Source organism: Musa acuminata, chromosome BXJ3-9 (assembly GCF_036884655.1).
Source record: "Musa acuminata AAA Group cultivar baxijiao chromosome BXJ3-9, Cavendish_Baxijiao_AAA, whole genome shotgun sequence".
In the NCBI taxonomy this organism is placed as follows: domain Eukaryota; kingdom Viridiplantae; phylum Streptophyta; class Magnoliopsida; order Zingiberales; family Musaceae; genus Musa; species Musa acuminata.
The window spans coordinates 24,525,841-24,597,929 of NC_088357.1; the positions used below are offsets into that span (position 1 = coordinate 24,525,841).

General features: G+C 40.1%; 1 protein-coding gene across 1 annotated transcript; it reads left to right on the forward strand.

Moving 5' to 3' along the window:
• Window positions 1-6,888: 6,888 nt before the first annotated feature.
• LOC135650227 (probable protein arginine N-methyltransferase 6.2) lies at window positions 6,889-32,028 on the forward strand. The gene is made up of 13 exons (XM_065169476.1): window positions 6,889-7,286; window positions 12,087-12,152; window positions 12,252-12,320; window positions 14,272-14,307; window positions 17,024-17,089; window positions 19,462-19,530; window positions 19,702-19,779; window positions 22,436-22,514; window positions 22,709-22,803; window positions 23,765-23,849; window positions 31,100-31,305; window positions 31,440-31,558; window positions 31,665-32,028. Exons 1-13 carry the CDS (start codon window positions 7,068-7,070, stop codon window positions 31,705-31,707), a joined length of 1,230 nt encoding a protein of 409 aa, XP_065025548.1. The 5' UTR covers window positions 6,889-7,067; the 3' UTR covers window positions 31,708-32,028.
• Window positions 32,029-72,089: the final 40,061 nt, after the last annotated feature.

Consider the following 72,089-nt stretch of genomic DNA (forward strand, 5'->3'; position numbering starts at 1 on the left):
GATTGGTGTGCTGTATACCCGTCCATATGATGGATGCAGCTGGTCTCATAGCTGCTCATGTGGGGACACTAGGGATACAAAACAGGTGCTCATTGGAGAATGAGTTCACTGATTGATCCGCTTTTGGAATGCTGGATGGTTGATGATGCCTTATTATCATACAACGATTCCATAGTCCTAGTGGTGTATTTGGTCCTTAGACTTGAGACACCAAGGATGTCCTGTATGAGTGCTCTACCCTTTGATACCAAACTTATAGGTTTGGATGTCCCAAATCTAGTACAGCTGGTTATTAGGAGTGGTAGTCGACCTTACGAGGGCTATTGAGTTTCGATAGAGGATCATCCACTCTCGACGTCATGAGATAAATATCTCATGTGTTCTTGCTCAAATAAATCCCTGGCCAGGGTCATTCGGGTTGAGAGAGAAAGAGTTCTTCGAGAGAATCTGATTAGAGCGAGACTCAAGTAAAAACCATATGGGTCTGACAGCACCATGCTCAATATATGGTCTTTGGGATATTAGATGGATGAGGGACTATAGGTATACGGTAACTAAGGACAGATATGTCCAATAGATTGGTTTCCCCTGTATCGTCTGGGGACTACGGCATAGTGGCCTAGTACATCCGTAGTCCATGAGTCGAGTGAATTATTATAAAAATAATAATTCACTAAGTTAGAAGGAGTTCTGACAGGTATGACTCACGGCCAGCTCGATATTGGGCCTAGAGGGTCACACACATATGGTAGGCATTGCGATGAGTAGAGGTTCGAATATGAGATATCCGTCGGAGCCCCTATTTTATTGGATATCCAATAAGCCCCTGAATTATTGGATCCCATGGACGAGATCCAATAAGAGCCCATGAGAGATTATTGGATAGAGATCCACTAATCTAAAAGGCTTGGGTAATTGAATGTAGATCCAATACCCACTAGGGTGTTGAATCTCGGATTTTGATGATGAAATCAATTGATGGGTTAATTGATCTAATCCATATTATTGAAGTTAAGTGTGCAGGATTAACTACGATAGCCTGAAAACATAAAGCAAGGATACTAAAGTCAAGTCCGATGGACGTTTGAGAATCCGAAGATTCGTCGGGAATGTTGCCGGAACTAGCCGAAAATGAGTAGGGAGCTTGCCGAAGGGTTTTCGGAAGCTCGCCGGAAGGTGCGTCGGAAGTTCGCGGAGCTCACCGAGAAAGATCGTAGCTTGCCAAAGAAGCTCGTCGAAACTCGCTAAGATCAAATCGTGAAGTCTAGGAGCCTGCCGGGAGTCCGTAGAATGGTTTCCGAGAGTTTATCAGAAGACCGCCGGAAGCTCGCCGGAAGAAGTCTTGACTTACGGACTTTGTAATAGCTTAGGAAATGTTTTTAAATTCGTAGTTAGCACATTAATTAGGGTTAGGATTAGGTGTTAATCCTAAAACCCAAGTAGGGGCCAATTGAGCCTGAGTTCGGACTAGTTTGGGCCAAGTTTGGAGCCCAACCAGTGAGCTGAAATGGTGTAGGCGGTGGCACCGCCCAGAACCCGAGAACTGAGCGGTGGCACCACTGGACTGAGCGGTGGCACCGTTGGACTGAGCGATGGCACCGCCCAGCACTCGAGAGGTCCGACGGTGGCACCGTCGGACTGGGCGGTAGCACCGCCAGTACACTGTCGGTGTCAGATACTGACAGGCGATGGCACCGTCAGCCTCGGAAACCCAAGAGAATTCAAAATTTGGAACCTAAATTTGAATCATCTTGGGGCCTATAAATACCCCTCAATTCTCAGCTGAGATAACAACTTTTGCAAAGCAATAGTTTAAGATAAGAGCCTTAGCAAAGTCTTAGCAAGTCTTGTTTTCAAATTGCTTGAGTGTTCGCCTCCTTCCTTCTTGTTGAAAAAATTGTAAGAGTGTGAATCACTTATAAAGGTTATAAGAGGGATATTAGTCCTTTTGGGGAACTCTTGAGGTCACTCATGAAGGCACTAGCCGAGTGAAGGAGTCCAAAATCAACATCCTTGTGCACTCTTATGAACTTTTCCGAATGAAACCAAGTGAGTCCATCGGAGACATGTACACCCGTTTCACGAATGTCATCAATGGACTCAAAGCTCTTGGTAAAGATTTTTCTAACTTTGAACTAGTAAATAAAATCTTAAGATCTCTTCCTAAAAGTTAGGATCCAAAAGTTATGACCATTCAAGAGGCCAAAGACCTTAAAACATTCCCTCTTGAAGAACTTATTGGGTCTCTAATGACCTACGAAATGACGTGTCAAGATCATGACGAACTCAAGAATCCCTTTCCAAAGAACAGGAAGGATATGACACTCACATAACAAGAAGATCACTTGAAAGGAACATCAAGTGATGAGGATAGTGAAAATGAGATTGTACTTTTGACTCAAAAATTTAAAATTTTTTTAAGAAAGAACAAATTTAAAAATAACACCAAAAATAGACTTGAATATAAAAAGGACCAAGTGATATGTTATGAATGCAAGAAGCCAGGGCATTTCAAAAATGAATGCCCCCAAGACAAGAAGAAGCAATCGAAGAAGAAGAAAGCTCTAAAAGCAATTTGGGATGATTCAAGTGATTTCGAAAGTGAAGAAGCTAGCAACAAAGAGGAGGAAAACTACGCGCTAAGGCTTTAGGAGAAGAGGTATGTGATTTAATTAATGAAGATTTATCTTTTGAAGAACTCTCTATCACTTTTCATGAATTATTTGATGAATGTAGAATTATTAGTAAGAAGTTAAATATCTTAAAGAAAGAGCATGTCTTACTACAAAATAAGTTTGATAGTCTTCAAACTCCTCCATGCTCTAAGTGTGAGCATTTAGAAGCAATAAAAAATAAAAATTTGCTACTTAAAGAAACTTTAAACAAGTTTAAGGTCATAGCAAAGGATTAGACATGATCCTTGAAAACAAGAGTCACGTCACAAATAGAAGTGGAATTAGATTTGTAAAAGGATCGTATCAAAATCCTACCACTTTCATAAAAGGACATACATTACATGTTTCATCTTATATGAAATGCAACTTTTGTTGCAAATCCAGACATATTGCCTACAAATGTCCGTTTAGGAAAATTAGTCCATATAAATTAATATGGGTTCCTAAAGGAACTATAAAAAATTCAATAATAAATAACAAAATTAGTAGATCATTCTTTAAGGCACCGAAAATCAAATGGGTACCTAAAAATCATCCTCTTTTATAGACAAACCCACAAGCTAGGAGCAAGAGATGGTATCTCGATAGTGGATGCTCAAGACATATGACTGGAGATCCATCTCATTTCTCTATGCTCACTAGCAAAGAAGAAGGGTACGTCACCTTCGGAGACAACAACAAAGGCAAAATCATTGGCAAGGGAACCATAGGTAACAAATTAAGTTTTTCTATTGATGATGTATTACTAGTTGATGGATTGAAATATAATCTCTTGAGTATTAGTCAATTATACGATAAAGGTTATATCGTTAGATTTGAATCAAATATGTGTATTATTGAAAAACCAAACAATAACATGACTATGATTGCATTAAAACAAAATAATGTCTACACCATCAACCTTGATGAACTAAGTAATGAAATGTGCTTCTCTGCTCTAAATGATGATGCTTGGCTTTGGCATAGGAGATTAGGCCATGCAAGCATGAAACTAATATCTAAGATCTCATCTAGAGAATTAGTATGAGGGATTCCAAATATGAAGTTTATTAAGGACAAAGTATGCGATGCATGTCAACTAGGTAAACAAATAAAAACTAGTTTCAAACCAAATTAGTACCACAAGACCATTACAATTGATCCATTTGGACTTATTTGGACCAATTGACACAACAAGTCTAGGAGGAAGTAAATATACTTTTGTAATTGTGGATGACTATACTAGGTACACTTGGACCTATTTCTTAGTTCACAAAAGTGATTGTTTCAAGTGTTTCTCAAAATTTTGTAAACTCACTCAAAACGAAAAAGGCTTCATGATTTCATCAATTCGGAGTGATCACGGTGGCGAATTTCAAAACCGTGATTTCCAAAATCTTTGTGAAGTTAATGGATACAATCACAACTTCTCCACTCCAAGAAATCCTCAACAAAATGAAGTAGTTGAAAGAAAAAATAGAAACCTACAAGAAATAGCAAGAACTATGTTAAATGAACATAGTCTACCCAAGTATTTTTGGGCCAAAGCCGTGAATATGGCTTGCTACATCATGAATAGGGTTCTAATAAGACCGTCTTCATCAAAAACTCCCTATGAATTATGGAATAACAAAAAACCAAATATTTTTTATTTTAAAGTTTTCGGTTGCAAATGCTTTATTTTGAATGAAAATGATACCTTAAGAAAATTTGATGCTAAATCCGATGAAGGTATCTTTCTTGGTTACTCTTCCGTTTCTAAGGCTTTTCGTGTTTTTAACAAGAGAACCTTAGTTATAGAAGAGTTTATTCATGTAGTTTTTAATGAAATTTCTGATTTAAAGAAAAATGATTTTGATGGTGATCTTGGTTTTGATAATTTGAATTTAAATGAACCCCATCCTCAAAATAGCAACTTGGATGCATCTTCTTCTGAAATTTCCTTACCCAAGGAATGGAAGTATATGGATGCTCATCCAAATGAGCTAATTATATGAGATACATCAAAAGAGGTTCAAACTCGTTCTTCTTTTAAGAATTTTTATGCTAACGTCGCTTTCCTTTCTCAAATCGAACCAAAATGCATTGACGAGGCCTTAAAAAATGATTTTTGGGTCATTACAATGCAAGAGGAATTGAACCAATTTGAGAGGAATGAGGTATGGAAGCTTGTTCCTAGACCTAGTGACCATTTAGTCATTGGTACTAAATGGGTCTTTAGAAACAAGCAAGACGAATACGGTATCGTGGTTAGAAACAAGGCTAGATTAGTGGCCAAAGGTTTCAACCAAGAAGAAAGTATCGACTATGAAGAAACCTTCGCTCTTGTGGCAAGATTAGAAGCCATTAGGATGCTCCTTGCCTATGCTAGTAGTAATAACTTTAAACTATTTCAAATGGACGTCAAAAGTGCCTTCTTGAATGGTTTTATTTCCGAAGAAGTATATGTCGAACAACCTCCCGGATTTGAAAACTCTCTTCTTCCTAATCATGTATTCAAATTGACTAAGGCTCTCTATGGCTTGAAATAAGCCCCTAGAGCTTGGTATGAAAGGCTTAGTTCCTTTCTTATTTTAAATAATTTTACCAAAGGCAAGATTGATACTATATTGTTTATCAAACACTTTAAAAATAATTTTCTTATTATGCAAATTTATGTTGACGATATTATTTTTGGTTCTTCGGATGAATTACTATGTGAATCATTTTCCAAATATATGAGTCACGAATTTGAAATGAGTTTAATGGGTGAATTAACTTTCTTTTTATGATTACAAATCAAACAACTTAGTGATGGTATATTTCTTAACCAATCTAAATATACATTAGAATTGTTAAAATGATTTAACATGAATAATTCAAAAGCGATAAACACCCCTATGAGTACTTCGACTAAGTTAGATATGGATGAAAATAGTGAAAATTTCGATCAAAAAACATATAGGGGAATGATAGGTAGTCTACTATACTGCACCGTAACTAGACCGGACATCATGTTTAGTATAGGACTTTGCGCTAGATTTCAATCTAATCCTAAATTATCTCATCTTAAGAGTGTTAAATTATATTGAAATCTATGCAAAATTCATGATTTGATTTTTTTTTTTTTTTTTTTGTTAATCTAGTTTGATTCACCTCCTTCTCCTTTACCCCTCCACCTTCACCTCCTCTTCTTTCTCTTCTCCTCCTTCCCTTGGAGGATACCTCCTTCTCCACGGTTGCTTCACTTTTACTCTCATCCTCATCTCCTTTGCCTTCTCAAAATTTATCGAAAAAAATCATTACATTCGAGTTACACTTATTTACATAACATATTCAAAGATATTTTTAATTTTTATATAAAATTATTCTAAATTGACTAAAAGATTAAGAATATATCAATTTTATGTAAAATTATTTTAAATTTATCATAAAACTAATCATAAAATCCTATAGTTCCTATCTCCTATTTAGTCACAGTCATACTTGAAGTTGAACTAAGTTAAATTTGATCAGTTAGCCTATTTTTAAATTAATATTTTTTAGATAATTTTAAGATAATTAATTATCAAAACTTGAGAATTCTATTAGAATATGATTTCAACAAAATTAATATAGATTTTTATTTTTAGATAACTTTAGGATAATTTTATATAAAAATTAATAATTTTTAAAAATATATTTTGTGAATGAGTGTAATTAAAACATAATTTGATTGTAACTCAAGTATAATAATTTTTTTAAAAAAAATTAAGAGGAGAAAAAAGTGGAGGAGGAACGGAGTAGTGATAAATAAGTAAAAGACAAAAGAGAAAGAGAGAAGAGGAGAAAGAGGATGATACAAGAGGATAATAGAATGCAAAATAAGAGATGAAAAAACGAAGGGGGAGGTGGAGGGCAAAGGGGGAGATTGAGTGAAAGGAAGGGTACAGTGAGGATGATTGAGCAAATTAATTTATTGGTCTCAACAAGTTTATTGATTAAATTAATTTAAAAAATTTTAAAAATAAAAAAGAAATTTGATATTAAAAAAAAAAAAAAAGCGTCATTGGTAAAAAAAATGAATAGTGGGAGCGTCGTCCAAAGGTACTATTTGGTAAATTGCCAATGATTCTGCAGTCGACTTAAGAGACGACTAAGATTACGATGACGCTATGGAAGCCGTTTCGGAATCTGAACCTGCAATGTTTTCCGTCGCCCAGTCACCGAGCGCCGGGTTAGGTCGTCGTAAATTAAATCGTTGCGTGATGCGGCGACTTAAAAAACCTTCTCGGCCTAGGTTTTGAAGTGGGTCGTCTCTAGTGTGGCGTGAGTTCGTTGCAGGCGCAATCCTCCTGCTGCGACGGCCTTTATTTTCGCCCTCCGTGGATCCTTCTCAATTGGGGTTCCGGTCCCATTTCTTGTTGTTGCGATCGCCTTGTGTTCGTCGTTGGGATGATGCTCGGTAATGGGTACGCGTCGTCGCCTGCGTCGCGGCGGAGGAGGGGGAGGCCGAGGGGTGGCGGAGCCAGCGGCTATGGATTCTGGCAGCCGCAGTCGCTCCATCATCATCAGCAGCAGGAGATAAGTCCGGTTGTTCCCCCGTGCACTGAGTTCGACATGGCCTACTTCCGGGCCTACTCGCACATCGGAGTCCACGAAGAGATGCTTAAGGTCACCCTCATCTCTATCCTCCTCCGTTTATTCAATGTGCTTGTTGTGGTCTTGCTTTAGATATGATCTCGTGCTTATGGAACCATTATTTCGTAGGAATTAAAAGAACATTTTCTTTCAATATTGCCTTTCTTTTCCTCCACATCGTCCGGTGTTCCATCAGCCAATAGTAATTTGCGTCTCGTTTCTGATATTCACCCATATTTATGATTTTTTTCCTTTAACTTCTATGATTTCTGTTTTTTATGTGGATGAGAAAGTATGCTGGTTGATCTGTTCACCACACACGAGTGAATTACGAGCTGGAAGTAGACTATTAAGGATCTTCTTTGCGAATTTTATGGTGGAATGCTTATTGTGTTAGTACTTGATGTTCATATGGTGTATCTTTGTGACCTCTGTATATGTTTCATTAGAAGTGATTACTGTGAGCCATTTCTCAATATTATCCATCTTCCTGGAGTTGAAAATTGATTATATATTCAGGCCATACTTTTATGTCAAAATATGCATTTTCAGTACTCATTCCTGTTCCTTCTGCCATTGGCCTTCTTGAGCTAGTTCCATTTTTTTTTCCTTTCTTTTTTTTAAATAGACAACATCTAAGATCCTATTCCATGAAATGTGGGTTAAAGAGTAGAAAAGAAAGTAGTTTTTTCTTCTAATTTTCTGAAATGCTTTTAGGTAGCCTTCTGTTGAGTCAAACGACCTTTGGTAATTTTGCAAATGTAGGACAAGTAATTCCTATACGAACAAGTGCATCAGAGGCAAATAAAATATAATTTTCCTATGATTCAGTAATTGTAGAATAGAAAACAAAAGATTTTAGATAGTATAAATAAAAAAAATAATTATCAGATTAACTTTGGCCCATAGATTTAACTGTCAGGGATGTCTTGTACCACTAACACATAATATGAGAAAAAAAAATTCATTGTTACCATTCATTCATTGATCTATTTATGTCCCAATTATGATCCCCTTTTCTTTTATCTAAACTCTATGTACAAGAAAAAAAGAAAAGAAAGCAAAAGTAAGAAAATGCTGCAATTATGTCAGGACAAATAATCATTTATTCCTTTATTCTCTGAGGAAGGTAAATTTTTAGATATGTTTTGGCAATTTTAATATTATATTTGATCGATATATTATAATTTTATACATTCTTTAAGTAAGAAGAAACTTTCTTGCGAGGTATGAAATCTTCAACCAAATCCAATACTTACCTCCTTTTTCATTAGAATGTTCAACTAGAATGTTAGATGTCTACCGTCTTTTATTTGCCTTGCCTTTTTCTTTGCCTCTGGCGATTTTGTAATTTAGTGTAGGATCATGGAAGTTGTTGCTATTTGGCAACATATGACATTGGTAAAACACCCCTTAAACTAATAAACTTTATTCCAATGATAAATAAGTTAAAATGGTCCGATGTAATCTACTGTGCCTATATTTATGTGATAGCAAAACATGAAATATTGCAGTAGTCATCATTCTTTGAAGTCATCATTAATGACACGATAAAGTATAAGTTTCCCTTTTGCTTCAGTCAAGAATCCCATTTGTACAAATTGCAGTCTTTAAAGACAAAATTTAATGGTAGACAAGTTGCAATCTTGTGATAGATCTTAAAAGTAATTCTGCAGAATTTGTAGCTATACCATTATTGACTTTACTATTTTGTATTAGAGTTTTAAGTATTTTATACTGCATGGTGTTCTCAGAGTCTGTTGTACCTGTACTTGTCTTCTTCTATCCTGTTTGTAGCATGCTGATAGCAATGCTGGCAAGGGTTGCAAACGTTTCTTCTGATTTTGGCAGTCTGAACTGCTAGATATGAGCAGTTAAAGATCACGTTGTAATGTTTCAACTGAAATTATTAAGAAAATTAAAAATGTAGAATATAATTGACAATTGAAATCTTTGTGATGTAGTGCAATCTTTATTTTCTTTAAAAATTTGAAAAACAAAAGAAGGAAAAGGGAAATGTGAAAAAAAAAGGGAAAAGGAGAGAACTTCCGGACTTGTTATGGTTCAAAGAGAGAACACCCAGAGTGAGGGCCTTGCACCTTTGCGTGTCTTGTATGTGCACAGGAAATTATACTATTCAGAAAAGATAAGTGGCCTAGTACCACTCACCTATATTATGTGAGAACTAAACTTTTATTCAGTTTATAATTTGTTATAGATCCCAACTACAAGAATAAAAAGGAACACTTACAAAAATGAGGAAGAATAACATAACATCCTATATATCAAAGCATATCATTCATTATAATTTTTTTTGAAGAAAATAAAATTTCAGATTTGAGTTGAAGAATAATTTTTCTTTTGATGATATATCTCTTTAATATGTTATAATTAATTCATCAAAGAAGGAACTCTCTTTTGAAGATGAAATCTTCCTTCTTGATGCTGGACCATATTAATTACTTCCTATTTGAATAAAATTTTTATTAGCTAAGAATGTCTGTTGCAATTTTTGTAAGTTGCCACATTGCAGCATATGCTATCATCCTATATTTGTTTCAAATATTGTCCAAGATAAAAAAGAAACCAAACAAAACTAATAAGATAATGATTGGTTTGATTGAAGATCTCAAAGAAAAAGGAAGATTTTATCTCCAGATATCATAAGAAAAATTATTTTCTTGAAAGAAGGAAAGTTGTAACACATTGTTTGTCTTGATTTATGAGATGTTATTATATTCATTCCCATTTTTGTAGTTTTTCTGTTTATTCTTGCACTTGGGATCTATAAATAGGACAAATTATGGATTAAATTTTTGTTTTTCACATATCATGTGTGAGTGGGCAAAGTCACATATCTTTTTGATGGTACGGTTCCATCGTCCACATGCAAGACGCATGTGACCTTCATCACATGGAATTTTTCTTCACAAGCCATAGTTAGTATGATAGTTATCCCATTCTTTTCTCAATTATTTTCTCATTATTTGTTTTCTTTCATCTCTCGTTCCCTTACTATATTTTCAAATAAAGAAGATAAGAGCTTGTCCTACATTAGATTAATCCGATGTAGTATAAGTTATAACTTTTTATTTGGGAATACAAGAAGAGAACGAGAGAGAAGATAAGAACATAAGATATTATAGGAAAAAGAGATAGCTACCAGACTCGTCTTGATTTGAGGAGAAAACACCAAGGATGAAGACCTCACACCTCCACATCTTGTACTTGGATGATGGAATCATGTAAGTGAAAATGAATTTTGTTTCACTCACGCATGATGTAAGAAACATTAAATTTTTATTAATTTCATCATTTGTGATCTCATCACAAACAACCCTTTTGCCTTTTTATAGATCCTAGGTACAAGAATAGAAAAGAATAATATAATAAAATCCCATAATATAGGCATATAATTCATTTTAACTTCTCTGTAGAAAATAAAATTTCGGATTTGTTATGAAGAATAATTTCTCTTTTGATGCTATCTCTCTTGGATATATTTCCATTTCTGCATAAATGGTACATATCCGTACTAAGATTTAGGAGGAAGTGGAAGAAGAAGAGAAAGGAAGAATAGGAGGCATTGTAGGAAAAGGAGGAAGAGGAAGAAGCAGAAGAGGAAGGAGGAAGAGGAAGAGCAAGAGGAGGGAAGAGGAAGAGGAGGAAGCATATCTGTTGGCATCGTACAACGAGCAGCAGGTGGCAACATGTGGTGAACACACAAAAGGAGTTCGCATTTGGACAAAGAGGGTTTGCTAAAGAGTTTTAATTATTTATATATATATATATATATATATATATATATATATATATATATATATATATATATATATATATATATATATATATATATATATATATATATATATATATATATATATTCTTAAGGGTTTGGAGTTGACTGCCTGAAATGGGGGCGATTAGCATATCAATTCATGCCTGGATTGGCAGTCCATGATTTGGTTGTTAAGGACGAGATTCAAATACCAGCGGAATCAGTATGCACTGGCCAGTATTTTCTGATGAAGGACCAATTTTGGGCCATATAACACAGTACCGGTGGGTATTCATTTTTGATTTTTTTTCAATGATACTACCAAATGGTATTACTGGTATTTTACTGGCTTGAAAGGTCTGTAAGTTAAGTGCCCAAGTGATAACCTGCCTCAATTAGGTTTTCTTTAAAGGATAGGAAATGCTTACTATCTGAAGTTTCGGTACTACAATAAGAACTCATGCTTGTTTCTGATGTCTCATCCATCAGTTTTAGTTTTTAAATCTGTTAGCCTTTGTGTTGCTTTTGGTTGAATGTACCTATGGCTATGAGTATTAAGTTTTCTGTTGTTGTGCATAATTGTTGGTGGCATCCCCATCCACCTGACCCATTGAACTTAGAGACTTTTGAGGATTTTTTTTTGTGGTTCTGTCTCACAGATTAAAAAAAAAAAAGATCGGGGCAAATGCATATGTACTTTTTAAAATTTTTGGGGTTCACTATGTGCCTTCCTGAACAGGGAACAAAATCTTGGGTAATCTGCATTTTAGTTTTCTCAATGATGCAAATACTTTCCCTTTGGTCTAACATTAGTAGTATTCCTGTCAACCTGTAAGTTATCTAATTTCTATTATGTGATGAAATGGTTCTCCGTGCAATTTGTATGCTAGTTTTTTTCTGAAGATAACTAATAGATGAGCATGCCACATGAAATGTGGGAGTATGGCATAAATACGTCTTTCTCATGTCACTTATATGTGTGGAGGTAGCCTAACCTCTGACATTCATCATGCTTTGTTTATGACTCAAGTGCTAATTTTTAAATCATAATTCAGGATCGTGTGCGTACTGAAACATACAGAGCTGCTATCATGAGGTATCAACATTTAATTTCTGACAAGGTAATATTTTTTGCAGTTAGTATAAAAAAAGTTGCAGTTATCAAGAAAATTGAATGTGGATTTTCAGTTTGATTCTTCCGTAACAATCATCATCTATAGGTTGTTCTGGATGTTGGCTGTGGTACCGGAATTCTGGCTATCTTTTGTGCTTTTGCTGGTGCCAGACGGGTAAATGCATCTCACTTTATTCCCAACTTTTTTCTATATAATGTATATGATATTTATCTTTTTCTTGTATTAAGTTGTAAAGTGTAACTAGTAGTCATTCTGCTTCGTCAAGTAAAAATAAGTCATTCATCATGTATCTTGACTATGCCAAGGTTAATGTATTGTGAGCTGATGTTGATAAGTTAAAGGTATTTTGCTGACTTTTTGTCTGGACCATTTGTTGGCAAACAACACAATTTACAGTGCAGGCTGGAACCATTTAGTTGGATGCCTCAAGAGATTTAGTTCCAGAAGAAAGAATCTTATGTTTGGTGTGTCACTGAGATTTATCTTGCTTATATTCAGTAAATGTGCCTGCGACATGTTAGAATATAAACAGTTTTGGCCTAAATACAGCAGTTTTTATGAAGAAATTATCTTCTGGATTTATTATAATTACATGCAAGAGAAACTTCAAAGTTTCTGCACTTTTGGAAGGTCGAGGGAATTAAGGGCCCATTCGTATCACCAAAAGTGTACCACCAATGTGGTTGTTGGTTAAATGACCTGTGATCCTCTGTTTTTGGTTCATCAATAGTGGACTGGAATTTCAGAAGCCGAATTCCATCCAAGGACTGTCATGTGATGTCGACCGGTGGTATAGGTCCCTCAGCGGACCGGTATGTAGTGGTCAGTACTAGTTTTCGGAAAAAGACCAAAGAATGGCCAAAAAAAAAATCAGTTTAGGATTTTCCCCTAATTTATTGGTATATAAATTATATTTAGATAAGAATAAATTGTGTCTAAGCCACAAATGAATTGAAATTCTATATTGTAAGGAGGAAAAATTGAATTTATCTTTACAGATCCGTCGAGGAATAACTTTGTCTCGCAAGCCTCCATTGAAGGAAGTTGCTTCCCTTGATCTTGAATTAACTGATGAGAAATTTTAATCACAAGAGTGTGAGAAAGAGAGGATGAATGAGAGTCAGTGAAAGAGGGGGAGGTAGGGGATTTAAAGTCCAAAAGAGGCCCCAATGTTCAATTTGACCATTGGGATCAAACTAAAACTGATTTGGCTCAGTATCGGTTAAATTCTGATCGGTGTAACAAGCAGTTTTCAATCAAGCTATCAGGTTTCAGTGTTTCAGTTCTTTCATGAAGTCAGCAAGTTTCTTGAATTACTAATTAGCTAAAGCTACTTTATTAATTCAATCTCTTATACCCGACTTTCTCATAGCAAAGGGATAACATTCATGAATATACTAGAAATAAATGGGTCTCAAGGTTTCCCTTGTTTTTTTAATAAGCTTGGTCATGACTAATGAATGAGTTATATAAAGACACATGTCAAGAAATTTGAGATCTTAAACTTTTTATTTTTGTCGAACTAAGTTGCAACAAACTTACTTTTCTTAGAAAATGTATCTGTTAGAAACTTACTTTTAATAAGCTTGGTCATGTGTTTGGTGCATTCACTTAAAACTAGGCAATGTTTGCAATCAGTTTCATGATTATAATCTTATGCTAAATTGCAATATGTGGCAAACTAAATGAAATCAATATTGTTATATACATCCAGAAACATAAAGAAAGAAAGGAAGGAAAAAAAGAAACCCTTGTATTACTGTATATGATGACATTATTATCTTAATATATCGCTAGAGATTTATTTTTAAATGCAGAATGACTCAAAACTTTGGATTTTTACTGTAAATTTTGTCAATCAAAGTTATTTTTCAATAGGAAGAGGAAAAATATTCAGATCTGGAACAGTTAACAAATTGGAAACTATTAATTTGAATGTTGATTGCTTTAGCTTTGAACCGCTACATTGACATTTCTTCAGTTAAGCGCAATATGAAATTTCATATTGCATGCATGTGCTTACTTTTCCCTTAAAATTTTAATTTGCTCGAGTTATTCATTGCTATGTTAGATATATTTTATTAATTCATCTTATGCACTGTAGGTGTATGCAGTAGATGCAAGTGAAATTGCAGTGCAGGTAATTTCTAGTTTTCTATAATCAATTTCATTTAAGATAAATTGCTGTGAGAGAGGGTGACTCCTGTATTTTTCCTTCTGTTTAACTATTTATCTTTCTCTTTGGGAAAAAAAGATAAATTGTTTCATAATGTTTGAAGCAAATCAGCTGTTGTCTTTCTTTATTCCCTTTACTGTGGTTATTATCAATGCATGATTCATATAGTTGTCTTGGAAATATTCTAAAAGGTGTTACAATCATGCATGTATTTTCCCAATCCATTTAGGGGCATGTTTGATTAGTTAAAGGTTGATAACAAAAAGTTGCACTTTTGGAAGTCTATAATTATAAATAATTGGGTTTATCTGAAATAGTCTTGATGCATAAAGAGCTGGGATGTTTGAGTGGATAGAGGATGAGGGTGATGGTCAATTTAAGTCTTCATGAAATGTTTAGGCCCACACAACAATAAGCTTTGTGGAGTGATATTATTAGTTAAATGCTGATAACAAAAAGCTGGGATGTTTGACCAGATACAGGATGGGGGTGATGGTCATTTTGAGTCTTTCATGAAATGATTTGGCCCATACTGTTAACCAAGGTCTTCAATTTCGGGTGGTATGTATCGGTCCGTCAGCAAACCAGTACATGGATCGCTCGTTACTGGGTGGTGTATATATATATAATAATAATAATAATAATAATAATAATAATAATAATAATAATAAAATATGTCGGCGAGGTGACACAACGTCTCCTTTTTCGGCGATGTCGCCGAGGTGACGCGACGTCACCTTTTATAAAAATATTTATATATAATTTTTTTTTATATATAAATATATATATTTATAGATAAATATTTATATATAAATATTTATATTAAAAATATATATATAAGATTTTGGCGACGTAGCCTCAACAGCAACGTCACCTCGTTTTTCTGCGACTTCGCGTAGCGACTTCGCCGAATTTTTATTTTATTATATATATATATACATACATATACATACATATACATACATATATATATATATATATATACATATATATATATACATACATATATATATACATACATATATATATACACACACACACATATATATATGTATATATATATATGTGTGTGTGTGTGTGTATATATATATATATATATATATGTATATGTATACATACACATATGTATACATACACATATGTATATGTATATGTGTACATACACATATACATATGTATATGTGTACATACACATATACATATGTATATGTGTACATACACATATACATATATATATATATGTGTACATACATACAAAGATGTAGATACTAAAAAGGGAATTCTATGATGATATTGACAAACTGGTTAGAAATTCACAAGATTGATTGTTGCTGTGTTCCTTTTCAGATGTAACAAATACTCCTCGTGTAGCTTATACTTATTAGCATTACTGTTGATGAAATTGGAAATTTGATTATGAAAAGCTGATTCTGAGTAATGGAACAGATGTATCATAAATTCATAATAATATAATCTTCTAGTTTGTGAGGAACTTGTTGACCAAGCAGATCTACTTTTTGAATTGGTTGTGGTCCTTGAAAAAAGAATTGCATGTTTTGACAATCAGCACAATGGTTAGCCTGAGTTAATGGTTAGTAGACAGAAGTTACCTCACGTAGATCAGTCCATCTAATTGATTGGATATAATAAGAAAGAGACTAACAACCTTGATTGAAACCTTAAAGGAAGTCATTTTGTTACAAAATTTCTTTTGATGGATCAGCAAGTTCCCTTTCAAAGACTCATTTCCTTTTTCCTTTTTCTTTTGGACCATGTTTGTCCCAACTTGTCCTCACTTGTTATTAACATGCTTATGATTACACTAGAGAAAGCCGCCTAGAGTTGGCATAATTTTAAATTAAGCAGACCATCGTAGAGAGCATAAACTTAATAATTGTGCTCATTAGCTTGCTTCCTATTGGCTAATTTTATTTTTGGCCTTCTGGTCATATAGCTGTTGTTGGTAATTTTCTGACTGCTTGTTGCCAAGAAAGTATTTTTTTTTATATTGCCCTTAACAATTCTTCATGAAAGGGAAAAATGTTCATGTAGCTGATCGGACACTGCTCGTACCTGACACCTTGCCTTGCTACACCCATGTTGAGATGACACCACAGGTTCTGGTATGGGGTATAGGTTCAACTCCGCTAGAATTTATCGGACTTGGCTGGACCTAGCCAATTCCAGTTGATCTAAAACTGGGGAACAAGTATAGAATAATAAGGGGAACAGCAATAGGTAGGATAGAAGTAGAGAAGAGGGGCAGGGTAAGAAAAGGAGGAGAGTTAGATTGTCTGTTGCTCTTTGGTTGTTGCTTAGAGTGGGTTTATTGTGTGTCTGTGAGAGAGAGAGGGTAACGGAATTAGGACAATCATCACATCAGACACTAACATCCATGTCATAATTGGCACTCTGTACCCAAGTTGGAGCAATATAGGCTTGTCCCAATTGTTTATTTTTTATGGCTCCTATAGTATTATAATTGGCCTTGCTAGGTAGCTCTATGTAATCAAGTGTACCTTGCAAATTATGCCATGTTAGTTGTATACCTTGCAAATGATGCCATGTCCATTGTACTTTGATTTATAGTCAGATATTGGTATTTTACATGTTACTGTGGATTTTTTAATGCTTGTCATAGTGACTGTTAACAATATTCTCGTGCTTATTATCTAAGCAGGCTAGTGAGGTAGTTAAAGAAAACAATCTATCTGACAAGGTTACCGTCCTTCTCGGACGAGTTGAGGTACACTTCAATAGTTATATACTCTGGCTGTTTTTTCTTTAGTTCATGTAATCCCATTGATTCTTATATGTTTGTATCATTTTCTAGTGGCCTATGGTCCACAGCTCAAGGCTTGATAATATAGTTTGTTTGTACAAGTGCTGATGACAGTTACAGAATTTGTACAATATTATAGAAAAGTTTGAATAGTTGGCTCTGGAGTGCATTACAGCCTTGTTTTGTTTTGAATATTTTGATTGTACCAAGTCATCGAGAAAGGCAAATAGTGACAATCGATAGCAAGAGGTATTTTAAGATGAGGCAGGGCATAGTGCAATCCGTAGTTTGTTGTTTTATTTATGACCTAGGTGTCATGGTTTCAGAAGTGGAATCTCTCAGAACACTTGCAGGACAAGACTGCTTTTTTGAACCTCAGATCCTGCAATTCTGGCTCTTGCCTTAGTTATGAATCTAGAAGATGTATAACTTTTATGACGATATAGTTCTTTTGGCACTGACCGTTCATGTGCATGTCAGTTGAGCGCATTAGGGTTGGGGTTATGGACTTGGCGTGTCATTTTGCCACTCCTGGTACCTTGTTAGGGTTACAATGCACAATGTGATGGTTTTTCTGGTCATAATAAATTAAAATGGCTTCTAGAATGCTGAATTTTTAAACTATCAATACCGAGTGATCTTGGACTGGGTAGCTAGGTCAAGCCTTCATCTACAAGTTGTATCTCTTTGATCTTCATAAGTTAAGCCACTGTCGATTTGTCTGCAATTAACACATCTGTGCTTCCATTCTTATGCATCTGTTCTGCTACAACTAACTAAGAAATGCACTCTTAAGCTTAATCAAAATGTCCATTATTTTGTATGATAATTCCCATGCCTTTTTTACTTCCATTTCTGCATTTACTTTTTAGGGTTTCTAGAACTCTTTTGCTGAGCACCTACGGATGCCCATTATTTTTGTTCATGAAATTTCTATTATATTAAGCGAGATTCCTGACAAAAATCTATTTTTCATATTTATGGAAGTGCAAATCATGAACGATTACTTTTCTGTGTTTGTTTGAATGTCTTTTAAACCAGTTGGTTTTTTTGCTTCTTTGATCACCTACACATGCTCTATTCAGTGCCTTATCTTTTAAGTTTAACAACACATTAACATGCTATAATTCTACAGCATCAATCTTAAATTATGGTCTGGAACTAGAAGTAGCATTGTACAATTTGACATGGAAAGTATGAAAAGTTTTAATGGCTTGATATTTGCCTTCGATGAGAATACTAGACTCGGAACATTTTTCAGTTAGATATATATGTTCATCAAGGGCCTTCAAAATATTTCTTTTGGACAAAAACACAGTAGCACTGTTATTTTACGCCTTACAGTAGATTAATGTCCCTAGACATCTTGTTTGACAGTATCTTGTTATGTAGGCGTATAAGTCTGTAATTTTGATATGTAGGCTTGTCAGTGTCTTGATTTTGATGGAGCCAACATGTGCAGACACTTTCATAAAACACGCCAAATATTCGATGTCTCCATGAAACTCCATGGGTTTGTTTTAATTTTAAATGCATAATACCTAACTTATTTTCAATGGTGATCACTTCACAGACTTTTCTTCTCTATATTTATACATAACTGATGGAAATTTGAAGTATTTGTCTTTTGTAGATGTCATATTTAGGCCAGCTTCCAGACACTTCATGTTGCAGTTAATAGACTTTCAGTGTCCTATTTTAGTTTTGTCCTGGAAAGTATATCGTTAAGTCAAGTTCTGCAGCCTTTCAGTAACTTTGTCCTTTTGTTTTGAGGATTAATTTTGTTGTTGCGTGATTGTTTCTGGGCATATATTGTGTCTTTTCCTAAAATGAATTACCTCTCTATCCTTTAAATTCTATTCCTTATCTTCTCTAGAAAAGATTCTTTGTTGTATGTTGTGATAACACCTCCCTGTATCTATTAGTTTGGGAGGTATATCGGTATACCTTCATGTACTATGTGTCGGTATGCTCAGTACGACTCGGTATAGCTCGGTATGTACTATACGGACAGTTGGTTGGTACATCAGTATGGACCGGTAAGGCAAACCATAGCCTATACATTTATGGTTTTCATCATTACCTTGATATAAATGATACATAAGACATGCAGCTTTGATATATTTCAAATTGCTTGTGGCCATCTTAATTAGGCTTTTGGCAAGAACATTCTCTACTTTGTGTAAGCTTTTTGTTGTTGTTATTCTTCCTTGCTAGTATATGTTTTCCTTTTTATCGTCACTTTTTCACTTTTATCTCCTATTTGTCATTCTTAACATTTTTTTCTTGTTTTGCTATATTTACGTATCGTTTTGTGGCATGTCATTTTGATTCAGGATGTAAGCATTGATGAGAAGGTTGATGTGATTGTATCTGAATGGATGGGCTACATTCTCCTATATGAGGTGCTTATAGTTTATTTTGTTATTTATTAGATTTTATCTGCAGGTGAGTGCACATGAAACATCTGATAATTTGTGGAGTTTGTGGTATTTACATTTAGTACTGCATTATCCAAGTATGGTTTCTTTTTGGTTTAATTTTACTGACTATTTTTTTTTTAATTTGACTTTCAGAGTATGTTGCCTAGTATCATTTTTGCCAGGGATAAATGGCTTAAGCCAGGAGGGCTTATACTTCCTTCACATGCTTCGGTAACACTTTGTTCTACTTTCATTATTTTGGCCAGTTTTGAGTCCTTTTTTTTTTTTAACTACAACTTCCCTTTTTTGCCTTGACTCGAAATTTTCATACATCGGGCTTCTGTTATATATTGGTCAAGTTTAGACGTTATTTTCACCGGGCTTCTGTTAACATCTGGAGTGGCAACCTCATTAATGGTGCTTGCCTAGGTCATGATGAGACATCATGTGCCTAGATTTCTTAAATTCACTTTGGCACCTAAGCACCTTGACTCCATTCTTTTTTTATTTTAGATTATTAATATATGACAATTGGCCTTAACAGGAATGATTTGTCATGATAGCTCTCCTTAATATAAAAAATATTGTACCATTCTCAACTTTTTTGTAAGCAACATGGATAATTTCCAGCCATTAAGCTTTGTTGAGGATGCTCTTACTAGTCAAACCAGTGGTTGTCAAATTACTTGCTATTATATTTAATGCTCTTACTAGTCAAATCAGTGATTTATTTTCTTAATTATCTCAAGTGGTAACCTCATTCCATTTAATCAAGGTCTGCAATACTGTACTGTACCGGTGTTTCGAGGCTGGCTCGGTACGGTATGGTATCGTATACCGAGCGGTACGCCAGGGCATACCGAGCGATACACCTAATTTAGGGTGTAAAACCCTCTGAAAATACCTGAAAAAAAAAAGTTAGGATAGGGTTTTTAAGTTAGAAATAAATATAGTAATAGTATAAGTTTAACAAAATCAATGTAAATTAGGTAAGAATAGTATCACATATCTTTTTCGGGCTTTGAGGAAGTCTTGTTCAAGGTTCGTATTTCAGTCCGTTATGGATTGTCCTGTAAATATTGAAATATCTACAGAAAAGTCATTTGAATTGTTAGACTATTTTGTTACAATATAAACTGTAAAATTCAAATGAATTAAATAATCACATATGTAGATATACCTGATTGTTGATTCTACCACCAAAACGAACGACGGGCCTCCACGGGCGGTGGATCGGGGTCCTCGATCCTATACATTTGCATATCAATATGATATGTTTGTTGGACCCAATCATGAAATTGATCCCATGACATGGTGTATTGATACACTATATGCCATTGATGTATCAATGTGGTGTTGATCGTAGGCTGATCGTCATGAATCATATTTGTCCGAGGCAGCTCTTGAGGTATATATTGGTGAATGTCAGAGCTTATACTTTCGCTACTGATCTGCTGCTCTGTATCATACTGTTGCTCAGAGAAGGATGACCAACTATCACCATACTGTTGTTGCTCGTATGATTCTTCATAATACGATGTCTATGAATACGATGAGCTTTTTTCTGTGTCTATATCATGTAGGCTCTATCGTATCTGCTTAAATTCATTCACTGCCATCTCCTTCCCCTTCCCCTTCCGTGCATAAATTTGACCAGTACCTTGTCGAGTTCTATGATCTGAATCTAGGATGACATGTGTAAAATATTGCTCCTCAGTCCATGCACCACCCTCAAGTTGTGTAGATGAGACCAACGACTGCCCGGCATCACCGCCATCATCCGTTGAGGCATTGTTGTCCGTGTTGCTATCATGTCTCTTAATTACTCTCTAATTAAAGAAAGAGAATACATACCTCTTGATTAGAAAGTTTTTCCTCTTAATCTTCCCAAATTAGCCTTGATTGAATACACAAATCATTGTTTTATAGAGTTTAAGAGAGAAAAAAGAGTTTGAGATAGTTTAAGAGAGCATGAGAATCTAATGGAGTGAAATAAGGAAGAAGAAGAGTTTAAATACTATGAGAATGGGCTCCAACGGTCAATTTGACCGTTGGAGCACTGTAGCATTGTTATAGTGTGTTAATGGTCGATTTCGACCATTACCAAGTTGTGCCGGGCGGTAATGGTCGAAATTTCGACTGTTACCGCTCGATATTACCCCGTATCATCTGATACGGGGCGCTTTTAAACGTTCCGCCCGGTTGCGGGCGGTCCGCATACCAGTATGCCGTCGGACCGGTACGTACCGCCCGTATCTGGTGGTATCATTCGGTATTGCCTACCTTGCATTTAATCAAATATACTCTTAATTGTTATTTTCCCATACCTTATGAATAATGAACCAAAGTATATGAAAGCTTTTAATAGATTGCTGCTTCTGTCTACATTATTCAAAGTTGCTATCTATGACATTATTGATGTTGTTTAACTTGTAAGCTTAACACACTACTCTTGAAGTAAGTATAATTTATATTTAGAATGTTGTCCAAACAAGAGGTGAGTGATGGTACAATGGTAAAACTACTCTTTTGTTACCCGGGTTGAAGTCACAAGAACAACCTCGCTTCTTGTATGGGGGGTAGGGCTGAGTGAATTGATCCTCCAGGACCGAATTGTCGAGAGCCCCATGCACTTGGATACCCTTTTAAATGTTCTTCGAACATAACTTGTATACATCACAGGTTTTGTGTCTAACAATTGGATGCTTTATGTATCTGGTTGCCACAAATGCTAGTTTCTTGTCATTTCTGTTCAACTGGGATTTTCTCACTTATGGTGTGTGAAATCCAATGTAAGTTCCAATATAATTGAACACCTTTTATGGAAGTCATTGTTGTTGAGATTTGATAATAAAAAATTGTATGCTAATATCATTTTATCTTGCAGCTTTATATGGCACCTGTTACTCATGCTGATAGGTACCGTGAAAGCATTGATTTCTGGCGTGATGTTTATGGGATCAATAGTAAGTCAACTGTGCATCATTCATTGGTGAACTTTCAAGCAAAATCACAGAGCATTGACTTGAATCGGAATGAATTAATTTGCACAAACTGTAAAAAATGATATCTGTGTCAGGAACAGTATGGAATAGAAGGAAAGAATAATTTGGACTTTTTAGTTGAGTGTACCACAACTCAATATCATTCTTGTCTGCAGTGTCTGCTATGCTGCCACTTGCCAAACAGTGTGCTTTTGAAGAGCCATGTATTGAGACCATTTCAGGAGAAAATGTTTTGACATGGCCAATATTGGTAAGTGTAAGATGTTATCTGATGGTCCTTATCTTCTACTTATCCTGAAATATTATTCTGTTGTTTTGATATTTATGCAAAACAACAAATTGATGTAAAAGTTAGCTTAACCTTTAAGTACCAAGATTGAACTTGCATGTGTTATGTAAGCATGATATATTTTCAAAGAGACTAGCGGTTCTAGTCTATCATTGTAACTCAAAATTGTGAAGATTCATGGAAGATTTAAATCTTTCTATGATTGTTGACTAACAGCAAATCTCTGAGGTTGGTATCTATATCCAAGCTAAAGACTGCTTATGCAAGAAAGATAAGTTTTATGAAGGGCCACGAATGCTAGTTGGTTGTAGGTTCATTTTAAGGCTAGTTCCAATATCAGCTACTACAATGCTATAGAGCCTGTAGACAACCACCTTACATGGACCTGAAGAATATTATTTTTCAAATTAATGGAAACAAATTTTGGAACCCCATATAGGTAGATGTGAATACATGAGAGTGGACAATATACTATTTTAGGGTACAGTTTCCCAGTTTGTTCTGTAGAAGTTTTCACTCAGGCACTAGTTATCCATCCAGTCTTGAATATTGACATTCGCAAGACAACTTAATTACTTGGGTCAATCATGTAATTTACTTGTATTACTTGAAAGAAAGGAAAAATGCAAGAAATACATTGAACTACTACGCTTTTTCTATTCTGAATGTCATAACTAGCAAAGTTTCATTTTATGATAAGCTGTTGATCATCTTAGATCCAGTAAATAGTTCAAAGCTACCAAAAATTTTAATTGTTAGAAACTATTTTTGAATTAATTGAAGTGTAAATATGCTTGATTCATTTCTTCTTGAGATAATTCATTTGAATTGATACAGGAGTTAAAACTTTATCTACACGCTTGGCTCTAATTATGTGTGCTGCCTTCATGCAAATATTCATTTATATGGATATGATAAACAGGTCAAGGAAGTGGATTGTTACACTGTCACAATTCAGGAGCTTGAATCTGTCACTGCAAAATTTAGTTTTTCATCAATGTTACGAGGTAATTATTGCACTAAATTTTTTTATGCTTTTATTAGGTCCTTTTTTGTATTTTTGGAAGTTTTAATGATCAGCTGCAACAAAACTCTCCAATGTATATTAGTGAATCTACTGGAATGTTCCTCTTATTGCTTGCTCTATGGTAATGGGATGATGGTGATTTATGTTCATGCAATATCATGTTTTTAGTAAGGGAACCTGAATGTTAGGTTTTGAATGTATGAGAAGCTCTTCTGATCAACTTTCATTCTAATCAATGTATGTTGCTGATTTATGCGCCTGAAATATGCATGTTCTACAATTGATCTCTGGGTATTTTTAGTAGAATTGTTGAGTCTAAACTACATGTTGGGCAAGAAAGGCCGCACAGTCTTTAAATCTGGACAAAGATTTTCAAAATCACTAGATTTCTTTTAACTACTAAAAGAAATGCTGAAACTGTTGTAACAAATAAATAATTATCAAAATGAAACATAGTACGATTCTGGGGATGAATATATCTAGCAAGCTGTTCTACCTTACAATTTACTATTAACTAATGAATTTAATTATGCATATTATTAAATAGCAGGTTGTACTCTACCAGTAGTCGAAGTCCTTCCATAAGTGAAAGAACAAGATGACAAATCTTGAATTCATGCAACGGTTTTTCTTCCATCTAGAAGAATGTCATATAGCAACAAAATATGGACTTTGATTTTGGGCATCCCAATAGAAGCATACTTGACTGGTGGAGCTGGCCCTGTTGGTTCCATGTTTTGTAGCTCTTTGAATATAATTGCATAGTACCAGTTTTACAAGTGGATTTGTCTCTTTCATTGGTAGTATGATTTGACAGCTTTAGATCTTGGTTTGGAAAGTGTAGAAATTTCATAGTCTCAGTTCTATAACTTGGTTTGGCAAGTGTAGAAATTGCATAGTCTCAGTTCTAGAACTTGGTTTGGCAGATTTGGCAAGGGAACTACCAAATTCGACTTTCTTAAGCTAGCTTATGTTGACCTTCCTCTATGTGTGGTATAATTGGCTGGCTATGTGATCATTTGATTTGGTTTAGATTTCCTTCTTCGTTGCTTTTTTTACAAAAAAAGAAACTATGTTCTACAAAAGGACCTGTATAGGTCATTGTGTAATAACAGAGATAAAATTGAGGGGTCCATCCATTCTTCTTTAATTTAGCCCAATTTGCTGCTTGGTTACATTCCCTATAACAGTTTTAAAAATTATAAGAAATTAGTCATTGAAGAATCTTCTTGATGTATATGATGGTGAGTCGGAGACGCCATGGAGGTTTAGCTTCCTTGGTGCATATATCACAAAGTGTTGAAGAATTTGTTTCAATCTGAATGTGCTTCAGTCCTAGATCTGAAGCAAGGTCTTTTTTAATGGTCAAGGCTTCAAATTGTATATTTGTTTCGTTGAAGACAATATTTTTCCAACTCTTAAGCAAGCTACCAAATGATCCTGCAACACAAATCTGAGTCCTCCATCCTGCATGGAAGAGGAACCATCAGAATTAAGCTGAGTCCAGTCCTTTGGAGGTCTTTTCCATTGCAACTATAGAGAGTTGGTATTTGGGTGCCTTCCTACCAGGTATGGTAGATCTAGTATAGTAGCGAATTTGGGTAAGGGCTTGAGTTAAGCAAAATGAACCCACCAGGCAGAGGGTTCCTTACTATTGAAAAGTGAATCATTCCTTTCTTTTCATAAGGAATCATGGATCTTAGTAAAGCCTTCTTTTAACCAATCTCCTTGGGACCAAGTGGGTTTATATATAAAGTTGAGGCTGAGGTTTTGTTCTCAATAGACCCAAATACGTTAAGGAAAAATAGTACTGAAAGAATAGGTGATGAATGGATTCAGGTTCTTGCTGACAAAGAGGGCAAGTAAAACTGGGATGTATATTGATATTTCTAAGTTTATCAGATGTGGATATGCGGGACAACAGGTATTCTCCAAAGATAATGCCAGCCATACCAGTTTTGATTAAGTGAATCTGTGTAAGCAAATAGTAAGCAAACCTTACCTAATGTATGACTGTGCCAAACCCATACATCATCACTAGGCGAATGATCAATCTCTGTACAGGCGATAGTTTGGACTAGCGAGGGACCACAATAATCCAATAGTAATGGGATATTACAGCTATTAGATTGGATGAAATAACGCACACGGGTATCAGAAGGAAGATTTGTTACATTAATATAAGTAGGTTTTAAACTTAAAGACACGTCAAATAACTGGAGATCATTTAGTGAATTAGAAAGTCTACCATCACCGATCTGTTAAAAAAATTATTTTTTAATTCATGCATAGCCGTATAGAGAAGTTTGCTACTCCAACTGGATTTTTTTAAGGTTAATGTTGTCCAAGGATGAAGAGAGGTATATTTGGAAGCGTAGTAAAATGTCATCAGAAATCATTGACTTAGATGGCAATTTCAACCAAACAAAAAAGAGCAAGTTTCTTTTGAGTTGTAGCTTGGTTTAGGAGTTGCGGAAGGGTCTGGGCGACAAGGATTAAGAGGTAAGGGAATAAGGGATGCCCTTGCTGCACCCCACAATGGCTTTCGAAAGGGGAAGAAAATTGTCCATTAATTAGACATTGAAAGGAAGAAAAAGAAATGCAAAAAAAAATCCATTGTATAAATTGAGAGGAAATTTCATTAAGGTAAGTGATGTAGAACAATGTAGAGAAATAGAGAGAGAGTAAGAGAGGAATGAGATTAGAGATAAAGAGGAGAGAGAGGATTGAGATTAGAGATTTGAGAAGAGAGAAAGAGAGGAGTTAGATTAGAAACATTGGTAGATAGAGGAGGCTCAAAAATACCATGATATGGAGTTAAATTCTCTACATTGAAAACAAAACTAATATTTGAGTCAGAAGACAAATCGAATATATATGCTTTAAAATTTAATTTTTGGATAATGGGGAAAGGACCGATTCTAGAATGCAACTTTTTGAACGAGTTTGTGGAGAATCTCTCACAGTGAATATAAACCAAGATATAATTGCCAATGTGAAATTCTTGACTCCTACAGTGTGCATTAGTAACAAGTTTATAATTTTCATTATTTAAGACAATTTTTTGTCGAACCTCAACATCCAAATTATGGATATGTTGAATGGAGGAGTGGAATGATCTTGAGGCACGATAGTCAAGTGGAAGGGGTGTAAGGTCAATGACATGTTAGATTTCTCATGAGGGTGGCAATTCACTAGGTAATTCCAAAGGTATGATATTAATTCATCTAACAAGGATTTATCCTTAGGAGTTAGGTCAAGAGTAGCATAAGGGCTAAGAATCTCTTGTAATGATGACCACATAAAATTTATTATCTAGGCTCTTTACTTCGAAAGACTCAGTATCTAGTAAGTGGAGTCCCTTGGTGATTGGGGCTTGTGGAAGGGACTTAGGAGTTCCTGATTTATCCTTTTTTGATGGTTTTGTTGGTCATAGTATCATGTTTTTACCTTAATACCGAAAGACATTGGTGTTTTCTCTCCCATGATTGGTAATATTAAGGTCATACAACCAATGCCGACTTTGAAGGATGTGGGCAACATCCATTAGTAGAACATCATAGTAAATTATCTTGGTAATCGCTCATCTTAATTGGTATCAAGTATCTTTCAGTCACGGGTAAAGTTGTTTTGTTAACCTAGGCTACTTGAATGGTGTTGGATGTGACTCTACTTTAAGGTTGTCCCTTAATAACATATTTTGATATTACATTCATAGTGCTACCCTTATCTATAACCAACTTGCAAGTTTTCTCTTCGCTTTGAATAAAAGTATGAAAGATACTTGTTCTCTTCCATTCATTAGAATCATTAGTAGTAGAGAGAATGATGCAGACAATATTAGCATGGCTATCTTTAATTTCTAGTTCATTTTTATCACCTGAGTATGTTTCGTGTTCAACTACTTGGTCTACTTCCTCGATTTGATCATCTTGTTCTTGTTTAAAGGTAACGGTGCATTGAGGACAATGAATGGCAATGTGACCTCTATTATGATAGTAGTGACATTGAATTGAAGACGAACTAGTTTGAGAATTAGTGACCGAATGAGTTGGATGATTTATAGTGGGGCCACGAGTGTTGCTAGTAGTGGGGATCTTTGGCTTGACAGAGTCTCTACTTGGGGTAGATTGGGATATTGTTCTATTATCAATGACTGAGAAGAAACTCGACGAGTTGGATAGAGTTTAAGGTACTTTTCAATCTTAATGGTTTGTCGGGAAGCTTCCTCTATGGTGTCAGGATAACTAAGGGAGATTCCTCGTTGTATGTCAAACTTTAACCCATTAACAAACCTCTTTACAGTGATGATTTGGTCTTCCTTAATTTCATACTTAAGTACAAGTTCCTCAAATCGGGCTAAATACTCAACCACTCGAAGTCAACTGTTTATAGTTTAACAATTTTTCAATCAGTTGGATCTAGGATTTGGGTCAACAAACACTTTTGGGTCAAACCAACCATCACAGGCTAGCACCCCCCACTTTGATGCTTCTAGCCATTTTATCTAAATTGTTAGCAAACCGAATTTCATTGATCCATTACTCAGGTATGTGAATTTTTAATAGGTTCTAAGAATTCATCGTTAAGGTTAAAATTTTGGTCATTAGGAATTGTTGGAGCATGATTGTGAACATGTGTCCAATATGTGGACCTAGGATTTGTTCAAAGTGGAGTTTGGGAAGTAGGTAAAATTCCTTGATTGGAAGCTATAGATTGTGGAGAATGGTTATGTTACATAATCAATTCATCAATCTCCTTATTCATAGGTCATTTTTTAAGGCATTGGAGAACTCTTGGGACTTGGGTCGTTTAGTTGGATAATTGGTTTAATATTGTGTCATGATTTGTTAGTTTGGTCCTAAGGGTTTCTATCTCACTCTTGATGGTTTTGGGAATAATCTGGATTGGGTTGGTTTTCACCTCACCTAGTAATGCTATCGATAGATTGCCTTTTGGTAATGAGGTTAATTGTTGTAATGCACAAGGTAGAAATGCAATGATTCAAGTGGTTCTCACTTTTTTTTGGGATAACTTTCAAGAGTTTAAATTTTAATGGTACTATAGTTGTAGTTAAAGGAGAGAGAGAGAAGGTGATACATATAAAAAAAAGAAGAAAATAGGGGGAAGAAGAAGCGATGAAAACCATGATCTAACAAAATATACGATTTTTTTCCGACAAAAATATTAGTGAAGTTTTTAAAAATTACCAAACATCGAGAGAGAATTGATCCATCAATTCCAAAGAGACAAGTCGCTCCAAAGTCCAACTCCACATGCAAGGGATTGATGTTGGAGGTGCAAGCATCAATGAATGGCGTAACCGTTGATTGAAGCTCTTGAAACTAGTTAGGGCCCAATGGGATACAGGGTGGGTTTCTTGATTGCTCTGACACCAAACTGATGTAAAACAAGGTAGAGAAATAGAGAGAGAGAGAGAGAGAGAGAGAGAGAGAGTAAAAGAGGAGTGAGATTAGAGATTAAAGAGGAGAGCAAGAGAGGAATGAGATTAGAGTTTAGAGAGGAGAGAGAGAGGAGTCAAATTAGAGATTAGAGAGGAGAGAGAGAGGAGTCAAATTAGAGATTAGAGAGGAGAGAGAGATTAGAAGAGAGAAGATGCAGTTCTTTTTCATTCAAATTTGAAGTGTTTGATCCGTTGACAAGCCCCACTATTGATAGGGGTTTAGGAGCCTCAATACAATCATTGTAGTTAATGATACCCAAGAGTAACCTCCTAGGAAACTTGTATGTCTTTTAGAAACCCAAAATGTAACTTCTAGTAGGCCTAAACAACTTTAAGATGATTTATTACAGCTGAGAAAAAAAAAGCATATAGTACAAAAGTGCACTTAATACAAAAGTAGAGTCCCAATGTTAGCACCTAAAAAGAGCAAAAGATTCTTCAATTTTCCGTACGACTCTTAGAGTTTCTGTTCCAACTAATTAATGACCTTTTTGCTGATTTTTTTGCCTAGAATAAATTTTTCTGAAATCCGTTATAAAGGTAGATGGTTCTTCATCAGTAAGGACATGCATTATAGCATCCCACGGGAGCATCAAAGACTTTTTCTAAATCAATTTTCACTTAGACCAGTGGGTTCTTTAGTAAGGACATGCATTATAGCATCCCATGGGAGCATCAAAGATTTTCCCTAAATCAATTCACTAAGACCAGTGGGTTCTTTCCTTTAGGGGAGTGCATCGATTGGGCAGCTTTTTGAGCAATTAGAATATTATCATGGATGCTTCGGCCAGGTATACAAGTTGATTGCTCACCACTAACAAGGTGATTAAGGAATAATGACTTTAGATAGTATTCTATAATTTACATTTGAGAGAGCAATAGGCCTAAATTGATTTGTTGTGGTTGGATTTTTAACGTTTGGTATATCAGTGAGGAATGTCTTAGTCCAGCTAAGGAGGGATAGATGTATGAGAAATGTCTTTGTTGCTTTTTGGTGCTTAAATTTTACATCACTCGTTTGGCAGATCCTTCTGTACCATTAATTTGTATTATTAGCTAGTAATTATTGACTTTCAGGCTCACATTTAACTGACAGCCGCTTGTAGAACTTTATCAAAATTTCCATGAAGTCTTTGTGATATTGAATTATGCCTCTATAATCAACCCCCTATTGATGGAAAAAGGTGTGGTTTATGATAATGAATATGATTATGCTTTGTGCGATGCCAATTTCCAAATTAAGAACAAATCATCATATTTCAAGTATGGAGCTGATCAAAATTGAGAACTTTTGTGGGAAAGAATTTGAATTTTAACTCTAGTAGGTTGAATTTTTAGATGCCTTCTGAAAGGTAAGTCAAAAATCATTCAGAGATCTAGTTGTCAGTACTGTGTCATCCACAGTTTTGACCAATGATCATATATCTGAGCTTTAATACATTCTCTCAAACTATAGCGCAAAGTATTTAAGAACCATATATCATTTGAATGCCAATACAGTTGCTAGCACATTCTCTCAAGTTATAATTCTTGGTATTTAAGAATTATAGTTCATTTTCATGCCAGTACAGATGCTCTTTATAGCAGCTATTTTTTATGGAATTATGAACTTGCAACTTCTAGTTTCCTACTATTGGGTGACCCAGTAGATCTGCAATCTTCAGTCTTCATTGAAAATTGTTTATTTTATCTTCCAATTCTGCATATCTTATATTTGTATCTGCAATGATCATTTGCAACTGAGTTGTTTCTTTGCTCTCCAAAAGCTCCACTACATGGCTTTGCATTTTGGTTTGATGTTGTCTTCAATGGACCTGCAAATTATTCTTCCAATCACCATCTACAACCTCCGCTGGGCAGTCTGGTTGACCAACAAACACATGGTTCTAGTCAGAATAAGAAGAGAATAAAATCTGATGAAGGAATTGTACTTTCCACTGCACCAGAAGATGCTCCGACTCACTGGCAGCAGGTACTTCATATAATTTTCTATTTAATCTAATTTAAGGGCATATTCTATATTTTAATTTAATATTTTTTTTACATACAGGTTTGAACCATCTGATTCTGTTTTTTTGATAGTCATGATTGAATTTTTTCTTTCAGACTCTGTTGTATTTATACGATCCAATTGAGTTGCAGCAAGATCAGAAAATTGAAGGTTCTGTAACATTGTCCCAGAGCAAAGAGAATGCACGGTTCTTAAATATTCATCTGGAATACTCGTAAGTTTTAAGATGAAATTCTGTCTAGAGCATTTGATACTTGATATCTTAGCAAGCTAAAATGCTTTTTTTTCTTTTTTATTTTTTTCTCGTTATGCTTCCACAGTTCTGGCGGACGATCATTCGTGAAAGAGTCTGTTATGCGGTGATACAGTTTTAATTTTTCATTAGAAGGTTCCTACTTTTTCTAACTGTCAGCCCTTGTGAAATTTTTATCTTCATGGGGCTAAAGACTACTATAATCAGAACAAGGGTAAAGAGTGTGTTGCTGCATACGAGATTCCATCACTAGATCAACACTTGCGTGAGGCATCGGCTTCTTTGTGGTGATGTAGAAATGACAACCGTAACAGTGTTTGTAGTTTGATGATTTCAATTGTAAGAAGTGGATTCCTTAACTGCATGCAAATTCAGCTTGTCAAATTCTTTCTTTGGGAGTTTTACCAGGGCCAACATGATTCAATTGAACACCTTTATCATGACAAAGGTAATTGTTCTTCACTCTAGGATACGTTCTCTTCAATATTTGGCTTCTTGTTACTAATACCATTTGTTTTACTTGGGTTTATTGCCAGACATTCATGTTGAAAATCTTGTTCGAGTGGTGGTAAAGTTTATGTCAAGTTCTCGGAAGTTAATTGTTAAATCGACGAGAAAACTTTTTTTCAGTATGCAAAAAAATTCAGATACTTTATGAACTAATACAAGAAGCTAAAGACTTGGACCGCTTTCTAGAGATCAAAGCTGGTTTCCTCTCAGCCAGTCTTTAACTGTTCAAATACAAAGTGCAGACCAAGGTCCGTCCATTCTCAACATGCTCTAAAGCAAGCATGTAGAGAAGGTTGTATGTGAGCAGCATGAGGCTTTATATTTCTTGCAAGCTTATCAGCCTCATGGATACCACCAATAGGATTCAAGAATAGGAACTAAAAAATAAGGATGAAACTATAAACAGCTCGTATTAATTATTTGAGTTGCAAAGTTTAGAATAAGATTGGTGTGCGTTAAAGTGTCCTACCAATTAATTTATTTGCAAGATGATTACGGAAGTTTTTCTTGATTCGTGGTTCTTGTGCAAGTTGACTATTCTCCATGCAACCCTCGAAGTGTATCTTTTCTTGTTTAACGTGTCTTGCGAGATAATTTTAGTGTATTCTTTTCTTGGTTGTTGCTACCATTGTTATGGCCTACTTTGCATAACATTACATGATGGTACAATTGGTTTTTTTTTTTAATTATTGAAAATGTTTGACAAAATTACTTATATATTCATAAATGTCATTGTAGTGCATCTTCGTTCATTAACTTAATACCCTTCGAAATTGTTACATGTATTCCTCCAAATTGATTATCTTTTAATTATATAAATTTAAAATTGATTTTTGGGTGAAAGCATTAAAGAGTATTTTAGTTATGTTAAATCTGACTTTGCTATACGAAGGTTAACAGGAGTGACATATATGACAGATTAAAAATTCGAAGACAATGTATCCGAGGTTTAAATATGTGAACGACTGATTCCCTGCTCACTACTGAATCGTAGGGATGGGGCCCAGCAATCATGATATAGCACCACTGTTTCCTGTCCGGGGCAAGGCACGTTAAATCAACATTATCAATACGACCAGATCTAGCCGAGAGACCTAATTGCCGATCCCTGTGGGGTCGCTACCTCCATTTGCTCGGTTTTTATCACCTTATCCACCCTCAAATCTCACTTCTCGCCCTCATGTAAAGCCAGTCTCTTCCCAGATCATTGCGACTGCGCAGTCCAATGGCCTTTGAGGGCTCTTTCTTTTCCTCAGCCCTCTCCGCTGTCCACAAGGAGGTAGAGTTTGGAGTCTCCTCCATCTGCACTGGGTCGTCAACATCTTCTTTTCCGGTTCGTGTAGGGGAAGGCCAATGGCGGCGTCAAGGACTCTGCTTTCTTTGGAATATCAATTACTGACCATATGAAATCAGACATGAGCTTGTCGGTACTGGGGAGTGATAAGGTAGCTTCATATCGGCACTGGATTCGACCACTGGGTTATTGCATCATAGGTTTACAAAGTCAAAAAATCTAATCTTGTTCAATGATGAGGCGGATAAAATTGTTGAATTTTTCTGCCTCAACATAATACTTGATGAAATTTTATATGCAACGAGTGTCTTTGGGCTAGCAGAAACCAAATGTTTCGGTTGGAGTGCCGAGAGCTCAGGCAGCAGTCACAACCCCGGCAATCAAACAAACCACTAAAGGGAAGAAGACAATAAGAAAAGGCAATGTGGTAGTCACAGGAGCCTCTTCCGGCCTGGGACTTGCCACCGCCAAGGCACTGGCGGAGACTAGCAAATGGAACGTGATCATGGCGTGCCGTGACTTCCTTAAGGCTGAGAAAGGTCGCCAAGTTCGCCGGCATGTTCGACGAGAACTACGCCGTTATGCACCTCGACCTCGCGTGGTTGGACAGCGTCCGCCAGTTCGTGAAGAGCTTTCGGCGGCAATCCGAAACGCCGCTCGATGGGCTTGTCTGCAATGCTGCGGTCTAGTCCCCTATCAGGGAGCTCTTCGAGGACTTGAATGGTTCATTACCCCTCGAACCGTCTCATCATCGTCGGGCCGATAACAGGCATGCAACGGATGGTGTCAACACTGCAAATCCAATTACGGTACTGGCTCAAGCTTGCTACGTTTCTCGTGTGATGAACAGGGAATACAAACACTTTGGCCGGGAACGTGTCGCCGAACGCGAACTTAGGCGACCTCCGGGAGCTCGCAGGGGGATTCAACGGGCTGAGTAGTTCGGCCATGATCGACGGCGGGGAGTTCGATGGAGCGAAGGCGTTCAAGGACAGCAAGGTCTGGAACACACATCACCAAAGGTTTCGTGAGCACATCGCCTTGTTCAGGCTCCTCCCCTCCCTTCCAAAAGCAAAAGTACATCACCAAATAAGACTTGCACAGGTATGATGCATTAACCTCTTGATAGCCAAGTACGTGTGGAGCTTTTACTGGGTTGGGTTCACGTGGTGAGCGATCCAAGCTTCCATGTGAGAAATAAAACTTTCGAAAACTATATGCTAGATTGAAATTTAGTATCTTAAAAAAAAAATCATTTGAACCTTTTGAATCACCTCTATCATCACAAAGGAACTATATCGTTGTAGCTTACTAGATATCCAATAAATCCTTAAATTATTAGATCATATGGATGAGATCCAATAAGAGCTAAAATAAAAGCTAATGAGAGATTATTGGATAGAGATCCATTAATATAAAAGGCTTGAGTAGTTAGATGAAGATCCAATGCCCAATAGGGTAGGATCCTTTAGGTTTAAGTTGATAGGGGGTCTCTATAAATACGAGAGAACCAAATAGTCATATGATAGGCTTATTGGTTGCCACCTCCTATAATCCTCTCCCCTTCTTCTTCTCAAATAGCAGGTGTAGAGATTTGGACAGTGAATTGAGGAGCATCTTTGTAACCCCTACCACGTGGATCTTCGTTAGAGAGGAGGACGCTTTCCTTCATCATCTCCCACAGATTTGCAAGAATATAGGGATATACGATTTCCCTAGGTAACACAAATATCTCACACGTGATTTTCAGTTTCGTGAGTTTTTGCATACCAATCTTCGCACGACGATGAACACATTTTGAGAAATTTGTGATTTTATTTTATGTTCTTCCGCTGTACATGTGATATATGTTAGGAACAAGTCGGCACTAAGAAAAGAGGGGGTGAATTAGTGCAGCAGTAAAAACATCAGTTTCGTAAAATCTTCGTATGATTAAAATTGATCTCGGAAGGTGTTTACTTGAAAGCGTATGTGAGCGTAGGCATAGTAAAAGCACAGTAAGGAAGAGAGGTAGTTTGCTATAAAAGTAAATTGCTCAAAGTAAATGCAAACCGAGTTTATAGTGGTTCGGTCGTCGTAACCTATATCCACTCTCAATTCCTCCGACGTTGAGGCCACCAGCATCCACTATCGGTCTTTCTTTAATAGGCGAAGACCAACCAACTTTTACAACTTGATTCTCCTTTTACTAGGTTTAGGAGATAACCCTTATACCCCCACTTACTCCTCTCTCAAACTATTCTAACACTTAGAACTTTGAGAGGAGTTTCATACACAATTGCAATAGATTTTTCTTTCTTTTTCGCTCTTAGTTGTGTGTTATTTAACCAAGGATGAGAGGGGCATTTATAGGCCTCAAGTTGATTCAAACTTGGAGCCTAAAAACATCTCATCTCAGGTTTCCTGGGTATGGGCAGTACCACCGCCAGTGTCAGTTTGACACTGACACTGCACTGGGCGGTACCACCGCCTGACAAGGGCGGTGCCACTGTCTTGTCACGAACGGTCATCGCGCACCCGCAACAACTCCATTCAACGAACTGTTCGTCGCTCGTATCTATATGTATAGCTACTTGGCAGCATGTTTTATCTTGGTTTTGAGTCATTTTGCATGTAAAAATGTAAGTTAGAATAAGTTGCAGTGCTACAAAGTGACCACTCACCGAACTGAGCAAAACAGCCCAAAACAGCTCCGTTTTCGTGTGCCACGAGCTGTTTTCTACAGTTCACTTCCGCTCACCAAAACATCAGCCATCTTAGCCCCTTAGAACCCCCCAAGTGGCACTGGGCTAGATGGGGCTTCGGTATAGTGTCAGGCATTGAACAACCTTTCGCAAGTTCGCACGTTACCTTGACAGGAACTTGTTGTCCCGCCCGGCACCCGGTGAGCAGTTGTTTGTGGACTTGCAGTGTTCGTTCAACCCTCTAAAGTCCTTGTTTTCCCCCTCTCCCTCTTTTCTTTTGTACATACAAGGTGCTCGCTGAATTGCTTATAAAGCTTCCCCTTTTCGCGAGACGTTGGGACTTGTCCGTCGCTCGTTCTTTCGAACTAATCAACTTTCTCTTTTACAGGTCTTTTGGGACCTACGAGAGGTTACAAGTGGGCTAATCTTTGCGTAGCAATGTTGCAAGGGCGAAGCACGACTTAGGCAAGGCAAGCTAAGTTTGCATCTTTGCCATGAGGGTGCCTCGCGACTTAGGCAACACAAGCTAAGTTCGCGTCTTGGCCGCAAGGGTGCCTCACGCCTTAGGCAATTCTAGCTAAGGCCATGACATTATGGTATTAGAGTAGGCAAGCACTTCGAGCGAGCAGCGAAGGAACTTCGCAACTTCGCCATGGCAAAGCATCGTGACAAATCAAGCAAGATGGGGCAAACCGGACCCTTGCACTAAGCAGCCGCAGGTGGGCTGCATGTGCACACTTGCTCTCATGCTATTGGAGCTGCTCAAGAGGAGCACGATAGCAAACATGATGAGCGAGAAGTTGGCTACTCTCCGTGAGTAGAGGAGGCGCAATCTGGAGTGCCAATCGGGAAAAAGAGTCACAAGGAGAGACTCACAATAGTGGAAACCCACTTGGATATTCTTGAAGCAAGCGTGGAGGAACTCTACCATGGCTAACAAAGGCTTGTTGGGGGTAGAGAGCTCAAAAGAGGAAGCGAAGTCCAGGATCGACAAGGTCGAGGCCCTAGTCGACCGACTGTTAGATGACACTAAAGACTCCATGCAACACCTGCAGGTAGTTGTGGCGGAACTCACTTCAAGAGTGGCCATGCTCACAAGAGCACTAAATGTGGGAGGAAGCAACACCCGCGTTGCACCACCATAAAACTTGAGGGCACCCGAGCCTCATGGTTATGGAGGGGCTAGAGATGCCAAAGAACTCGAGAATTTTCTGTTCGACATGGAACAATACTTTCAAGTTACGAGGCCCGATTCTGAAGATACCAAAGTTTCTCTAGTAATAATGTATCTGAATGGAGATGCAAAACTTTGGTGGCGAACCCATTGGGAGGAGATCCAACAAGCTCGGTGTCGGGTTAACACATGGGAGGACTTGAAGCAGGATTTGAGAACTCAATTTCCACCGAAGAACACCGAGTTCATCGCAAGAAGGAAGTTGAGACAACTCCGCTAGAGTACTTCCATCCGAGACTACGTGAAACAATTTTCTGCGCTAATGCTGGACATACAAGATATGTCCGAGAAGGACAAGCTATTCAGCTTCCTCGATGGTCTGAAGCCATGGGCTCAACAAGAACTAAATCGGAGGAATGTCACCGATGTGGTCGGGGCAATTGCTGCTGTAGAAAGACTCACCGACTTTGTTTCCTCTGAAGACCTAGGAAGGAAGAAACAATCTTCAAACAATCACCCTCCAAAATATTCTTGAGGAAAGGAGCTCGGGGGTGAACAAAAGAAGAAGAGTTCCCACAAAGGGCCAAACCCGAAAGGCAAGGCCTCAAAACTTGGAGGATGCTTCTTATGCGGAGGGCCGCACATGGTGAGGGAGTGCCCACAAAAGCATGCACTCAATGCTTTAACAGCTTCCATCCACCCTCCCCCCCCCCCCCCCCCCCCCCGATCAGACAAGGGCAAAGCTGTCGCCTCCCATGGGACTCACTGGTACTTGCATTCAAACTTTTCCCTTGGTGGAACACAGCCCCCCATATACTGATGACTAAGATTTTCATCCAATGCAAAATTCGATGCACGCACGAAAGACCCGCCTCTGCGGTACCATGGCCTTCACTTCTTGAATCCATAGCCCTTCTTGCCATCGTATTGTTCACCGAAGTGGAGCTTCTAGTAGCTCCCGATCATACCTCCGTATAATCTAGTCCCTCACGGGACTATGTCGTGTATATCGCATTTGCCACGAACTATTCCACCACGATCCGCTGCACCATGTCGCCTCTTGGTGACATCTCCATTGCATTTTGATCCTTGTGGGATGAACTCGAATTGTAATCCCTCCATGTGTGGCCTCTGCCAATACATCGTAGGGTCTCTTTCACCTTCGATTTTGTTCGCTCCTTTGGCAATCGACCTTCATCCACCCACTCTTGGGTCACACCTAGATGAAGCATCGCTCTAGGACAGTCCGTTGCCTAGTAGCTCCCGAAGTCCACCGACTTCGTTGTAATTAGTGCACCATTGTCTGGATCCAGGGCCTCTGCCCCTACCAACACAATCTTCGCTGCGCACCACTTCCTGCCTGGCAACTTGAACGACAATACTATGGCATATTCTTCAAGAGTACCCGCCTCCGCGTCCTCTTGCCCCATGCCAAGGCCTTCTAAACCCAACTTCGCCTCCGCAAATTGAGTCGCCTTAGTTCCTCCATCAAATGCTTTTCCGAGATAAGGTGCATGTGCCCAGAAGCTCCCTTTGTCTTTGGCACGCAAGATGAGTCCGCTCCGTCAGAATGAAGGACCCATGGAACAACATGATCCTGCTCTTACCTCTATAAGAGTTCATGTCCTTGACCTCTGTCCAAGGAAAGCACTGTGCCTCTGCTCCATGTTCCAACTTCTATGCTGGCTCCCTTTATGCGGCTTGGGTACTTTGCCAAGTCACACCCAAGTTGCTCCGCTCCTCGTTTTTGCATTGAGTTGATGATGGCGCTCGCGCCCACCATTCCACGGGTTAGCCCTCTCTTGAGTCCGATCTCCATATCGACTCCAAGTGTGACTTCATTTGTGTTGCTTTAGGTCGCTCCCCCACTTGATCTCGCAATGCATCTACCAATGTATTCTCTCAAGTGAGATCATGCGACGACTCCTCGCTGCTTACTCGGTCCATTGTGCTTCGTGGAGTTATTGTTTGTTGAGGTACTCCTCCTCAACATGTGAGGTCCATCCCACATGATTCTCCCTCTGGAGAGCCGGGACTTATCCCTCCTAGATAACTGTCCCGTTGGAGTACCATCTCTCTTCATTTCGGAGACCACCATCCGATTTGCTGAACAAACTGTGCATTGTTCTGCCTCCTGCAAACGCACTTGTTAGATTGTGACTCCACATCAATACAGCCCCCGCTGCACCACTCAAGGCCTAACAACATGCTGAACTCATTGCACATTTCAGCCTCCTACGGACGTATCCTTCACATGCCGAAGAGAAAGTTTCAATGCTCCATGGCACCGAGTTTTGGTTGCCTTGGGATGGTCGTGAACATTCCATCGTTTGCATACAAGCCCATGTATGAGTACCGAATTCTTTGAGTTAGCAATTCCCCTCACCTCTGTGAGCTTTACACAACTCTTACGGTCGCTGAGTAACTCATTCTACCTTGCATGGTCTCATCCTTTACCAAGCGCCTCACTTGCCTTGAGCACCATCAAGTATAGTTGTCAACGTTGAGCCGTAGCTCAAACTCACCCATCCCAACCTTTGTGCGCTCCGCATTCTTCCAAGCTTGTCTGTTCTCGTGGTGCCTCTTGTGCGAAGGGTTGGCCATTCCTCTGAATGCCAATCTCAGATGCTCGCTCCTCCGAGCGACTCCTTTTCCCTATATCTCCATGCCCATTTTCCCCCAAACGGTCGCGCGTGTGTTGACTGCCCTCAACGCAGCCCCGCTAGGTCCCCCACGTTTGCATGCTAAGTGTTTCTATGAGTGCTTGTCCTGCTCTGATACCATCTGTCATGAACTTAGCTAGTTTTGCCTAAGTCGTGCGGCACCCTTACGTGTCCGTCCGCAAAAGTCAACCTCCCCGAAGCCTCCAATGTCCCTTAGGACCCACAAAAGAGAGAACGGGTTAGAGAAAACACCTCATTCGAGATCCATAAGCAAACATTTCCAAAAGTACTTCATAGACAATGCAAATTATAAACAGACTTTACAAGTTCTGAACAGGTGCACAACAAAGGGTCAAAATGATCCATTATAGATCGAAAATCTCTCACACGTGTCCACATGACACAACCTTTATTTACAAGCCTAAAGCGGCCACCAAACCCAACTAAAATGGGACTATTAAGCCTTCGGCTGTCCCTCTACATGTTAGGCAAAGTATGAACATACCAAAAGACATGGACATACATAAGCATTATATCAAACATCCTGTTTAAAAGTTTGTCTGTGACACATGGTGAGGGAATGCCCACAAAAACATGCACTCAATGCTTTAACAGTTTCCATCCACCCTCCGCTCCCGATCAGACAAGGGCAAAGCTGTCGCTCTTAGTTCGAGCAGTTCTAAATCCAACAGCGATGATGAGGAATCGCAAGGACCTCGGATGGGGGCAATGCGTTTGTTGAATGCCATGTGGGGTCAAGTAGGGGAGAACATGAAGACAAAGCTATAAAAAGCAGGAAGTGGTGAGCTGATGTACGTAGACATTAAACTAAATGGCCAAATGACCCATGCAATAGTGGACACGGGTGCTACCCACAACTTCATTGTCGATCTAGAAGCAAAGTGACTTGGGTTGATCTTGGAGAAGAGCCCAAGTCGAATGAAGGCGGTGAACTCGGAGGCCAGGCGAATCTCCGAGTTGGCAAAGAGAGTTCCCATCAAGATCGGAACATGGAGCGGGAACACCAATATGATGGTAGTGCCACTGTATGACTTCTAAGTGATTCTTGGAATGGAGTTCATGCACGTGGCGAAGTTGGTGCCCATGCTGTTCCTAAACTCCCTGTGTATGATGGGAGGCGACGACCCCTACGTGGTTCCTAAACTCCCTGCGTGGTTCCCCCTATCAATATGACATATTGATAGGGGGAGTTTGTTTAAACTCTGGGAGTTAAGATTAACTCGGTCATTAATTGGTTGTCATCATAAAAAAGGGGGAGATTGTTGAATCTTGGATTTTGATGATGAAACCAATTAGTAAGAGTTTATGATTTGATCTACGTTTTGAGTGATGTGGGATGCTTCGATCAGAATAAGACAATTAAAGCAAGAAGAATCATGTTGGGCCAAAGGAAAACATGTCAGAAGATTGGACGTCGAGCCGGAGGATCGATCGATATATCGATAGAAGGCTTCAGGTCATGGATTCGGGCATCGGGCCAAGAAGAGCAGATATTGCGCCAAGGATATTGGAGTTGCGGAGGTCAACTGGCCGATTAGGCAATAGGCCGCAAGAGAGAACGATGTGCCAAAGAATCGAACGAAGCGTCGATGGATCAATGACATGTCGGACAACATGATTCATGCTTAGTAATAATTATCTAGATCGAAGTGTGTTTTATGTGCTAGTCATAAGTGCCCAGCAAGCCAATCACGTGAGTGATGGCACGTGTGACTTGATACAGAATCTTTTTGCTTATTATATTTTTGGCGTATATCACTTTATAACTATTGCATAAATGCATATGTATTGTGATGTCCTTGGATTTGTGCAATGGGAATCAGATCGTGATGAGATCACGATAATGAGATCGATTCACCTTTAAACACATATCCTAAATAATCCCGGTCATAGGTTACTCGAGAGGGACATCGTGATAACCGGATAGACTGGTGTGCTGTATACCCGTCCATATGATGGATGCAGCTGGTCTCATAGCTGCTTGTGTAGGGACACTAGGGATACAGTACAGGTGCTCATTGGAGAATGAGTTCACTGATTGATCCGCTTACGGAATGCTGGATGGTTGATGATGCCTTATTGTCAGACAACGATTCCGTAGTCCTAGTGGTGTATCTGGTTCTTAGACTTGAGACACTAAGGATGTCCTGTATGAGTGCTCCACTCTTTGATACCAGACTTATAGGTTTGGCTGTTCCCAGATCTAGTACAGCTGGTCATTGGGAGTGGTAGTCGACCTTACGAGGGCTATTGAGTGTCGATAGAGGATCATCCACTCTCGGTATCATGAGAGGAATATCCCATGTGTTCTTGCTCAGACAAATCCCTGGCCAGGGTCATTCGGGTTGAGAGAGAAAGAGTTCTCCGGGAGAATCCGATTAGAGCGAGACTCGAGTAGAAACCGTATGGGTCTGACAGCACCATGCTCGATATACGGTCTCTGGGATATTAGATGGATGAGGGACTATAGGTACATGGTAACTGAGGACAGACAGGTCCAATGGATTGGATTCCCCTGTATCGTCTGGGGACTACGGCGTAGTGGCCTAGTACTTCCGTAGTCGATGAGTCGAGTGAATTATTACAGAGATAATAATTCACTTAGTTAGAAGGAGTTCTGACAGGTATGACTCACGGCCAGCTCGATATTGGGCCTAGAGGGTCACACACATATGGTAGGCATTGCGATGAGTAGAGGTTCGGATATGAGATATCCGACGGAGCCCTTGTCTTATTGGATGCAGATCCAATACCCACTAGGGAAAGGACCCATTAGGGTTTTGACACGGGATCTCTATAAATAGGAGGGATTCACAGCCTCATAGGCTAGAGTCTTTGCTTGCCCTTCCTATTCTCCTCTCCCTCTCCACCTCAGAGTAGGCCTGGAGTTTTGAGGAGCGTCGTCGCAACCCTGCTGTGTGGATCACCGCTAGAGAGGAGGACGCTTGACCTCCTTCACCCTCTCCTGAGGATCTGCAAGGAAACAGGGATATACGAACTCCCTAGGTAACACAATCTCTATACGCAGTTTTGTGTTTTGCGGATTTTGCGCACCAATCTTCGCACGACGACGAACATCTTTTTGGGAATCGGGGATTTTTGTTTTCTTGTTCTTCCGCTGCGCATATGATGTCGCCCCCCATGATTTCCCAACAGTGGTATCAGAGCCAGGTTGTTCGTGCGAATGATTGGTTTTTGAACTGCGTGTGTTGTGTTTAGGAAGAATATTGACGTCAAAATCGTTGACGCAAAAGCAAGGAAGGGCAGCAACAGTTGCTGCCCTCGATCTGCATGCCTGCAGCCAGCCGCAGCCGCAGCCAGGCAGCACAGCGCCGGCGCATGCGCAAGCGCTGTGCCTGCAGTAGCCGGCCGGCGATCTGCTTGCAGCAGGCTTGCGGCTGGCGGGGCTGGGAGCCCGCTCGGTAGAAGCGCCTGCGGCCACTGAGCCCGCGGGTAGAGGCGCCGCGGGGCAGCAGCGCGGGCTGAGGCACCGCAGGGCAGCGGCGCCTGTGGCCGCTGCTCCCACGGGCAAAAACCCCGCAGGGGCGGCCGCCAGCGAGACAGCACCACCTGCGGGCGCTGACTCGAGGGCAGAACCGCCCGCGAAGGCGGCGGCGCCCGCGGGGGCGCCCACCTGCAGCGACAGCGACCCCAGCGGGCGTGCCACCTGCAGGCGAGGGCAGTGCCCTCGCCCTCGCCGCACAGGCCGCTGCCAGCAAGGTGGCGGCGGCGGCGGCGCAGCAGCGAAAAGGGGAAAGGGTATTAGGGTTTTTTGCACAAAAGACAGTTTTGCCCCTCGGAATTTGAGAAATTCCAGTTTCTGTCTTTTGTCCAAATTACGAAAATACCCTTAGGAATTGAGAAATTCCCTATATATCCCTGATTTCAGAAAATATTAATTAATTAAAAGGTTTAGTTGATTATTATTTTTATTATCTAGTAGTCCTACATAATGACGATTATTTATACATGTGATGTATGATGAGTGGACGGATGATCATGGACCGTGTGATGTGTGTACTTGTGATTATTATTATTGAGGTCTACGAACCTCCATTATATTTCTCGTTTATTGTCGGGCCTGCGTGCCTATGATTAAGTTGTAATCACATGAGGAGGCGTAGCGGGAGCGTGGAAGCCATAGCGGGACCCACGAGACGGACGATCGTGATGCATGAAGATGCATCAAGATGTCGACGGAACCAACGAGGACGAGATGGACGATCACAAGGCATGGAGATGCACCGTTGCACACATAGATCTTGATGTGAGTGATTAGGCCTACTGGCTCGGGCCTAATCATATTAGGTTGTGGTCCATGATCATCTGGTGTGATTGCTTATACACATACTAGATATGTATATATATTTGCATGCGATGTAGATATATATTAAATATGTACATGTGTGACATGTCATAATAGGAGACCAAATCATAGAAACATCTCTCGATAATATTAAGTCGGTAAACGTGAGGCAATTAGATTGACCCACGTGGCCTTCCATCGTTATGAGTAGGAACCGAATCCCGGTGTAGGTTGAGTTGGTCGAGTCCCTCGAGACTCACCTATATCGCGATTCGCTATCTTGCTTACGACATAGAGATGTCACCGGTGACCTGAGGGCATGGTATGCTTGGTCGAGTCCCTCGAGGGTATATCATCAAATCAGACTCATCTTGTAACGAAGGTGTTGACTTAACCGAGCATCATGGTTGGTCGAGTCCCTCGAGGCCATGGTGATTCGGAGGCCGAACAGGATGGGAATCACAAGGAGTTGTGATCGGCAAGAGTTGCCTACCTTTTAGGCTTAGTGTGATTGGTCGAGTCCCTCGAGGTTACACTAAGATGCTGATTGGATCCTGATCCCCACTAGAAGTCTGCCGGAGACTTCCGTTTCACGTGCTGAGGGTGTCGCGTGACTCGTTAGTAAAATAGTGGGAGCATATTAAGATAGAAGTCCATATCTTGATAGTTTATTTCTTGCAAAATCTGCATGTTATTCATTTTTGCTACATCTTTATTTTCAGAAAATGTCGCTTTCAAATCCCTTACGTGGCATACTTGATGTCAACCGCCTCACTGGTCCAAATTATACGGATTGGCTCCGTAACTTGAGAATTGTTCTCACAGCGGAGAAAATCGTATACGTCCTTGATACAGTGATGCCTACGCCCGAAGAAGGGGCAAGCGAGGATGAGATCGCTCGCTACGTGAAGTACATTGATGACTCCACTCTTGCTCAGTGCTATATGTTGGGCTCTATGACTCCAGAGTTACAGAGACAACATGAAAAGATGGATGCCAGATCCATTCTCCTACATGTCCGTAAATTGTTTGAGGAACAGGGAAGGACTCAACGATATGAGATATCCAAGAGCCTTTTCCGCGCTAGGATGACTGAGGGGACACCGGTTCAGAACCATGTCCTAAAGATGATTGAGTGGATAGAGAAACTCACAGGTCTAGGAATGGTCCTAGAGGATAACTTGTGTGTGGACATTGTGCTTCAGTCCCTACCAGATTCCTTTTCACAGTTCATAATGAACTTTAATATGAACAAGCTTGAGGTGACTCTCCCAGAGCTCCTCAATATGTTGAGGGAGGCAGAGAGTACTATTAAGAAAGAGAAGCCAGTTCTCTACACTGGTGAGACCAGAAAGAAAAGGAAAGCAGAAAGGTCCCTTAAGAAGGGAAAGGGCAAGGGCAAACAAGGTAAAGCAAAGGTTGCTAAGAAAGACCCAACAAAGGACAAAGGCCAGTGCTTCCACTGTGGTAAAGATGGGCACTGGAAGAGAAACTCCAAAGAGTACCTTGCAGAAAGGGCGAAACAAATGCTTGATGAAGCTTCAGGTACATTCATGATCGGTCTCCATTTGTCAGACTCTTATGATAACACATGGGTATTAGATACCGGTAGTGCTTATCATATATGTAATTCGTTGCAGGTTCTGGCAAGGCCTAGGAGACTAGAGAGAGGCGAGATGGACCTCAAGATGGGTAATGGAGCAAAAGTTGCTGTTTTAGCTGTTGGCGAGGTCGCCCTACATCTGCCTAGTGGAGCTTTTATTGCATTAGATGCATGTTATTTTGTTCCTTCTATTATCAAAAACATTATCTCCATTTCATGTTTAACAGTTAGTGGATATAAATTTGTTTTTGAGAACAATGGTTGTTCGATATTATTAGATGATAAGATCATCACGAAAGGAACATTGCATAATGGTTTATTTATGTTAGACACCACTCCACATATCATGAATATAAATATGTCCAAAAGGAAACGAGATGAGTTGAACAGTGCATACCTGTGGCATTGTAGGCTAGGTCACATCCATGAAAGAAGGATTCAAAAGTTGCTAAATGATGGATATCTAGATCCATTCGACTATGTGTCATATGCAACTTGTGAGCCTTGCATTCGTGGAAAACTGACCAACTCTCCATTTAGTGGAACTGGAGAGAGAGACATTGAGTTGTTGGAACTCATACATAGTGATGTATGTGGACCCATGTCAACTCATGCCATTGGAGGTTACTCCTACTTCATTACATTTACTGATGATTTCTCAAGGTATGGATATGTGTACTTAATGAAGTACAAGTCCGAGGCCTTTGAGAAATTCAGAGAGTATAAGAATGAGGTGGAGAACCAGACTGGAAAGAGTATCAAAACTCTTCGATCAGATCGAGGAGGTGAGTACTTAAGTACAGAGTTTACTCACTTCCTCAAGGACCATGGGATATTATCCCAATGGACACCTCCTTATACACCTCAGCTTAATGGTGTCTCTGAAAGGAGAAATCGTACATTATTAGATATGGTACGGTCCATGATGAGTTTCGCTGACCTACCCATCTCATTCTGGGGATATGCCCTAGAAACCGCAGCTTACCTTCTGAACAGAGTTCCAACTAAGTCGGTGGTGTCTACACCATATGAGATATGGAAAGGGAAGAAGCCTGATCTTAAAGTAGTTAAGATTTGGGGCTGCTCTGCCCATGTTAAAAGACACAACCCCGATAAGTTAGAATCAAGGACAGGGCGATGTAAATTTGTGGGATACCCCAAGGAAACTTGTGGGTATTACTTCTATCATCTCGAGGACCAAAAGGTCTTTGTAGCTAAGAGAGTAGTGTTCCTTGAGAAGGAACACATTCTTGACGGAGACAGTGGGAGAATGATAGAATTGAGCGAGGTTGGAGAACCAAGCTCAAGCACCACTCTACAGCCCGAGTCTGTTCAGGTATCTAATACACAAGTTTCAACTTTACGCAGGTCTGATAGAGTATCCCATCCTCCTGAGAGATATGTGGGACATATTAGAGCAGAGGATGTAGAGGATATTGATCCTCAGACCTACGAGGAGGCTATTATGAGTATAGACTCCGGGAAGTGGAAAGAAGCCATGAATTCTGAGATGGATTCTATGTACTCCAATAAGGTTTGGAACCTAGTTGATGCACCCGAAGGTATTGTACCCATCGGTTGCAAGTGGATCTTTAAGAAAAAGATCGGAGTAGATGGAAAGGTAGAGACCTATAAAGCAAGGCTAGTGGCTAAGGGGTATCGTCAAAGGCAAGGTGTTGACTACGACGAAACTTTCTCACCCGTAGCAATGCTAAAATCCATCAGAATTCTATTGGCTATTGCAGCACACTATGATTATGAGATCTGGCAGATGGATGTGAAAACCGCATTCCTCAACGGGAACCTGGAGGAGGAGGTGTATATGATGCAACCTGAGGGATTCGTGTCCAAGAACTGCCCAGATAAGGTGTGTAGGTTGCTCAGATCCATTTATGGACTAAAGCAAGCTTCCCGAAGTTGGAACATAAGATTTGATGAGGCAATCAGATCTTATGACTTCGTTAAGAACGAAGATGAGCCTTGTGTATACAGAAAGGTAAGTGGGAGCGCTATTAGCTTTTTGGTGTTATATGTGGATGACATCCTCATCATTGGGAATGACATAGGAATGCTATCCACAATAAAGGCTTGGTTATCTAGACACTTCTCCATGAAGGACTTAGGAGAAGCATCTTATATCTTGGGGATTAGAATCTATAGAGATAGATCCAAAAGGATGCTTGGCTTGTCCCAGTCCAGGTACATAGAAACTATTGTCAAAAGGTTTGGCATGGAAAATTCCAAAAGAGGTCTCATACCGATGAGACATGGGATATCGCTTTCTACGAGTATTTCCCCAAAAGACTCCAGAAGAAAGGGCGAACATGGATATGATACCTTATGCCTCAGCAATAGGGTCTATCATGTATGCCATGCTATGTACTAGGCCTGATATAGCGCATGCTCTGAGTGTCACGAGCAGGTATCAGGCGGATCCAGGCTTGGAGCACTGGAAAGCAGTAAAGTGTATCCTTAAGTACTTGAGAAGGACTAAGGATCTTTTACTAGTATATGGAGGTAATAGCCTTAAGGTTGAAGGCTACACTGACTCAAGTTTTTCAGTCTGATGTCGATGATAGCAAGTCGAATTCAGGGTATGTGTACACCTTGAATGGAGGAGCAGTGTGCTGGAAGAGTTCCAAGCAAGATACCACTGCTGACTCGACCACAGAGGCGGAGTACATTGCTGCATCAGATGCAGCAAAGGAGGGAGTCTGGTTGAAGAAGTTCATCACAGATTTGGGAGTCGTGCCGGATAGTGAGGAGCCGATTTCCCTATATTGCGACAACAACGGGGCAATTGCTCAAGCGAAGGAACCTAGGTCTCATCAGAAATCTAAGCATGTTCTGAGGAAGTTCCACCTTATCAGAGAGATCGTGACCCGAGGAGATGTAGCAGTGGAAAGAGTTCCATCCGAAGATAACATTGCAGATCCACTAACAAAGCCATTGTCTCAGATTGTCTTTGAGCGTCACAGGGGTCTGATGGGGATCAGACACATAGGTGATTGGCTTTAGGTCAAGTGGGAGATTGCTAGTCATAAGTGCCCAGCAAGCCAATCACGTGAGTGATGGCACGTGTGACTTGATACAGAATCTTTTTGCTTATTATATTTTTGGCGTATATCACTTTATAACTATTGCATAAATGCATATGTATTGTGATGTCCTTGGATTTGTGCAATGGGAATCGGATCGTGATGAGATCACGATAATGAGATCGATTCACCTTTAAACACATATCCTAAATAATCCCGGTCATAGGTTACTCGAGAGGGACATCGTGATAACCGGATAGACTGGTGTGCTGTATACCCGTCCATATGATGGATGCAGCTGGTCTCATAGCTGCTCGTGTAGGGACACTAGGGATACAGTACAGGTGCTCATTGGAGAATGAGTTCACTGATTGATCCGCTTACGGAATGCTGGATGGTTGATGATGCCTTATTGTCAGACAACGATTCCGTAGTCCTAGTGGTGTATCTGGTTCTTAGACTTGAGACACCAAGGATGTCCTGTATGAGTGCTCCACTCTTTGATACCAGACTTATAGGTTTGGCTGTTCCCAGATCTAGTACAGCTGGTCATTGGGAGTGGTAGTCGACCTTACGAGGGCTATTGAGTGTCGATAGAGGATCATCCACTCTCGGTATCATGAGAGGAATATCCCATGTGTTCTTGCTCAGACAAATCCCTGGCCAGGGTCATTCGGGTTGAGAGAGAAAGAGTTCTCCGGGAGAATCCGATTAGAGCGAGACTCGAGTAGAAACCATATGGGTCTGACAGCACCATGCTCGATATACGGTCTCTGGGATATTAGATGGATGAGGGACTATAGGTACATGGTAACTGAGGACAGACAGGTCCAATGGATTGGATTCCCCTGTATCGTCTGGGGACTACGGCGTAGTGGCCTAGTACTTCCGTAGTCGATGAGTCGAGTGAATTATTACAGAGATAATAATTCACTTAGTTAGAAGGAGTTCTGACAGGTATGACTCACGGCCAACTCGATATTGGGCCTAGAGGGTCACACACATATGGTAGGCATTGCGATGAGTAGAGGTTCGGATATGAGATATCCGACGGAGCTCTTGTCTTATTGGATGCAGATCCAATACCCACTAGGGAAAGGACCCATTAGGGTTTTGACACGGGATCTCTATAAATAGGAGGGATTCACAGCCTCATAGGCTAGAGTCTTTGCTTGCCCTTCCTATTCTCCTCTCCCTCTCCACCTCAGAGTAGGCCTGGAGTTTTGAGGAGCGTCGTCGCAACCCTGCTGTGTGGATCACCGCTAGAGAGGAGGACGCTTGACCTCCTTCACCCTCTCCTGAGGATCTGCAAGGAAACAGGGATATACGAACTCCCTAGGTAACACAATCTCTATACGCAGTTTTGTGTTTTGCGGATTTTGCGCACCAATCTTCGCACGACGACGAACATCTTTTTGGGAATCGGGGATTTTTGTTTTCTTGTTCTTCCGCTGCGCATATGATGTCGCCCCCCATGATTTCCCAACATTATGTGTGCAGGATTAACTACGATAGCAAGACATAAAGCAAAATTAAGTCCCAAAGTCAAGAACATGATTTCGTTGGGCGTTCGAGAGTTTGTCGAAAGTCTGGACATTCGTCGAAAGTTCTATTGGAATTGACCGAGAAGTCAGGAGCTTGCCAAAGAAGCTCATCGAAACTCACTAAGAAGATCATCGTGAAGTTCAGGAGCTTGCTGAGAGTCCGATGGAACATTGCCAAGAGATCGTCAGAAGATCGCTGGAAGATCACTGGAAGCTCACCGGAAGAAACCTAGACTTATGGACTTTGTTTAGCTTAGTAAATGTCTTCAAATTCATAGTTAGAATATAATTGGAATTAGAATTAGGCCAACCCAATTAGGGGATAGTTGGGCTAAGTTTGGGCTGTGTTGGGCTAAGAGAAAGGCCCAAACAGTGACCAAACAGGTGAAATCGTCATGGCATAGTCTTTGAGACTGTGTCAGGCAGTGGTACCGCCAGTTTAGGTGGTGGTACCGCCCAGACATAGTCTTCTAGGTGGTGATATCGCCAAACTGGACAATGGTACCACCTAGTGTCAGGCTACAAGCGATGGTACCGTCCGTACATTGAAATTTCAAGGGATTTAAATTTTGGCTCCATTTTTGAAGTCATTTAGGGTCTATAAATATCCTAGCTATTCCTGCATGGAGTAGCAAAAAAAGTGAACAAAAACTCTATATTTCTAGAGTTGAAAACCCTTGTAAAGTATAGAGTCCCTCCTCCTAAACTTTAGAGACCATTCTAAGAGAGAGTGTGAGGGAAGCTTTGTAAAAGGGGGCTGTAATGGTTATCTCCTAATGCCGGTAAAAGGAGAATCGAGTTGTAAGAAGGAGGTTAATCTCCGCCTATTAAAGGAAGATCGATTGTAGATGCCAGTAGCCTCGACGGAAGAGGAATCAATGGAGTGGATGTAGGTCACGATGACCGAACCACTATAACTTGGTTTGCATTTACTTCTTACAATTTACTTTAAACTACAAACTGCCTTCTCATTACCTGCTATGCTCTTTCTATTGCTTTCAAAGATAAGCATTTCCGAAATCAATTTTATCGTACGAAATGAAGATTTTATGAAATCGACGTAATTTTTACTGCTGCACTAATTCACCCCCCCCCCCTCTCTTAGTGTCGACTCGTTCCTAACATTGGAATCCTAAAGTAATAGCAATTCAAGAAGCCAAGGACTTGAACACCTTTTCACTCAAAGAATTTATTACGTCTTTGATGACTTACAAAATAACTTGCAATGCTCATAAAGAGCTTGAGAACAACCTTCCAAAGAACAGTAAGGATATGGCACTAAGAACTCATGAAGACCACTTGAAAGAAAGTTCAAGTGATGAGGACTACGATGATGACTTGGCACTCTTGACAAGAAAGTTAATAAATTTATAAAGAGAAATAAATATAAAAATGACACTAAAAATAAAGTTGAACCCAAGAAAGAATAAGTTATATGCTACGAATGCAAGAAGCTAGGAAATTTCAAAAGTGAATGTCCCCAAATGAAGAAGAAACAACCAAAGAAGAAGAAGGTGCTCAAAGCAACGTGGGATGACTCGAGCGATTCCAAAGGCGAAGAACAAAGCAACAAAGAGATCGTCAACTATGCACTAATGACTATCAGAGATGAGATAAGTAGTTCATTAGATGCAAAATTATCGTTCAATGAGCTTTTAAGTGCTTTTCATGAATTATTTGATGAATGTAGAATAATGAGTAAAAAGTATAATTCTTTGAAAAGGGAGCATGCCCATTTAAATATTAATTTTAAAAATTTTAAGCATGATAATCCTTCTTTGCCTCTATGCACTAAGTGTGAACACTTAGAGATACTTGAGAAGGAAAACTTGCAACTCAAAGAAACTTTAGAAAAATTTGAGGTTGCTAGCAAGTCCTTGAACATGATCCTTGCCAATAAGGGTCACGTTCATAAAAGAGGCAGAATCGAATTTGTGAGTAGCTCTCACCAAAATCCAACCATCTTTGTTAAAGGCCCTACCTTGCATGTATCACCCTGCACTAAATGAAACTTTTGATGCAAACTCAGACATGTTGCTTATAAATGTCCACTTAAGATATATAGTCTATGCAAATTGATTTGGGTTTCTAAAGGAACCATAAAGAACTCTATGCAAAATGATAAGTTGAGTAGATCGATTTTTGAGGTACAGAAGGTCAAATGTACTAGGAAATCTTGAGGGCGACATCACATGTGCAGTGGAAGAACTGAAAACAAAATATCCAATTCCTAAAGATGTGTTCGTCATCGTGCGAAGATTGGTATGTAAAAATCCACGAAATAGAAAACCACGTGTGAGATAGATTGTGTTACCTAAGGAGATCATATACCCCTGAATCCTTACAGATCTCTAGGAGAGGGTAAAGGTGGTCAAGCACCCTCCTCTTTAGTAGTGATCCACACAATAGAGCTATGATAACACTTCTTAAAACTCCAGGCCTGCTATGAGGTGTAGAGGAGGAGGAGAATAGGAGAGGAAGCAAAAAGCTCTAGCCTATAAACTATTGAAACCCTCCTATTTATAGAGGTCCTCTGTTAACTTAACCCTAATGGATCCTCCCCTATTGGGTATTGGATCTCCATCCAACTACCCAAGCCTCTTAGATTAGTGGATCTCTACCCAATAATCTCTCATGGGCTCTTATTGGATCATTTATAGGATCCAATAATTCAAGGGCTTATTGGATATCCAATAAGATAGGGGCTCCGACAGATATCTCATATCCGAACCTCTACTCATTGCAATACCTACCATATGTGTGTGACCCTCTAGGCCCAATATCGGGCTGGCTGTGAGTCATACATGTCAGAACTCCTTCTAGCTTAGTGAATTATTATCTCCATAAGAATTCAGTTAACTCATCGACTATTGACGTACTAGGCCACTACGTCGCAATATCTAGACGATATAGGGGAATCCAATCCATTGGACCTATCTATCCTCAATTACCGTGTACCTATAGTCCATCATCCATCTTGTATCCCAAAGGCCATATACCGGGCATGGTGTTATCAGACCTGTACTGTCACGAACTTAGCTGGTTTTGCCTAAGTCGTGCAGCACCCTTGCATATTCGTCCGCAAAGGTCAGCCTCCCCGAAGCCTCCTATGGTCCCTTAGGACCCACAAAAGAGAAAATGGGTTAGAGAAAATGCCTCACTTGGGATCCACAAGTAAACATTCTAGGAAACACTTCATAGACAATGCAAATTACAAACAGACTTTATAAGCTCTGAACAATTAATTACACAACAAAGGGTCAAAATGGTCCATTATAGATCGAAAATCTCTCACAAGTGTCCACATGACATAACCTTTATTTACAAGCCTAAAGCTGCCATCAAACTCAGCTAAAATGGGACTATTAAGCCTTCGGTCGTCCCTCTACATGTTGTGTAAAGCATGAATATACCAAAAGACACGGACATACATAAGCATTACATCAAACATCCTATTTTGAAGTTTGTCCATGACATTCTCCCCCACTTATTCCTTTGACATCCTCATCGAAGCCTTTGTGAACACTTTGTGAACATTACAACTCCTCGCCTTTGTTGAGTCTTCAATCTCTGCTCCAATTGCAATGTGCCTCTTGGCTCCCAACCGCTCTCCGCTACTATTTTTGAGCAGTCGAACCTTTGATCCGCCATGCTGCTTCAACTCACCAATGACTTTGACTCTGGTGTGGGGTTGGCTGAGTTGTGTTGATCCTTGTTGATTCCTATGGATCCTCCAGATGAAGAAAAAGACCATCCTTACTATGCGCTAGTCTCTCAGATGCCTCATGTTGCTTAAACTGGGTAGATGCTTGTTGGAGCTTTAACGAGCATTGTGTTAGAACCCTTGTAGATTCTAAACTTGGGGTTGATCTCTTTAGGGGATCGGCCTCCTTGGAACTCTATAGGGGTTCCTCCCTCCAAGTTGTTGCTCAAAGGCTGTAGAAAAGATTCATTTATTGCTTTTGAAAGAGAAGGAATACATGGCTATTTATAGGGCTTCTAAACCCTAACTCCTAATAGGACTCCTACTCAAGACTCCTATTCCCTTACAACTCCTAATTCTTCTCTAAGAAAAAACCTCCTAACAGAATGTCCCTCTCAATTAGGACTCTCCTAGCTAGAGTCCTAACAGAATGTCCCTCTCAATTAGGACTCTCCTAGCTAGAGTCCTAACAGAATGTCCCTCTCAATTAGGACTCTTCAAATTAGCCTTGTCCTCAAGGCTGAGATTCCATGAACTCAGGGAACCGGGTCTTCAGCTCCTCATATGGTTCCCATGTGGCGTCTTCAAGTGGTAGATTATTCCAATGCACTAGTACTTCAGTAGAGGGATGTCGGCGACGCATCACAATCCTGCGATCGACGATGGCTTGTGGTTGGGCTTGAATAACTCCATCCTCTATTGTGTTGGGCAGTTGGATCTGGGGTGACTCGTGCTCTCCCAACTTGGGCTTTAGGCATGATACGTGGAAGACAGGGTGAATTTTGGCATCCTCAGGTAATTTAAGTCTGTACGCCATGGCTCCAATACGCTCTGTGATCTGATAGGGCCCATAAACATGTGGGGATAGCTTCATGGAGGCTCGAGTGTTGATAGAGAGTTGCTTGTATGGTTGTAGGCGAAGATAAACCCAATCTCCTACTGAAAATTCTCTTTCACTTCGTCATGTGTCGGCTTGCTGCTTCATTCTGGCTTGAGCGGTAGAGAGATTATCTTTTAACAGTTGTAAGAGTTTGTCTCTATCAATCAATTCTTGGTCAACCTGATCTACCTTGGCTGAGCCAATTACATACTTTGGAATCACAGGGGCTGGTCGACCATACAATGCTTCATAAGGGGCACATTTTGTAGATGAATGATATGTAGTATTATACCACCATTCGGCCCAAGGAAGCCATTTCGCCCACTCTTTTGGTCTGTTGCTAGCGAAACACCGGAGGTACGTCTCTAAGCACCTATTTACCACCTCTGTTTGGTCGTCAGTTTGTGGATGATACGCTGTGCTCATCTTGAGTTTGGTGCCTTGTAATTGAAATAACTCGGTCCAAAATTTACTAGTGAAGATCCTGTCACGATCACTTACGATGGACCTTGGCATCCCATGTAGTTTAATAATATTTTCTATGAAAATCTAGGCAATACTAGCAGTAGTGTAGGGATTTCTCACAGCATAAAAATGAGCATATTTCGTAAGTCGATCAACCACCACGAGAATCGTGCTTTTACTTTTGGAAGATGACAGCCCTTCAATGAAGTCCATGGAGATGTCAGTCCACACTGAGTCTGGTATGGGCAGTGGTTGTAGCTTCCCTGGATTTGCCACAGTTTCACCCTTGTGCTGTTGACATACATTACATTGTGCCACATATTCAGCAATAATTTTTTTCATCCCTCTCCAATAAAAATTTTGCTTCACTCTTTTGTAGGTTCTTAGGAATCCAGAGTGCCCTGCTGAAGGTATGGAGTGCATTTCATGCAAAATGATTATGATGCAAGGGGAGTCAGGTATAAGCACAATGCGACCTTTGTAGCGTAGATCCCTCAAATCCTAGGTGTAGTAGGCTATTGCACTTGGATCCTCCTCCAATTTTTTTATGATGTTGCTGATCTCTGGATCCTTCTTCCATTCTTCCCTAATATCCTCGAGGAAACCGGTGGTAGGAAGGGAGATGGCTGAAACCTTAGCTTGTTCAGGTAGCCGTGAGAGTGCATCTGCAACAACGTTTTCTTTCCCCTTTTTGTAAATAATTTCATAATCAAATCCAAGAAGTTTGGTTACCCATTTTTGCTGCTCAGGGGATGATATCTTTTGCTCCAAAAAATACTTGAGGCTTTTATGGTCAGTTTTAATTTGAAATCGCCGGCCGATCAGGTAGGGTCTCCACCTCGTTACTGCGTGTACAATGGCAAGCATCTCCTTATCATATACTGACATGTTTTGATGGGAGGGAGATAATGCCTTGCTAGTGTATGCGAGTAGTCGATAATTTTGGATGAGAACGACTCCAATTCCGACTCCAAATGCGTCGGCCTCAATGATGAAGGGTCTATTGAAATCTGGTAGCGCAAGCACCGGCGTCGTTGTCATGGCTGCTTTAAGTTTGTCGAAGGCAGTAGAGGCTTTGTCCGACCATTGGAAAGCATCTTTTTTTAGTAAAGAAGTGAGTGGTGCACTGATCTTCCCATAGTCCTTAACAAATTTTCGGTAGTAGCCCGTTAGTCCAAGGAACCCCCGCAGTAATTTCACGTTTGTAGGTTTCGGCCAGCCTTGCATTGCCTCAATTTTTGTTGGGTCTACCGCCACTCCTTCTTCTGATATTATATGCCCAAGGTACTCTACTTTTCGCTGGAGAAAGCTGCACTTTGGTTGCTTTACAAAAAGAGTATTCTCCCGAAGGATCGTCAAAACAATCCGTAAATGCTGAAAGTGAGTCTCAAGAGAAGGGCTGTAAACGAGAATATCATCGCAAAATACCAGCACAAATTTACGAAGAAAGCTTCGAAAAATATCGTTCATGAGACTTTGAAAGGTTGAAGGAGCATTAGTGAGTCCAAAAGGCATTACCAAGAATTCATAATGGCCATTATGTGTGCGAAATGCAGTTTTTGGAATGTCATCGTCACATACCCGAATTTGGTGGTAACCGGATCGGAGGTCTAACTTCGTGAAGGCTTGAGCTCCTTTTAATTCATCAAGAAGTTCATCCACCACTGGTATTGGGTACTTGTCCTTGACGGTGATGCCATTTAAAGCTCGGTAGTCGATGCACATCCGCCAACTTTCGTCCTTCTTGCGTACAAGTAGCACCGGTGAGGAATAGGGGCTGCAACTTGGCCGAATCACCCCTGTTTTAAGCATCTCCTTTACGATCTTTTTAATTTCATCTTTTTGGAGGTGAGGATATCGGTACGGTCGAGTGTTCGCTGGTGGCTTGCCCGGAAGGATTGGAATTCGATGGTCATGTTGCCGAGAAGGAGGAAGACAGCGCGGTTCAGCAAATATGTCGGCAAATTCAGTAAGCAATTGGGCAAGATTTTGATCTTCAATTTCTATTTTCTTCTCTTCTTGTTGTGGCTGGAGATGCATCAAAAATCCACTATTTACCTTGTGCAAAACTTTCTCCATTCGTTGGGTCGAAACAGTGGTAACGTTGCTTCCGCGCTTCCCGCGTAGGATGATCTGTTTGCCCTTACAGTAGAATTTCATAATTAATTTAGAAAAGTTCCAAGAGACATCACCTAGTGTAGTCAGCCATTCTATACCAAGCACTGCCTCATAGTCATCGATTGGTAGGAGGAAGAAATCGGTGATAATTTCTTGGTCTTGTAGTAATAGTTTCACCTGCGGGCATCTTTGGTCGCACTTTAGGATTCTGCTGTCGGCAACCTTTACATCGAACTTGCTGCAACCTTCAATATGCAGTATCATCCGAGCAGCAACCTTACTATTTAGGAAGTTATTAGTGCTACCCGTGTCGATGAGAACAGTGATCGGCTGTTGTTTGAGAAGGCCTCCAACTTTCATCGTTTGCGGATTTGAGTAGCCAGCTAGTGTGTGTACCGTAATGTCGGTCGGCTGTGGCTCTTCTTCCATATCTTCTTCTTCATGTTCATGGCTCTCTTCTAGATGTTCAATGACCTCTTCTTCTACTGGTTCAATCATAAGAAGTCTACCTTTTTACAGCGATGCTCGCGGCTCCACGGCTCGTCGCAATGCCAACATAACCCCTTCGCAGATCGCTCCCGAAGTTCTTCTCTTGTTAACCTTTTCGGTGCAGGGACTCGATTGATAGTAGGGGGGGCTGAGGGCTTTAGTATTGTAGGTCGTGGAGTGATCCTAGTCCTCCAGGCTTCATGGTTCAATCGCTCCTCTTGTAGTCGTGCGAAAGAGATGGCTGCCATAAGCGTGTAAGATTATCGCGCCTTAACTTCTCCCCGGATCTCCAACTTTAAGCCCTCAATAAAGGTCCCCAATAACTATTTTTCAAACCAATCACGAGTTTGATTAGATAACCTTTCAAACCTGGTCTGGTACTCCTGAATGGTGGAGGTTTGTCGGATCTTTGCTAGTTGTCCGTCAATGTTCTCGTAATAAGTTGGTCCGAAGCGGATCAGTAGTCCTTCTTTGAATTGTCGCCATGAAAGGACTCCATAAGTGTGTTTAAACTAGTCAAATCATTGTATGGCATCCCCTTCAAGATGTATAGCTACAATTTCTACCATGGATGCATCCGCAGTTTTATGGTATCGAAAATATCGCTCCGCGCGCGAGATCCAACCAATTGGGTCTCCTTCTTCCCATCTAGGGAAGTCCACTCTCATGCGCGAATAGTTGGGGTCGGTCATAGAGCCTCCCCTCTCTTGGAAGTCATCTCTTTGGGCATGATGTGATTGGTTAGAGCTCTCTCCTTGATGTGATTTCTTCGGGCTTGGTGGTCGGCCCAAACTGAATTCGGTAAGGAGAGTCCGAATCTTATCCTCCATTCGTGCCTCAACGGCTTCAAATTTTGCATTGATTGCCTCCTCAGATGCCATAGTATATGACTCCAAATCTGTGATATTAAGATCTCTCTTTTGTTGACGGGTTAAAGGCATGTATAGGTTTGATAGAAATCCATGAAAGTTTGCTGCAGAATTGTGTTGTCTTGTAAGAGCAGAATTATCGTCGAAGAAACAACGGTTTCTCGACGAAATCTCCATAAAAATTTGAGAGATTTGAGGAGGGAATTGACAGCAATATCTCAGTTTATATGACAGCAAGGATGTCCAATTTAATCAAGAAAATTTCGACAGTAATAGCAAGAAAATTGGTGTAAGTTGCGATAGCAGAATTCTCGTCAAAAAATTTCAGCAACTTACGATGAAAATTTGCAGCAATATAGGAACGAATTTTTTTTTTTTTTTGGATTTTCGGATAGGGATAACTAAATTGCAGCAACAGTAAGGTAGGAAACCAGAACCTGTTGCAATTCACGGGATGATCCGCGGTGGTGGAGAAGATGGCGAAAATTTGGCAACGATTTCTTAAGCAATTGTGGGAATTGCTTTGGGCGGTTGTGGAGGGTTGATGGATGGCAGTGGAAGGGCAGCGAGATGCCAAGAACGCTGCTCTGATACCAGGTGTTAGAACCCTTGTAGATTCTAAACTTGGGGTTGATCTCTTTAAGGGATCGGCCTCCTTGGAACTCTATAGGGGTTCCTCCCTCCAAGTTGCTGCTCAAAGGCTGCAGAAAAGATTTATTTATTGCTTTTGAAAGAGAAGGAATACATGGCTTTTTATAGGGCTTCTATACCCTAACTCCTAATAGGACTCCTACTCAAGACTCCTATTCCCTTACAACTCCTAATTCTTCTTTAAGAAAAAACCTCCTAACAGAATGTCCCTCTCAATTAGGACTCTCCTAGCTAGAGTCCTAACAAAATGTCCCTCTCAATTAGGACTCTCCTAGCTAGAGTCCTAACAGAATGTCCCTCTCAATTAGGACTCTCCTAGCTAGAGTCCTAACAGAATGTCCCTCTCAATTAGGACTCTCCTAGTTAGAGTCCTAACACATTGCCTCACAAACTTTTAAAGTTTTTTGTCCTTCCTCCATAAAATTTGCTCATCGACTCTTCTGTTAGAACCCTTGCAGATTCTAAACTTGGGGTTGATCTCTTTAGGGGATCGGCCTCCTTGGAACTCTATAGGGGTTCCTCCCTCCAAGTTGCTGCTCAAAGGCTGCAGAAAAGATTCATCTATTGCTTATGAAAAGAGAAGGAATACATGGCTATTTATAGGGCTTCTAAACCCTAACTCCTAATAGGACTCCTACTTAAGACTCTTACTTCTAACTAACTCCTAATATGACTCCTACTCAAGACTCCTATTCCCTTACAACTCCTAATTCTTCTCTAAGAAAAAACCTCCTACATGAATGCCCCTATCAATTAGGACTCTCCTAGCTAGAGTCCTAATAGAATGTCCCTCTCAATTAGAACTCTCTTAGCTAGAGTCCTAACAGTTTTACATGAATGTCCCTCTCAATTAGGACTCTCCAAGCTAGAGTCCTAACAGACCCGCCCTCTTCAAATCAGCCTTGTCCTCGAGGCTGATAATTCATGAATTCTGAAAATTTGATCTGCATGTCGTCATAGTTCTCCCAAGTGGCATCTTCTATTGGTAGGTTCGCCCACTGTATTAGCACTTCATTAGTGGGTCGTCGTCGTCGAGTCACGATCCATCGATCAATAATGGCACTTGGCTGGGTCTGGAGTTCTCTTTGGGTAGTCATATATGGTGGATGGCTTTGGGCTGTCTCCAAGCACCTATTTAAAACTTCTGTCTAGCTGTTGGTTTGTGGGTGATATGTCGTACTCCTTTTCAATTTAGTACCCTGCATATGGAATAACTTTGTCCAAAATCTGCTCATGAAGATGCAAGTAGAATTTATCATAAGCACAATGCGTCCCTTATAGTGTAATTCTTTTGAGTCCTAATTGTAATGAGCCATGGGGCTTGGTGCTTCCTCCAATTTTTTTATAATCTTACTAGTATCTGAATCTTCCTGCCATTCCATCTTAATATCCTCAAAGAAGTCGCTGGTCGGAAGTGAAACGGCCGAAACTTCAACTTGCTCGGGTAGTTGCGAAAGCGCATCTGCAAGAAAATTCTCTTTCCCCTTTTTGTAAGTTATTTCAAAATCAAATCCAAGAAGTTTTGTTACCCATTTTTGCTGCTCAGGGGATGGTATCTTTCGCTCCAAAAAGTACTTGAGGCTTTTATGGTCGGTTTTAATTTGAAATCGTCGACCAATCAAGTAGGGTCTCCACCTCGTTGCTGCACGCACAATGGCAAGCATCTCCTTATCATATGTTGACTTATTTTGATTGGAGGGAGATAATGCCTTGCTAGTGTATGCGAGTGGTCGACCATCTTGCATGAGAATGACTCCAATTCTGACTCCAGATCTGTCAGCCTCAATAATGAAGGGTCGGTTAAAATATGGTAGTGTTAGCACTAGCGTCGTCGTCATGGCTGCCTTAAGTTTGTCGAAGGCAGCGGAGACTCTATCCGACCATTGGAAGACATCTTTTTTTAGTAAGGAAGTAAGTGGTGCACTGATCTCGCCATAGTTTTTCATGAACTTGCAGTAGTAGCCTGTTAAACCCAGAAAGCCATGTAGCAATTTTACGTTCCTCGGGGTAGGCCAGTTTTGCATTGCTTCAATTTTGAAGGGGTCCACTGTCACACCTTCCTCTGATATGATATGCCCAAGATATTCCACCTTCTTTTGAAGAAAGCAAAAATTCATAGTGGTTGTTGTGTGTTCAAAAGGTGGTTTTCGGTATGTCTTCTTCGCATACTCGTATTTGATGATACCTGGATCGAAGGTCCAGCTATGTGAAGATTTGTGCTCCCTTAGTAACTCATCTACTACTGGAATAGGGTATTTATCCTTGATGGTTATGCCATTGAGAGCTCGGTAATCAACACATAATCACCATATTCCATCCTTCTTTTGTATAAGGAGCACCGGTGAAGAGTAGGGGCTGCAACATGGCCGAATAACTCCTGTTTTGAGCATCTCTTTTACAATCCTTTCTATTTCATCCTTCTGGAGATGTGGATACTGATATGGCTGAGCATTTGTTGGAGATTTGCTTGGAAGAATCGTTATACAATGATCATGCCGATGGGTAAGAGGAAGGTTGCGCGGTTCGTCAAATATATCTGAAAATTCAGCAAGCAAAGGAAGTAGATTTGGATCTTCAAATTTTGTTGGCTCTCCTTTAGTTTGCTGCTCAAGTTGTACCAAAAAACTGCTGCATGCTTTATGTAAAACCTTCTCCATTTGTTGTGTGCAAATCATCATTACGTTGCCCTCACGTTTCCCATGCAGTATCACCTGTTTCTCCTTACTGTAAAATTTTATAAATAGTTGCATAAAATTTCAAGAAATATCACCTAATGTCATCAACCATTTAATTCTGAGTATGGCCTCATAATCATCAAGAGGGAGGAGGAAGAAATATGCAATTATCTCTTGGTCCTACAGCAACAGTTTCACCTGCGGGCACCTATGATCACACTTCAAAATCCGTCCGTTGGCGTCCTTAACGACAAACCTGCTGCAATTCTCAATAGGTAAGTTCATATGGACAGCAACCTTACTGTTTAGGAAGTTATTAGTGCTGCCCGTGTCGATGAGAATAGTGATCGGTTGTTGTTTGAGAAGGCCTCCAACTTTCATCGTTTGCGGGTTTGAGTAGCCAGCTAGTGTATGTACCGTAACTTCGGTCAGTTGTGGCTCTTCTTCTGCATCTTTTTCTTCATGTTCAAGGCTCTCTTCTAAATGTTCAATGACCTCTTCTTCTATCGGTTCAATCATAAGAAGTCCTCCTTTACTACAGCGATGCTCACGGCTCCACGGCTCGTCACAATGCCAACATAACCCCTTCGCATATTGCTCCCGAAGCTCTTCTCTTGATAACCACTTTGGTGTAGGGACTTGGTCAACAGTAGGGGGGGCTGAGGGCTTCAATATTACTGGTTGAGGAGTGACCCTAGTCCTCCGAGCTTCATCGTTCAATTGCTTCTCTTGATGTCGTGCGAAAGAGATGGCTGCCATAAGCGTATACGGTTGTCGCGCTTTAACTTCTCCTCGGATCTCCGGCTTCAAGCCCTCAATGAAGGTCCTCAATAGCTGTTTTTGAGACCAATCATGAGTTTGATTAGATAATCTTTCAAACCTGGTTTGGTACTCTTGAATGGTGGAGGTTTGTCGGATCTTTGCTAGTTGTCCGTCAATATTCTCGTAATCGGTTGGTCTGAAGCGGATCAGCAGTCCTTCTTTAAATTGTCGCCATGAAAGGACTCCATAAGTATATTCAAACTAGTCAAACCACTGTATAGCATCCCCTTCAAGATGTATAGTTGTAATTTTCACCATAGATGCATCCGCGGTTTTGTGGTACCGAAAATATCGCTCCGCGCGCGAGATCCAACCAATCGGGTCTCCTTCTTCCCATCTAGGGAAGTCCACTCTCATGCATGGATAGTTGGAGTCAGTCATATAGCCTCCCCTCCCTTGGAAGTCATCTCTTCGGGCTTGGTGTGATTGGGTAAAGCTCTCTCCTTGATATGATTTCTTCGGGCTTAGTGGTCGGCCCAATCTGAGTTCGGTAAAGAGCATCCGAATCTTATCCTCCATTCGCGCCTCCAAAGCTTCGAATTTAGCATTGATTGCCTCCTTAGATGCCATAGTATATTCCCCCAAATCTATGATGTTAAGATCTCTCTTTTGTTGTTGGGTTAAAGGCATGTATAGGTTGAGAGAAGTGATGGTTGAAAGGGTTGGTGGATTGGTGGATGTAGGCTGCGGTTTAGGCTTGTTTTGTGGCTATTTTGGGTGCAGTTTGAGGGTGTGGTTTGGTAGAGTTTTAGGGCTGTGGATGAAAGTTTTGGATCTGTGGTATATGGTAGCAAAGGTTTGACAGAAATCCATGGAAGTTGCAGCAAGTATGTGCTGTCTTATAAGAGTAGAATTGTCGTCGAAGAAACAACGGTTTCTCGATGTAATTTCTACCAAAAACTTGAGAGAATTGAGGAAGGAATTGATAGCAAAATCACAGTTTATATGACAGCAAGGATATCTAATTTAATCAAGAAAATTTTGGCAGTATAACAGCAAGGAAATTGGTGCAAGTTGCAATTGCAGAATTGTCGTCAAAAATTTCAGCGGGCTACGATGAAAATTTGCAGCAACATAAAATCATTTTTAGAGATGAATTTCTTAATAGATAAATCTTAGATGGAAGCCAAGATGATCTATGAAGTGTATTAGAAATTTTATTCAAAAAAGATTGCAAATAGATGGGTTAAGGCAACGATATGCAGCTGAAATTTTCTGCAGCATAGATTTTCGAGTGCAGCAGATTGGACATAAAAGATCAGTAGTTTATATTGAGAATTTTTTGATGAAACCAAAGGGAAATCTACTGTTAGGAAGTGTCAAAGATGTCATAAAAATTTTGAAGAAATTTGGATAGAAAAAGCATAGTAGCAAGATCAAACAGATGGTGTTATGCGGCTTGAATTCTGCAATTCAAGTGCAGCAGATTGGACATAAAAGATCAGTAGTTTATATTGAGAATTTTTTGATGAAACCAAAGGGAAATCCACTGTTAGGAAGTTTCAAAGATGTCATAAAAATTTCATAGAAATTTGGATAGAAAAAGCACAGTAGCAAGATCAAACAGATGGTGCTATGCGGTTGGAATTATGCAATGTATCTTTCGTCGTAGAGATAAAAACTTTGTAACGAAAAGTTTATTCAGCAATATAGGAACAAATTTTTTTTTTTTTTTGGATTTTCGAATAAGGATAACTAAATTGCAGCAGCAGTAAGGTAGGAAACCAGAACTTGTTGCAATTCACGGGGAGATCAAAGGATGATCCGCGGTGGTGGAGATGATGGCGGAATTCGGTGATGATCTTTTAAGCAATTGTGGGAATTGCTTTGGATGGTTGTAGAGGGTTGATAGATGGCTGTGGAAGGGCAGCGAGACGCTAAGAATGCTACTCTGATACCAGGTGTTAGAACCCTTGCAGATTCTAAACTTGGGGTTGATCTCTTTAGGGGATCGGCCTCCTTGGAACTCTATAGGGGTTCCTCCCTCCAAGTTGCTGCTCAAAGGCTACAGAAAAGATTCATCTATTGCTTATGAAAAGAGAAGGAATACATGGCTATTTATAGGGCTTCTAAACCCTAACTCCTAATAGGACTCCTACTTAAGACTCTTACTTCTAACTAACTCCTAATAGGACTTCTACTCAAGACTCCTATTCCCTTACAACTCCTAATTCTTCTCTAAGAAAAAACCTCTTACATGAATGCCCCTCTCAATTAGGACTCTCCTAGCTAGAGTCCTAATAGAATGTCCCTCTCAATTAGGACTCTCTTAGCTAGAGTCCTAACAGTTTTACATGAATGTCCCTCTCAATTAGGACTCTCCAAGCTAGAGTCCTAACATCTTCTTTCACATAGTTGTCACTTCCAAGTAGATTCGCATCACTTTCGCTTTCGATTGGCATTCTGTTGGGAAATGAGGTGGATGCTCTACTTTTAGTAGCACTGATCACCAATGGTGAGGATTTAACAACTATTATCTTCTAATATCTTCGAAGGGTCTTTGAACCTGTGCAGAGCTCCTCTGCTGGATAGATAAGAGAATTAGGGTACTCGGTTTCGCCCATTCTCTTAAGGGTTAAGAAGGCAAAGGTTACTTGACTTCGCCCGCCTCCTCGAGGTGTACTCCATTCATCGAGCTGGTTACTGGCCTTCGCTAGCTCTTTGCTCACACTTCTGAAGCACTTGAAGTGTTTGCACTCCTTGCATTGAGTTAGTTACTCTGATTCACCTTCTCAATGCCATCGAACTTTTGAAATGCAGGAAGTTTTCACCCCGAATTGGAGTAATTCTCTAATAGATTTGGTCGCCTCTAGGATTGTACCATCTTTTCCATCAACCTTGCCGCCTACTCCACTGAGTAGCAAAGGTACAGCACCGCGTACTGTCTGCTTCGTTCCTTGGTCGTGCACTCTTATATGACCCGAAGTCCTTCACTTTCGGCTATCTTGATGAGAAGCTCGTTGACACTGGTCTTACGAAGTTTCTTGGCCTCTACCCTTCAGCCTTGTCTCGGTACTTGGAGTTTGCCTCTACATGCTCCGCCTCCTTGGCCCCTTTCAGGACCAAGCACTCTTCCTCCATGAGTGCAAGGGATCAATGACTTTCGCAGAAGTCCCGCCTCTACGGTACCATGGCGCTGCCATGCCCATGGCCATACTATCTATCGCCTCGCATCTACATTCCTTTTTGTCACAATTAGTAGATATGTCTCTGTGGCACTCCTTCGAGTCCACCTCCATTTTAACTGATGCTTGATTTTGGGTAGCTAAGTCCCTCTGGACTTGTCGTCGCTTCCTTGCCCCTTTCGACTCCCTGCTTTAACACCTCTGTGTTCTCCAAGTAGCTCCCTTTGGTCGATGGAAAGATAGACTGCAACTCCCATGCATGGCCTCTACCATCACATTATAGGGTTTTCACCGATTCTGTTCTCCTTAGCTTCCTTGGTAGCAACGTTCGCTTACTCAACCTTGTCCTCTAACTTCTCGGGCTCCCTTAAGCGGATATAGGCTCTGGAGTAGTCCAACCCTCCAATTACTTCGATAATACCTCTGCATGATCAAGTCCCTCCCCTGGGACTCACTAGTACTTGTATTCGAACTTTTCCCTTGGTGGAACACAACCCCCATATGCAGATGACCAAGGCTTTCATCCGATGCAAAATTCGATGCACGCACGAAAGACTTGCCTCTGCGGTACCATGGCCTTCACTCCTTGAATCCATAGCCCTTCTTGCCATCGTGTTGTTCACCGAAGTGGAGCTTCCAGTAGCTCCTGATCATACCTCCGTATAATCTAGTCCCTCACGGGACTATGTCGTGTATATCGCATTTGCCATGAACTGTTCCACCACGATCCGCTGCACCATGTCGCCTCTTGGTGACATCTCCATTGCATTCTGATCCTTGTGGGATAAACTCGAATTGTGATCCCTCCATGTGTGGCCTCTGCCAATATATCGCAGGGTCTCTTCTACCTTCGATTTTGTTCGCTCCTTTGGCAATCGACCTTCATCCACCCACTCTTGGGTCACACCTAGATGAAGCACCACTCTAGGATAGTCCGTCGCCTAGTCGCTCCCGAAGTCCACCGACTTCGCTATAATTAGTGCACCATTGTCTGGATCCTGGGCCTCTGCCCCTACCAACACAATCTTCGCTACGCATCGCTTCCTGCCTGGCAACTTGAATGGTAACACTATGGCATATTCTTCAAGAGTACCCGCCTCCGCGTCCTCTTGCCCCGTGCCAAGGCCTTCTAAACCCAACTTCGCCTTCGCAAATTGAGTCGCCTTAGTTCCTCCATCAAATGCTTTTCCGAGATAAGGTGCATGTGCCCAGAAGCTCCCTTCGTCTTTGGCACGTATGATGAGTCCGCTCCATCAGAATGAAGGACCCATTGAACAACATGATCCTACTCTTGCCTCTACAAAAGTTCATGTCCTTGACCTCTGTCCAAGGAAAGCACTGTGCCTCCGCTCCATGTTCCATCTTCTATGCTGGCTCCCTTCATGCGGCTTGGGTACTTTGCCAAGTTACACCCAAGTTGCTTCGCTCCTCATTTTTGCATTGAGTTGATGGTGGCCCTCGCGCCCACCATTCCACGGGTTAGCCCTCCCTTGAGTCCGATCTCTATATCAACTCCAAATGTGCCTTCATTTGTGTTGCTTTGGGTTGCTCCCTCACTTAATCTCGCAATGCATCTACCAATGCATTCTCTCAAGTGAGATCATGGGACGACTCCTCGCTGCTTGCTCGGTCCATTGAGCTTCATGGAGTTATTGTTTGTTTAGGTACTCCTCCTCAACATGTGCGGTCTGTCCCACATGATTTTCCCTCTAGAGAGCCGAGACTTATCCCTCTTGGATAACTATCCCGTTGGAGCAACATCTCTCTTCGTTTCGGAGGCCACCATCCCCTTGGACTACTCCAATTTGCTGAACAAACTGTGCATTGTTCTGCCTCCTACAAATGCACTTGCTAGATTGTAACTCCACGTCAATACAGCCCCCGCTGCACCACTCAAGGCCTAGCAACATGCTGAACTCGTTGCACACTTCAGCCTCCTACGGACATATCCTTCACATGACGAAGAGAAAGTTTCAATGCTCTATAGCGCCGAGTCTCAGTCACCTTGGGATGGCCGCGAATATTCCATCGTCCGCATACAAGCCCATGCATGAGTATCGAATTCTTCGAGTTAGCAATTCCTCTCATCTCTGTGAGCTTTGCACAACTCTTTCGATCGTTGAGCAACTCATTCCACCTTGCATGGTCTCATCCTTTACCAAGCACCTCGCTTTCCTTGAGCTCCATCATGTATAGTTGTTAACATTGAGCCGTAGCTCAAACTTAGCCATCCCAATCTTTGTGCACTCCGCATTCTTCCAAGCTTGCCTGTTCTCATGGTTCCTCTTGTGTGAAGGGTTGGCCAATCCTCTGAATGCCAATCTCAGATGCCCGCTCCTCCGAGCAACTCCTTTTTCCCTACATCTCCATGCTTGTTTTCTCCCAAACGGTCGCGCGTGTGCTGACTACCCTCAACGCAGCCCCGCTAGGTCCCCCACGTTTGCATGCTAAGTGTTTCTATCAGTGCTTGTCCCGCTTTGATACCATCTGTCATGGACATAGCTGGTTTTGTTAGGATCAAGAGCACTAAGAGAGGGGGGGGGGGGGGGGGGGGGTGAATTAGTGCAGCGGAAAACTTTTGACGATTAAAATTGCGTTCGTACGATAAGAGCAATTTCGGTAGAAAATCCGATTCGTAAATCACTTTAACTTGTGATCAAACAAGATGCAGTTAAAGCAAGTCTATGAAGGCAGTTTATAGTTATGATGGAATTAGAATGTAAGCGTAAACAGAAATATGATGTTCGTACGATAAAACTAATTTACGTCTAAACGCCGATTCGGAAAATACTGAACTTTAAAACACGATCGTAAATGCGCAGAAGGCAATAAGCTATTGAGGAGGTTTGCAGTAAAGATAATATGCTTAAAGTAGATGTAAACCGAGATTTAGAGTGGTTCGGTCAATCTTGACCAACATCCACTTTTGGCTTCCTCCACCGACGAGGTCACCGACGTCCCCTAGAGGCCTTCCTTCAAAAGGCGAAGGCCAACCACCTTTTAATAGTTTCATTCCTTTTGACGGGCTTAGGAGACAACCCTTACAGAATTTTCTTTCCTCTCTTGACAGATCAAAACTTGGAAGAAAAGAGGAAGGAGAACTTTTAACTCATACAACACCTTTGAGCTCTAAAAATCACAGAGTAAGATCAGGATTTCGGTGGTTTTTGGTTGCTCTGTCATTGTTGAAAGGGTGGGGTATTTATAGGCCCCAACTCAGTTTGAATTCTGAGCTCAAAACTATCAATTCCCAGAATTCCGGGGTTTGGCGGTTGCACCGCTTGATTAGGGCGGTTGCACCGCCCAGCCAGAGCTCGGAGACCGAGCTCAGGCGGTTGCACCGTTTGACTGGGGCGGTTGCACCGCTTGGCAGAGCTCAAAGACTGAGCCTCTAGGTGGTGTCACCTCTTGTCAGGGGTGGTTGCACCTCCTGCCAGAGCTCGGAGACCGAGCTCAAGCGGTTGCACCTCTGTCAGAGGTGGTTGCACCGCCCATCTAGAGCTCGGAGACTGAGCCCTGGGCGGTGCCACCGCCGACCCAGGCAGTGCCACCTCTGGCCAAGTAATCTGGGTCCGAATGGGCTGATCCATTCGGCCCAATTTGGGTCTATCAAGGGCCCAATTGCCCCAAGATTAAGTTAATGGGATCACCTCCCATTTCTAACTTAATCATCATGCTAACTACGAATTTCTTAAGACATTTACTACAACTTGCTCCGGTGCGTTAATCGCTTCTTCCGGTGAGCTTTCGGCGAGCTTCCGTCGATCATCCGATGAACCCTCGGTGATGCTCCTGGGGACTTCCGACAAACTCTTGGACTTGCGACAATCCACTTGGCAAGTTCCGACGAGCTTCTTTGGCAAGCTCCTGGACTTCTCGGATTTGTTCTCGTAGAACCTCCGACGACCGTCCGAACTTCCGTCGAATTCTCGAACCCCCAACGTGATCATAGTCTTGACTCCGGCGTAACTCCTACTGCATGTCTTACTTTCATCATAGTTAATCCTGCACACTTATCTCAACATATGGATTAGATAACAAATGACAATTGACGTCATCATCAAAATCCGAGATTCAACAATCTCCCCCTTTTTGATGATGGCAGTCAATTGATAATGGAGTTAACCTTAACTCCCCCTATCTATGTGCCATAATTGAGACAAGTCATTCTTGAATTCAAAGCCTTTGAATTCAAGAGACATATTGATAAGTTAAAATCATTTAACCTTATCAATACTCCCATCATGATATATCTTTTTGAAAATGATATATGTTGTCAAGGCTTGACATCCATTTTCAAATTTCGAATATGAATGATGGTAATGATATCAATTCATCATATGATAAGTTATCAACATGTAAAATTTTGAAGTAAGATTTTGATATCTTAACATGATGCACACATTTCAAGTATTTTAGCAATCATAGCATTTCATCACATGGTAATATATCAACATGTAGGACTACGATGCAAGTTCTTGATATCTTAACATGATGCAAACATGACATATTGCTAATATAGCAATCATAGTTATCATTAATTCATATATTTTCGATGATGCAAGCATGACATAATCATAATCATAGCATCAATTCATATATCTGCTTTTTTCAACATAATATGGCATTTATAGCATCAATTCATATATTTCTCCCCCTTTGTCATCAACAAAAAGGAGAACGATATAAACAACTTTTAAATATACGTGCGATGCCATAAGTAAGTTCATGTCATTTATCTATATAGAGTGATAGGATATAAATTATACAAACATCTCAAGAAAAACATGACATGAAGATTATAGAGTGAAAACTTCTTCCTTTTTATTTGTTATTATCTTTTTGCATGAAGGAGGAAAGCCATTTGTGTAGCTCAAATCGATATGATATTAAGGCATGCTTTACAAGGATCAGGATATTTATGTGAATCAAATCCTTGCACATAAAAATATCTTCCTTTTATAAGAAGGAATCATCAAATCTATTTCTCAAAGAGAATATTTTTCACATGATAAGTCTAAAAGATATGCATTTGCTAGATGATTCTATTTGTCAAAAATCATTGATGTGAATCAAACTATATGTGACATATGTTTATTAAGTTCGAAAGAGAATAATGTACTCATGAAATCCGATTGGAACTGGAAATTTAATTTAACACTTTCATGCAATCGGATAAGACTATACAATCATGAAGACATGCTCATTGTCATGGAAATTTTTGTATTAATTTCCAACATGTTTTTTAGGCATGTAATGGCAATTAAGTGATTTGATCATTCAATCAATAAAGTCCGAATAATAATTTTAACAAGTTTATGCATTCGGACACATCAACATTCCTAATTCTCTTTTTATGAAATCAAATTGTTCTTCACTTAGAGGTTTTGTAAAAATATCAGCTAGTTGATGCTTAGTATATATGAACTCTATGAGAACATCATGATTAGTAACATGATCTCATATAAAGTGATGTCTAATATCAATATGTTTTGTTCTTAAGTATTGAATGTGATTCTTTGTTAAACATATTACACTCGTGTTATCATATTTAATGGGAATGTTTTTAAGATAGACTATATAATCTTCTAAGGTGTTTTTCATCCACACAACTTGAGCACAGCATGCACTAGCTGCAATATATTCAGCTTTGATTGTTGATAGTGCAACTGAGTTTTGTTTCTTAGATGACTAGGAAACAAGGGAATGTCCCAAAAATTGACATGTTCCTGATGTGCTTTTTCTATCTAGTTTACACCCAGCAAAATCTGCATCAGCATAAGCAATTAACTCAAAATTTTTGGATTTTGGATACCATAATCCTCGATTTGTGGTCCCTTTAAGATATCTAAGTATTC

Coding starts and splice junctions, on each gene's coding strand:
- LOC135650227 (XM_065169476.1), top strand. CDS start 7,068: ATGATGCTCGGTAATGGGTACGCGTCGTCGCCTGCGTCGCGGCGGAGG. Junction 12,321..14,271: donor CTTTTGCTGGTGCCAGACGG/GTAAATGCATCT, acceptor TATGCACTGTAG/GTGTATGCAGTAGATGCAAG. Junction 23,850..31,099: donor TTTTTCATCAATGTTACGAG/GTAATTATTGCA, acceptor GCTCTCCAAAAG/CTCCACTACATGGCTTTGCA.